Genomic DNA, 72,089 nt, shown 5'->3' with positions numbered 1-72,089 from the left:
TCGACATCAGTTATGTGAATAGCTTAGCTGAAGTCGGCATATCTTAGGTCAACTTACCTGGCCGTGAGGATGGTGGCGACTCCACCACTGCCACTCCCCTGTCGACTCCACTTCCGCCTCTTGCGAGCTGGAGTTCGGGAGTCGATGGGGAGCTTGTTCGGGGATCGATCACTAGCCGCCAATTTGGCAGGTAGTGAAGACCTGCCCTAAGTGTCTAAGTCACTTTTCAAAATGGGATATAGGCACTTTGAGAGCTTTACTCTGTCTAGTCACCTGTAAAGGCAGAATATAGTCTCCCAATAGAAGATGTACCCAGAACTAAATTAACATACTGTACTTGATAACTTTCTCCTCTACAGAGCATGCCATCTAACATTATACTTTTTAAGTTCAGGACAAAGCTGGATATCTAAATGCAATAAATAAGGGAAATATCTGACTGCTATTAAGGGTGTGCATCACCCTATTTTAGCCACATGGTTATTTATTATTGAAAAGCTCTCATATTACTGGGTATTAAGTTCCTATAAATCCAATGCAAGCTGTTCTAATATAAAGTTAAATACTTCAGGATATGTTAACCTTTGCTATTAAAGAGATTCAGCTGAATTTCACTAAACACATTCTCATTGATTGTATTACTTGGATTTGCAACTATTTTTAGAGTTGGTGCCAGAGGAAAAGTACTACAGCCCCACACCTACAAAGATTTAATCACATGCTTAAATTTATGGCTTGTGTCTAGTTTAATTGACAAAAGTGGAACTACTAAAATACATGCTTAACTTCAGGTTTTGGGAGATGCTTAAGTCAGTGGAACTACTGAGAGGATATAAAAATTAAGCAAGTGCTTAAGTCTGAAGGATTGATGCTCTAGTGTTGAATATTGTAATTTTTTTAAATTAAGCATTATTTAATGCACAGTGAGAGCTGGATTGGCCGTAGACTAACTGGCATGACAGTTCAATGGAGTATTGTCAATTTCTGTAATTGTTTTAATAGTTGTTGCTTTATTAAATCCAGGGTAATTTATTTTCTTAGTGGTAGAAGGAAATAGCCTTCCCTATCTTTTCCATGCTGGAGAATACAATATAACCAGTATTTGTATAATCAGCCAGTGTAAACACTAGTAAAGTGTGGGGAAAACTAAGAATTTGTAACCAATCTTTAAAAAGAGAGAACTGTTTATAAAATGCTGTCTTTTGTGTGTTCTGAGATTAACTCTACAGGACTGATGAGGATTAGATGATTAATTGGATTGCCTTTATTTATTTTATTTTATTTTATTTTTAACTATACTAAAGTGTTAATACAGTAGCTTCAAAATGAGGAAGCTGCACCAGTAGAGCCAGAATTCTGCTTCCTTTTCAACTTTTCAACCTTTTTGCCAGTGGTCATGCTTCATAAGGGCAAAAACATGGGGGAGAGGGAAGGTGGGATGGCGGGGGAGGGGATGGTGGAAACACATAGGATAAAGAATTAATTTCTAAATCATGCTAAAACAAATCAAACTGATTTTGAGTCTAATCTCAAAAGTGGCAAACTCCCTTTCCCTGGTTTGTTGATGTAATATGTAAAATTGCTTTGTTGCTTTTAACTGCCTTTACTTTCTGAGCTAGGGGCTGTCTTCATTAACAGCAAAAGTGTTACTTTGTTGTAGATGACAGATAAGCCTCATCACTGGAGAGTTACCTAGTAAGTATAGACCAGGTGAACACTTCTGTTTCTCTCAGTCTTAATTTATTCCAAAATGTATGATTAGTTCAAACAGACAACCTTATATAGTTTTTAAACTGATGTGTCCCATTACTAGTGTTCTGAATTGGAGGGAGTGGGGTATGAGAATCCCTTTTTAATGGGAACATTTAAGTCTATAGTTTTTTTTTTTTTGTTTTCTTCTGAAACTCTTTCTGGTGTGCATTTCTCACCAGGTGCTTAAGGTTGTGCACAAAGTGGTTGTGAAACTGGATCTTGGGCACACTTTCAATTGATCTGTTTCATCTGCTTCTTAAATTTGGAGGGCATATGTTTAGCTTAGACGTATCTAAAATGCACCAAACTTGTACATACTAAATATTTGCACGCTTTTTTTTGCTGCTCACTCTTTGGTATCTTAAAACAAATTTTCAGTAACTTGAAATTGTGAAATGAAGTTACTTTTGGGCCAGCCTGTTTAAATCACCATGAACTGTCAGATACAGGAAGGAGGAGGATAAGAATTTATCAGCAGATTAATGACACAGTATAATTTTGTAATAAAATCCACCTCTGCACAGACTTTTTTAAGCCAAATTACATAGCATAAAAGCATCAAACTTTATTTTCTGCTCAAAATATTAAAATGTGGCAGTGAGCCATAGATAAATGCAGTTTATCAAGCATTTACCTCCACTATGCCAATTAACACATCTCTGCCCTGACTAGTTCTGACATTAACAATTGAAGTGTCTTTAAAAGGCTGCCATTTAAAAAACAAACAAAATCCCTCCCTTCACCTCTAGATTTGGTGTTTTTAGGCCCAATTATACTGGCCTAAGGTTTGAGAGGTAGTATTCAGTCCTGTCCAGTGATCGGTTCAAGATCCAATATTTCACAGTTAGGGCTAAAAACTGAAGCTTTATACCAAGGGTTCCAACTTGGATACAGAGCATGCTTTTGGTAGCTTTTATCTGCAAACACTTATGTACAAAAAAGTTATTGGGCAATGAAAGGTCTTAAACTTAAGTTATTTTCTTTACTTCCAAGGCCTATACAGTTGGGACTCATTGTAAACAAGGCAACTTGGCTTTACAGCCGGGGATATGAAAAATAGAACCAATAAAATTAAACCGATTGCTCTCTTATTCATGATAGTGAAGTATACAATTTATTGGCACTGCTTGCAATGAGCTTCATAGCTCACTTAACAGCTCTGCTACTTTTAACAATCCCAAACTCAGGCTGATAAATCCTTCACACCACACTATCACGTATTCAGTAGGAAATTAAGAGGCTATGATCTCTTTAAATCACATTGTAAACTTAGTTGAGGGTGGTTTGTAACTGGTTTAATATCTCACTCTGTACTGCAGTATTTTAACGGTTTCTTCCCTGGAGTGAGTTGTCTTGCCATAAGGCAGGCTAAAAAAGGTATTCTTGTGCTTAGATAGTTCAAACCATCTTTTGTTTTTAAAAAGTGACCCTTGACATTTAGTTTGCATATTACATGGTCTAGTATTTACTTTGAGGAAAATACTAATATTTAACTTTGAAAGTAAATTTTACTGTCTCTTTAAAAGTGAAAACTAAATATGAAACTTGAACAAAAAACTAACAAGGCCAAAATCCTTTCCTGACCCGTATGTTGCCTTCACTATCATAGATATTCTGCTGTTGCTGTATGCATGGGTCTTCCATTGACACCAGTGGGAGCTTTAAGCAGATAGGGAGAACAGTTATGGGGGTCAATAATCCATCATGCGAATTGGAGAACTACAGTATCTAGAATTAAAACTTCTTTTAAAAAGCATGTTTTGCTTTGAAATTGCAGCATATTGGATAGCTTATAGGTATCCCCTCCCCAAAATGCTCACAACCCTGCACTCTGATAAACAAAGACAAAGTTCTAGCTTTATCATTCTAGCCAGAATCAATGTTAGTTACTGGAATATGGCTTTTTACATGTGTGTATCTGAGTTTAAAAATGTTTTTAAAGTGCAGGAGACACATTTGATCCCCCCCACCCCACCCCTAATTTAAGCCTTAAAGGAGTGGCCTATAAATACATGAGAATATGGGGCCTTCCTCTAACACCCTACCCCATCTCACTCCACACACAGTTATGGTGGCATCTTCCTGACCAAAAATATACTAAGGGTAAAGTGCATGTTACATAGGGAATATATATACAAATCAGAGTAAATAAAGATCACTTAGAGCACTGTAGCTTAGAAATATGCTTTATAAAGCTTATTGAAATCTTAAGTTAGCATTCTGCCTTTATGGAAAAAAAGAGGAGGAGAAAAAGAAAAGCAGGCCCAGGATTTAAAGAGTCTTGTGATTTTTTTTTTTTTTTGGGTGGGGGGGTATGCCCAATTTGAGACACCTTAGCAGTTCCTGATTTTTCAGAAAGTGCTGAGCACCTGTGAGAAAAATCAGACCTTCTTAAGTTGGGCATCCACAAACACTAGCCACTTTTTGAAAACCTTGATCCAGACATTCTAAAATTGTTCATTTGAGGACTGTTAGTATGTCACTGGCCACATTTCATGCCTAATTTGTAGATCAGTTATAAAAATTCTCTGTTACATCCCAAAGCGTTGACAAATCGTTAACATCTAGATTAAGAAAGCACTGGTTTTTAGCGTTGGTTAAACCTATAGCCACTTTTCACTGTATTGCACTTTCAAATTGGCTAAATATTTCCCATTTGTTTTGTAAAAAGGACTTAGTTTAATGAATGCTTCCCCCCAGGTTTTATCATCATCTCAAAAGCAATCAACTCTGAACATCTCTTTAAAACTATTTTACATTGCCATTATGGCATTCTGGAATCTTTACTGTGCGCTTTGTGTAGACATTACTATAATGTACCTCCATATATAGGTACCAACACTAGTGTACCAGTTACATCAATATTGCCATACAAATAATTTCTTCTCACTAAACTTCTTGTAGGTGCGTCTTCAAGTACAAAGTGTAGAGAAACCTCTCTACCGTGGGACCTACCATTGCTTTCAGTCTATCATAAAGCATGAATCAGTAAGTAGCTAATTGCTGTTTTATACAAGGATAAATAATGTATTTAATGCGATTAGAAAAACTATGAAATGATAGTGTTTTACATTGATCTTAATTGAGCTCCAGATGAAATGTGAGAGTTTCACATCAGGACAGGTTTATCTCTGGATCTTCCAAACAGTTAAGAATTTGCACCAAAACTTTTCAAACCTGGTTGTCAAAGCACTGAAATGGTTTGTAATCCAGATGTCGAATGCATAAACAAGATCCAGTGCTTGGAAATTGAAGTCAACAAAGTTAACGCTTTGGAAATAAGATACAATTTTAAAAAAAGGAAATTAACAATTGAACATCTTAAATCCCTGTGGAGGGTTCATCACTAGGAGCAGTGGTCCCCAAACTGTAAGGCATGCGCCCCTAGTGGGGCATGGAGAAACTTCAGGGAGGCATGTTGTGGCCTCTGGGCCAGTCCCCACAGTATGGTGCAGAGGGAGAACTGCAGCTCTGCTCTGCCCCCAGATGTAGCTCCTCTGCTGAGCCAGCTGCATTAGTGGAGTGGGTGCAGACAGAGCCCACTATTAGTAAGGGGGGGGAAGCGTGACAGGAAAAATTTGGACACCACTGACTCAGTCTTTAAACAAGACTGTCTTTCTGCAAGATGCTCTAATTCAACCACAAGTTATTGGGCTGGATACAAAAATAGTGGCGTGAAATGTGTGGTATGTATAATACAGGAAATCAGATGAGATTATCATAATTGTACTTGCGACCATTAAGTAAATTCGAGAACTTTAAACATTTAACTGACCATGTTCTTATGCTGAAAGATGCTTTTTGGAGTTCTAGCTGTTGATCAAATTACTGCTTAATGCAAACAGAAAATGTTGTACTTCGTAGGGAATCTCTGGCTGCCACCAGCCACCTTGTTGAGAGGTTAGAGCAGGGGTGGGCAAGCTTTTTGCCCCGAGGGCCACATCAGGGTGTAAAACTGTATGGAGGGCCGGGTAGGGAAGGCTGTGCCTCCCCAAACAGCCTGGCCCCCACCCCCCTCAAAACTCTTGACCCATCCAACCCCCTCTGCTCCCTGTCCCCTGACTGCCCTGCCCCCTATCCACACCCCTGACAGGCCCCTGGGGACCCCACCCCCATCTAACGCCCCCTCCCTCCCAAACCTCCACCCCATCCAACTGCCCCCCTGCCCCCTTATCATGCAGCTCAGAGCAGCAGGAGCTTGCAGCCCCAGCGGAGTCAGCCATGCTGCCTACACAGTGGCATAACTGCAGGGGGGGAGGGGCTGGGAGCTAGCCTCCCTGGCCAGGAGCTCAAGGGCTGGGCAGGAGCTCAAGGGCCCGCAAACCGTACATTGCCCACCTCTGAGTTAGAGCAACAGTTGTACAAGAGCTGAAGAGAAGCTTATTTTCTTAGAAAATCATTAACGCTATTCTTAAACAGCATTTTGTTTTTAATTTATTTCCTAGGCATTTGGACTTTATAAAGGTATTGGGTCACCAATGATGGGACTTACCTTCATTAACGCACTTGTGTTTGGCGTTCAGGGAAACACAATTCGTGCTCTCGGAAAAGACACTCCTCTAAACCAGTTTCTTGCAGGTTCGGCAGCAGGAGCCATTCAGTGTGTGATCTGCTGCCCTATGGAGTTAGCTAAGACAAGAATGCAACTTCAGGGAACAGGTGAATACAATCTAAAGTCAAAGAATTACAAGAATTCTCTAGATTGCTTGCTTAAAATCTACCAAAAGGAAGGTTTGAGAGGTATCAACAGGGGCATGGTGTCCACATTCCTAAGAGAGACCCCAAGCTTTGGCTTCTACTTCCTGACATACGACTCTTTGACCAGATACCTAGGCTGTGAAGTGGAGGACAGTTACATCATCCCCAAATTGCTGTTGGCTGGAGGCATGTCAGGAATTGTATCCTGGCTGTCTACCTATCCTGTGGATGTGATCAAGTCCCGGCTTCAGGCAGATGGAGTCAGAGGAGTTGTTCAATACAATGGAATTCTGGACTGCGTTAGAAAGAGTTACCATGAGGAAGGTTGGAAGGTGTTTACAAGAGGTCTTACTTCTACACTTCTCCGAGCTTTCCCTGTCAATGCAGCTACTTTTGCCACTGTCACGGTGTTTCTTATGTATATGAGGTCAGAGGAGAATCTACGTGACTGTGAGGCAGGTCCAGCAATCCAGCAGCCTTCAAGCTTGTGAATTCATTGTTCAGTGATTTAACACGTCTGTTACATGTTTATTTTCTGGAGTTAATTTTACTTGGCTTATTTTTGTAAACATTTTATCTGTATAAAGGCTGTTACTTAGAATTTCATCTCATCACTCCTGTAAGCAGCTTATTGCCTTTATAATGATCAAAATGTGTTAATCCAGGCAATGTAGGGATCTGACTTTAGAAACATACTGTACAGACAGTGCTGCTATATCGCTACGTATGGTCTGGAGAATCTTATAGTACCAGAAACCAAGTTTTCTTCCAATCGTGTTTTGAATGACCAAGTTGATCATATTTGAATACAAAAGAGCATTTTTTGTATTTGACAGGGACACCTGTAGCCTTCATAGAAGTCATGGTTTATTATGCTGGAGATGTTACAGAGATAAGGCTTAAATGTTTAAGACATGAAGTAGCCTTCAGCTACCTGTGTTTGGTTTGGTTTGTTTTGTTTTTTTTTCTTCCCCTTGGCTTTTGTAAATTTCAGTTTAGTTATTTAAGTAGCCAGCCTAGTTTATTAAAACTTGATCTGTTCCATAACTTCTCACTTCCTTCCTTCTATGCACACATGTATTTCTTTTTTCATTGTACTTAAAAGGAGCATTTGAATCCCACCTACATTTGTTTCTTTAAATTGCAGAGTTAAGGAGACTCAAGGCAAGTGAGCTTGATGGCATGATTTGCTTTTACCTTCAACTTTATTCATTTTTGTGTGTGCATGGAATGTGTTAACTAGCTTTAGTGCAAGCAACTTGCATTCTTCTGGAGAGGTTTATGTAATTACATGCCACTGCTGGCCATTCTCAGAACAGGTGATATGGCAGACAGTGATGTGTAATACAAAATCTATTCTTTGTTACTGCTCAAATTGTTACATGTATTAAACTGTTGGGTCATCACTTATATAGTCACTTTTTTTTTTAAATATATAGTGGTGAAAATACACAGTGGCATAGAGGTGGAGGTTCCATTCCACACCATGCAGTGATGGATAAGGGTGTTATGCTGAAATGCCTAAAAGGGGATTAGGGTTTGATGGTATTATATTAAGTTCTTATACTACACTGTCCTGATTTACTTTGTGTGTTTGGTTACAGCGCATTGGAATAAAGTCATACTGAAAAGGGTTCTGGAGAACCTTTTGTAACATTCACCAAGTGTTATATTTATAGCAGTGTGCCCAAAAGGGGATTGCTTTAAACAAAACTATTCATGTTGGATAATAACCACGATTGCGTAGCACAAACAGATGGAGGGGAAGCATGTTAAAAGCATCAAGCTTGCTCAGTGGATGTTGAACATGTTACACTTCTACTTGGGACAGGTGCAATATGTGTTTCTATTTTTTTAAGAAGAAACTTTCAGTTTATAGCATTTTGTACTGTAACAAAATATGCTGGAGAAACCTGTAAAACTGGTATGTCTCTTTATACCTTGGAGGTATGTTGGATGTTTTGGTGCCTACTTGCACTGAGATTCAAACCATGTGAAATATGTCGAAGCTGTATATGCATAATTCAGAGCAAAGACAATTTACACCTTTGTACAGTATTCTGTATTTACTGTAATAAACTTAGGGAATAAAAGTTTTTTTTTTAAATTTTGACATTGGTCCTCTCTCTTTTTATAAATAGAAGTGAACCTATATTAACTTCTGTATTTAAACACCCTTTTGATGTGTCTAATATACCTAGCTTCCAAAAGGAGTAAAAGATGCACTTTTTTGCCTGAAGGAAGCTATTTTCCACACATGCTACTGATAGCCCATTGCAGTAGCTTTTGCTGTTTTCAGCATGAGTGTAAAAGCTGAGCTAAACTGATCTCTTTAAAACAGCAACATTTTAAGGTGTGTTTCAAGCTGCTTACTAACTTTGCTTTTTCTTTATGGCCAGAAGAGTAGGGTGATGAGAGACCCTGATATTAAGGGCTTTATCTTAGATACAGCTACACCATCTCTCTTCTTCCCCCCTACCCCCCAATTCTTTCACTCATCTGTAGGGTGACTAGTTAGCAAGTGTGACTGGGTACACAGTACCTCCTTACACAACAGCTCTGGGCCTACTGTTCAGTGTTTTATTGATTTCCTTAGTCTTGTTAGCTGTTAATTCTCCAGAGCGATGCAGGCTTGCTGATGAACAGAGTTAAGTTCTGATTACACAATCAGGGGTATTGATGTGTGAGCCAGAAATAAGTTTGATTTTCAGATTCATGTGCAAATGTGCAGGGCTAGTCATTTTTTGGGGCGTGAAAGCTTTTCTAGTAAAGTGAAGCAAACTCCTGGAAGAAACACACTGAGAACTCAATGTCGCTTTTTCAGAAGTAATAATTGTGTTTAAAAGGGATATATACAGTTAGAACATGCTGTTACTGGGATTCCTCCCAACACTTAATTGTATAATAATTAAAATGCCTCAGTACAGCTTCTTTACATTCACCTAAAGGAAAAATAGATCTGGTTACAGGCTAAAAACCTGACTGACTACAGGCTGCACTTCATGAAAATGAAAAAGAGCATGATCTTGCAGCATAAGAGATCCTCTTGAGATGAGCAGGCTTCTGATGTATGTTATCTGACCTATAAAAGGAACATGCTCTACTAATTCCTACCAGCAATGGAATTATCTCCATGGCTGTTCACATTTCCTTATATTTCATGATGCTTGGCAAAGGGAGGCTCACGTTTGGCTTAGCACAATTCATCTGTAGTTGGCTCTCCCCAACCACATGGAAGACTAACTGTTCCTTTTCATTACTAACCAGTTTGACTAGAACTGCTCCTCCTTTCCCTTTACTGCTCTAGGAACCAGCCATGATCTTTGAACTATTGTCCAGGCTGCCATATTGCTTTAGTTATCACAGCAGTAGCACCTTGGAAGTAGCAGGGAAGAAGCAAGAGGGAGGTGGTTTGAAGGGACAGCATACCACTCTGCTCAAACCACACACTTGCAAAGCCCTCTAGGAATAAAAACTGAAATAGAACTCCAAAAAAAAAGTAATACTGCTACTACTGTGGTGGTGAAGGCAGCCATCTTGCTCCAGTGAAACCAGTTGCCAATCCATCTTGAATGCCAGTTAATTGACAGAGGGGGTGAGGTAATACCATTTATTGTGCCAATTTCTGTTGGTGAGAGAGTGCTGCTTTCAACCTTGCTGCTTTTCTTCAGCTCTGTGGAGGTTCAAAAGCTTGCTCAATACCAGGTGGATGAGGTAATATCTTTTATCTCTAATATCCTAGGACCATCAGGGCTACAACAACACTGCACACAACAATGGTAGCTATTTGACAAACTATGCTATTAAAGCAAGTTAGGCAACAGCTTAAGTCCTCTCAGGGGGATTCATGGTATTTGTATCACAAATGATTTCATTTTCCTGTCAGGTGTTCACATACCAAGCAGTAAATCAGGATTATTAGACAATTGGGCACATGTCTCACCTATAGCATACTGTGTGCCTTCATCCAGCTGAGATGGAGACATGCACCAGCAGTTAACAGCAAGCCCATTCAAGATCTACATCAGAATATAGCTCATTGCTCTAATTGTTTAAAAGAAACCCAAAGAGTTCTTGGAATTGTGTGTAAATTAATCTTTCCCTTATAAACAGTTCCTAGTAGCTGAACACTGTCCCTAGTTCTCTCTTCTATTTTTATTAGCTTTCCCTTGCAACCTAGTGTAACAAAATGGGTGAGAGGGAGGACAGAGAATTTCCATTTAAAATAAGTTTAGGTTTTGCCCACTAAAGCAAATACTACCACCTACCTTTTTATATAGAGTTTAAGCTGTAGATCTCGAAGTGCTTTACAGAGGAGATAAGTAGCATTAGCACCTCACTGACCCCCTTTTTAGAAAGAAAGGGAACAATTTAAGCACTGGTTTAGGATACAAAACTGAATTAAAAGGAAACCCTATACTCTCATTCCATGGGAATGCAACTGTTGGAATTATTTCCTTTCTTTCACCCATTTAACATAAGGCAGATACACACTCTTAAGTAAGCAAGACCCAATAGTGGACATCAAAAAGGCCAAGCAGGCCCTCTCAAACATTGTTATAGATAATGGGGTGCTCTCAACTCCCATTTTTACTTATTGAGCAAAATATAGTGGCACATTTGTCCTATGACTTATTGTTGGGATGCTCCTTATTTAAAGGGAATACAAATGTCAGATCCTTAACCCTTGTAAAGGCAGCTCTTAGAGGAGGTGGATGAGAACATGAGTGTTGGGGCAGTACTTTCTAACAAATTTCTACTTCAAAAGTTCCTCTATCCCAGTAAAATCTCAAATTGGGTTTAGGGAATATACTGCTGTGTAGATTGGTAGCCTTATATGAAAGCTGCTCTAAGGTGCTCTAACAGACCTCCTTCCTTACCCCTGGCCTATAGGTATCCCTGTTTTACAGTGGGAAGGGGAGAAGCAGAGCCCATTTCACTTGTGTGTCAAGGACCCACTGCAGTCAAACAGAGGTAGAAATAAAACCTAGGACTCAACTTCCAGTCCTCTCCTCCAACCCCCAAGAGAACAGTTCCTTGATACTACTATTGTTTTTGATGGAATACAACAGCAACAGGTACCTACAGTTAATGCAAGAGACAATCACCCAAAGTGGTGGTGGGACTAAAAAAAGACCAGTCTGTCCAGAGACCTTAACAGACAAGGTCTTTTAAACCAGTTTAATTTGGAAATTGTACGTAACAGTTCTTTGAGACAAGTCACCCTGTCTAAAATAAAATACTGATGGAACCCTAAAGTACTATATTTCATGAAGCATTTGGGAGGTCAGCTGTGGAATGTCCTGGCTGAATTCTACTCACTTATCAGATCTTTCATCAAAATATCATGGATTCACTACTACTCTATAGCCATCCTCATCTCCTCCTTGTCCTTAAGATTGTACTCTTACAGTTATTTTGTACAGCTCATGTTGAAAATGCATGAAAAACAACAAAAGTAGTGTGTACCTAATACAAAAGTGTTGTTCACCTAATACAAGTAAGGTAACAGACTGGGCAGAACCAGGCAAGGATTCCTTTTCTCGTGAAAATGAGTGATAGTATAACTAGTTCAAGACTGGTTTTCAACATATTACTTAGAGGAGGCGATGTACTATTTATAACCATGCATAGGTCAGCACTTACTGCCATGGTGGTATGGTGCCATATGCAAGGGCTGGGTTATGAACCCTGAGTAGATGGGTTTTAAGTTTCCCATTCTAGCCTCACATCAGTATATCACACAGTTAAGTTTGGTCAGCTAGTATTGCAAAATCATCTTATTTCAAACTAGTTTGGGACCAGAAGTGGAGATTGAGTTCTTTACTGGACCTCTGTGACTTTGGCTTCAATTGTCAGCAGCCTCTGGGCCATGTACCCCTCTCTGTGCCCCACTGCTGCAGCCCAAGCTGTGGCAGTGCCTCAGCCCTGTGGCTTCAGTGGGTCTGGAACAGGATTGTGCCGCCCCCTCCTCCCTATATGGCAGTAAGGCTGGGGCTGTCAATCCTCCACCCCTATGGAGGTCCAGGTGTCATTCCCTAAAAGTCATGGATAAGTTAGGGCTCTTGTGAATGTGTTTATTGCCCATGACCTCAGTGATTTTTACTAAAAATTACCATGACAAAATCTTAACCTTAAATATTAGGTACAAACCATAGCAAGGACGATCCTTAAATACCCATTTAACACTCAAAGGGAGAACAGCATGGGAAAGCAACAGTTTTTCCAGTTTCACATTGATTCCCTTGCTGAAAGCCAAATACCACAAAGTTGCCTATCAAAGGTCTGTGGAAATAGAGTAGAGTAGTTTGGCTTCCATGTTCCAGCATTCCTTTCAGCGAAACCAGATATCACAGCCTCTGATGTAGCACACATTAATGCCAGCTAATGGCATCTCATTGGTGCTCGGTTATTTGCTCTGACAGGGAACTAGTAGTTTTTCAGTTTCACAACCAGGCCTCAGACTCCTGGATGGTTACATAAATTGCTCTGGTCTGAATTAAAATGTGTTAGCTTGGTAAAATGGCTACAACCAAACATTCCCACTCCAGCAGCCTGGCAGCATGTTCTATCTCACCAATGTAGAAGCTACTTACTTTGAAGTTTATCTGGTGAGTTTTTTGGGCCTTTTGTTGGGAATCCAGAGGGTAAAAAATTGGTGGTCTGCTAACATACATTGCTCTAGCATTAAATGTCTTGGACTGTGGCCAATAGTCCTCAGAAAGCTGGTTGATAACATGGCGCTAATTTAGCGCCTGGAAAAAAGAAGCAAAATTATAATTAGAAACAGATTTAAAAATTTTATTAAAACAAATGTTAAAATTATCTAATACATAGGTTGAGAAAAGAGTGTCTGTACATCTGGGTATAGTGCTTATATCATCCACAAATAAAAAGTTTGTTTTTAAAGTCAAAAGATACGTATAGTACATAATCAGCAACAACCCAAATGTAGGTGAATGAATTTACGGCACTCCAGGTCATTCCTCTGGATATTGCCAATGTCCGGTGAGGTGTTCTGTGTAGATGTCCCTCAACCACCTGATGGCGTCCAACACCATATGTTGCCGCATCAGCCGAGCGTAGCATTGACCGACTCCACGTTCTCTCAGCACTCGCTTGTTACCGGGGGTCTCATGCACCCATGGCTCCGATGATCAGCATGTGAGTTTGGACCTCGTCACCCTCTCAGGGTGTTGGCCAGAGGGGTGTATTTCTCCAGCTTTCGAGATTGGGTGTCATGGAAAGCCAGGGTCCTGTTTTCGAAGGGCACTGTGACTTTGCTAATATTACTTTTTCAGTTGAGCAACTGCTAACTGACACAGGGAAGTGGAGAGAAAGGCTGTCTGTGGGATTACGAATTGTTCACGAGACTGAATATTGAAATGTGATCCTCCAATAAGAAAATGCTTGATAAGCTGCATGTAGTAAAATCAGGGCCTTAACCTGTACTGCTGTACAGAACGCCTTTTTGTTAAAGGGCAAGACAGTCGCTTGTGACAGGGTGTCAGTATTTGCACCCCACTAGCAAGCACTGATAATGCTGGGAAAGAGTTAAGTGGGTTCTAATGACTCATTGGGTCCTGTCTAGACTCTAAAAAGGGGAGGTGTATTTAGCAAACATGTTAACCAAATAAGTTGTTAAAGCGTTAGCTAACACTTCTTTGTCTACACTATGTTAAGTGGTGTGTGATTACCAAACATGTTAGCTAACACTTGTTCAACACACACCTCATTCTTTCTAGATATAGAGGCAGGAAGCCTCAATGACATACAAGGGAGATGGGAGTGGCTTAGGCTCTAGGTGAAATTTTTGCAAACCCAAGGCAAGAGTTTTAGGAGAGCCAAGCCTGAAGAAAATGCTTGAGGTGATTTTTTTTTTAAATCCATACTTTTTTTTAAATAAAGCCAATGCCCATTAAGGAGGGCCTAGAAGATTTCTGTCCCCTAACCCTGTTGCAGGGGTGGGCACAAGAGAAGACAACCTAGGACACAGTCTTCCCCCCCCCCCCAAATAATCATTAAGGGCACAGAGCTTCCTCAAGTCTAGGAGCTGTGGGGGGAGCGGACAGCTCTTTTGACCCTCAGGTGTGGGGGGCACCTGTCCCCCAATTTTTGTACTGGAGGTCTGCTCACAGTGCACGCCTAGGCAGAACTCTTAGCTGCAGTGTTGGGCAGCCGGATCCCCTCCTGCAGGAGCCAGTGTTTTCCAGAGCTCACCCACTCCATGATACACAGAGAATCCTCCTAACCAATAGTAGTGGGGCAGTGAGCAGAGGCTCTGGGTGTGGGGCAGAGAAAGAAGGGATCAGTTGAGGGGGGAGATGGTGCAGGGAGTACAGAGTACCCCGTGGCAGGAGGGAGAAGTACAGGGGCCCTGGAGGAGTAAAGAATGTTTTTATCTCTGCACACCCCGCCCTGTGCTATAGGAGAATGTCTCCGTTTCTGACCTTTACTCCGCTTAGAGGGAAGATAAACGGGAGAGGGGGCCTAGGAGTAAGGAGAGAAATGCCTCTGCTCTTCTGCTGAGGGGACTCTAAGATGGCTGCTGAAAAGACAGGCCAGGAGCGTGTTCTAAAATGGCTTCCTGGCTGTAGCACACGAGCTCCCGACACCAAAATGGCTGCCATGACCTTGCTACAAAAAAAGAGGAAGAGGCAGAGGCAGGAAACTGATTTCTCTGTGCCACCAACAGTTTGGGATCCTGGAGAAACTGAAGGGTTGTCCTGGCCATAGCAAACCCGCTGGCAGGGTCATAACAAAAACAAAAAAACACGTCTCACCCCATCACGATGCTTTGGCAGATGGAAGGGAGGAGGAAAGGCGACTGGGGCTCTGGTGTTTTACCACAAGCTGGTTCTGTTGACTGGAACCTCCTTAGTGCACCTTCCTGTGGGGCAATACCCAGCAGTGGGGGCCAGGTCTGAATCAGTGGCTATGGATGGGGCCCAGTTCTCCTGGGTTCTTCCTTCAGCACCTTGACTTACTGGGTCCCTCATTTGCTAGCAGCCGCCAACGTGCTGTCCTATAGGGCAGGCTGCTACTTTCAGCAGTGCTACAGCCTACCTTCTAGCTGTGGTAGCACCAAAGGAACACTTTTCTCCTTCAATGCATTCAGCCTAAGAGTGTTGAGCACAGGATACAGACCTGCCCTTTCCCTTCTGTTATATTTTTTCAGCCATTATCAGAGCTAATTGGAGGGGATCACTTGATTTAAGCCCTCAACTGCACAGCCCTTAAAAAAACCCAGTAACCCCCATGCAAAAGAGGAGTGTGGAGTTAAAAAAGGAACCTCAGAAAAAGATCACAAAATTAACCAGGTTATGCACAATCAGAGGACCTGACTCTTAAGCCTGCTGTGCCTTCGAAGGCAGAGAAAATTCTGGAGGAGCTCTTCAGTGTGAGGAGTTATCTGGTGAGCCATCCCAGCCAACCAAAATATCTGCCTCTTACCAAATCCAGGGCCAGCCCACAACATTTTGGCACCTGAGGCTGGAGCTCAAATGACCCCCCCCCATATCCGCTTGCTTGGGCCAAAACTTTGAAAGGTCTCAATTCTGCCTTCTTCCTGTTCTACTCCTCTCATGGTACTGCTCTGCTACCTACCCCAATAAAGGAGAACTAACAACTTAAAATGCCTCGTTCAAAAATGTTAAGTAACACTTAACTCTAACGCCTGAACAGGAAATGTAACTTTTCTTGTCTGCATAGTAAACACTGGCATTTTTATCTGTTTGAATAATCAAAGTGGTGCTTTCCATGCCTTCTTGGTTGCAAAGATTTGAACTGCTTCCTGAAGGTCCACAGTCTGGGCCAGCTCATGTTATATTGAGATGGTTGCAAGGCCAACCAGCCTCTGTGTCATTGTGGAGCGTAGATGTGTTTTATTAACTTCAGCTTGGAGAAGCTGCATTTTCCACTGGCAACTGTTATAGGCAGTGGTGCGCTGGAGCCGGTTGTTAAATTTTGAAGCTGGTTTAGAACCGGTTGTTAAAGGGGTGGTCAAACTCCGGCTCATGGGCCACATGTGCCCCCCGCGGGACCGTCCTGTCCTTCCCGCCTGAGCTCTCAGCTGGGGAGGTTCCCCTGTGAATTTTTACTCACCCAGCGGCACTCTGAGCCTTCGGTGGCAGGTCCTTCAGTGCCGCCGCAGACCCGGAGCGACTGAAGGACATGCCGCCGAAGACCCAGAGCGACTGAAGGAACTGGTTCTTCAGCTTCTGGCAGCTCATCACTGGTTACAGGAAGTGTTAGAAATATGCGTAGAGCAACAAAAGCATTTGGAAAGAGGGTGTTCATCTTATTTGTCCACATATTTTCCAGAACAGCCTTTGGAGTTGATCCTGCTGAAATGCATCTTGAAAGAGCTTTCAGTTCATCACCTAAAATCACTCGCATCAATATAGCGCATGTCATTGTGTCACTGTCTCTAGTGCCCTGCATTGCTGGTGTACATCTGCAGGTATAGTGAGGAGTTTTGGAATATCATACAACATCCCAAATATACTGCTGTGTTCCTTGAGCTGCATGAAACGTTCAACTGACTGTATTGCAGAATCTAGCACCGGGTTAAAGAATTCAACTTTGAATTGTTGTTTGGGGTCTCTTACCCCATGCCTCGTCATCAAAATGTCTTCTTCGGTGACTTGTATTCATGAATGGGTGGGAAAATAGCTTCAGTGTGAAGTTCCTCTGCCAACTTCTGTGCACTCTTCAGAACATTTTGAAATCCCTCATCTGACCGGTAAGACGGTAGGTATGACTTTGCTTTGTCCAGTTGTTCTATTGCTCCAGATACATCAAGGTCAACACCTTCGAGTCTCTTGCTTACAAGATTTATTTCAAACAGTATGTCATGCCACAACACAAAGCCACACAGAAATTTGAAGTTATATATGTCTCTGGTGATTCCATTTCCCTCTGCCACTGTTCTCCCACAAAAGTTCCTGTCATAGCATTATCCTCCATAATGGCAACTATGGCATCATCTATCTTCCCAACTTGGTGTTTGATAGGCTTTATTGCCTCCACTCAACTTTCCCATTGTGTGGCACGCAGTGGTTTCAGTGTCAGAGGATGTTCCCATATGTTGCTTCAAAATTTGCCATGAGCTGATTCAGAGAAAGATTCAAAGCATCTATGTATTACATTAAAAAAATTCAGCAGCCTCACTAGAAGCTGATGCTGCATCACTGACCATCAAGTTCAATGAATGGGAACTGCACGGGACAAAAAAAGCTTGAGGGTTTAACTCTCGGATCCGTGTCTGCACTCCTCTGTTCTTTCCTCTCATGTTGGCACCATCATCGTAGCCCTGACCTCTCTGCTAATTTGTTAGTCTCTAAGGTGCCACAAGTACTCCTTTTCTTTTTGCGAATACAGACTAATACGGCTGCTACTCTGAAACCCTTAAAGTAATTTGTTGCATATGGCTGATGTCAGGTGTGCAGCCCAGAATAATAAGAGTAATATCTTGCTGACTTCAGATCTGCCACAATCTTCTGTTTGACTTTTGTTGCCAGTAACTGTATGATCTCATTTTGATTTGTTTTTCCAAGGTAGTGGTGTGTGTACATTTCTTGTGTGGTAACTCTTCTTAGGTGCTTCTGGAGTACAGGTTCAAACTCAGCCATTAGCTCTGCAATTTTAAGGAAGTTTCCATTGTTTGGCACATACAGCTGATCTGAAGTGCCATGCAGTGCTAGGTTTTGGGTAGCAAGCATTCTCACAATGGCAATGAGCCTTTTCAGAACATTTTGCCAGTAAAGAGACTCTGATGCAATCTTCCCTTGATGCTGATCTATGGTGGCCTTTAACCGTAATCTTATCTCAAGCTCTTTCCACCTATGGAATGCTCTCTGGTGATTTGCTGCCTTCTCATGGAATGCCAGATTTCTAGCCAGATTTTTCCAGTCCTTTCTTCCTGTAGAACCCTATGTGACTGGAACATTAGACTGGAAGAGTTTGCAATAAAAACAGTATGCAGCATTCTGGGTTTTTGAGTACATGAGCCATGGCCTCTCCATTTTGTCACCATTGGGGATTTCATGCCAGTAATGTGTTGGATGGAAACTTTTATTTTCATTGTCTTTGGGGAACATGAAGTTTTTCACTTGCTGTGGCCCATGCAGTACAAGGAAGTCCCTCAGGCTACTGCTCAAGTGGGTCCACAGTCCTGGATCATCTAGACCTGAGGTGGGCAAAGTACAGCCCACGGGCCACATGTGGTGCATGGGACCATGCTGCTCAGCCCCTGGCTCCTGGCCTGGGAGGCTGTCCCCCCTCCCCTGCAGCCACGTCACACAATGCTCTGGGAGATGGAGCTGCAGAGCCCAGCCTGACCCAGTGCTCTGTGCTGCGCATCTGCCTGCCCTGGTGCAGCAGCGCTGCCAGTCACCAGTGCGCCAGGCAGCATGGTAAGGGGGCAGTGAGCGGGGGGGGGGGGGGGGGGGGAGTTGGATAAAGGGCAGAGGAGTTGGTGGGGTCAGGGTGGCGGATAGGGGTCAGGGAGGTCAGAGGGCAGGGAACGGCGGTTGAATGGGGGCAGGGATCCCAGGGGGGCAGTCAGAAAGGAAAGGGGGGTTGAATGGGGTTGTGGTGGGCAGTTAGGGGCAGGAGGCATTTGGGGTGAGGTGTCTGGGGCAGTCCGGAAAGAGGGGGGTTGGATAAGGTGGTGGGGGGCAATTAGGGGAGGGGAGTCTGCAGGCGGTCAGGAGACCAAGACCAGGGGGTGTGAATGGGGCAGAAGTCCCAGGGGGCTGCCAGGGGAAAGAAGCCGGGGGAGGTTCGGATAGGGGGCAGGGGCCGGGCCATGCCTGGCTGTTTGGGGTGGTACAGCCTCCCCTAACCAGCCCTCCATACACAGTGCAGCCTTCAGGCCAAAAAGTTTGCCCACCCCGATCTAGACTTAAGAAACTAAACTCAGCAGCAGCTGTTTCTTGCGCCTCCACCACACTCTTCTCTGATCTACACTTTTCTTCAGGAATGTGCATGGTTACATCCATTTGAGATGGAGATATGGATGCTGCAGTAGCTGCCAGGTCACCTGCACTCTGACTAAGTGGAAGATCAGGCATCTCCTCACCACTCACATCCTCACTGGGGCCGGAAGGCTCACTGTGAACGTATGCGTCTATTGATCTAAGGAAAACTCCTTCCTGTGTTGATAGGAAAGCTTCCTTTGCTTTCTTTCTTCTTCTGAATGCTGCACCAGAGGGGCATTTTCTTCTTTCACTCATGACTGCTGTTCTGTGCCAGCTACAGTGGCTCTCAACACTCATTTGAAGGGGACAAATAAGCAGACTGGTAGCAGGGCCTGAGTGAGGGAAGATACCAGCGTCTTAAGGGCCTAACTGGCTTCTACTACTTCAGCTGACTGCCTGTTCTCCTCAAGTGGGTTCAGGGAAGCAGCAGGAAACAGAAAGCTCCCTGAGAAGCTGGCGTTAATCAGTCCAGAGTCCTGGGGGTGCTAGACAGGTACATAAGAGGCTGCTGCTCCTCCTCCCTCTTTTCCTGCAGCTCTGCCGCTTTGTTTTCCCTTTCACATTTTCTCCTGCCTGCCTGTTATGTCTCTTGTGCCCTCCTTCCTCCAGCATAGCAGTCCACCATCTCTGTGCATCTAGAGCAGAGAGAATACACATGCACCAGTAGCAGACAATTTTCTATACTCTGGGTCCTAGTGGCGCCCTCCGCAGAGTCTGGCACCTGAGGCAGCCGCCTCAGTTCACCTCATGGCCAGCCCTGAGCACATCAAGACTGAAGACCCTATCACTACTGAATTTATGGACCCATCCCACAGCACAAGAACCTCCTTGTTTGTCCAGTACTATGGAGTACAAGCTGCAACTGTTTAGAGGGAAATGGGGAGGGGCTAATCACAACCTAGGACAGAGTGCATCATTTGTGAATGGAATTTTAAGAAATATTCATGGTTCACACTGTCATCAGCACCTGGAATTTCAGGTGATGTGATTTGGAAGTAGATTAGCTAAGACTTCAGTCTCAAAGTAAAATTATGAGAGACACAAAGTGCGGGAGGTACTCTTATTGGACCAATTTCTGTTGATGAGAGAAGTTTTGAGACAAGCTTTTGAGCTTACAGAGGAAGAGCTCTGTGTAAGCTCAAAAGCTTCTCTCTCTCTCACCAACAGAAGTTGGTCCAATAAGATATTACCTCACCCAGCTGGTCTCTCTAATATCCTGAGACTGACATGGCTACAAGAATACTGCTTATAACAATGTAAGATTAGGCATTCAATGTAGATGCCTCACAAATGATGATGTTCCATACTGTTTGCTGTTAGTTATGGACACAATATATTTTAGTGCCTTTGGCAAAATAGGTCATCTCTTCTAGGCAGGGACCACATCTTTGTTCTGTAAAGTGGCATATATGTTTACTATATTGAAGCTTGAAGATGTTGACAGTCATTAAGCAGGTCTCTGATCTAGAGACAATCATAGACCTGGGTAAATCCCATGGGTGTATTACACCCCCTTCTTTCAGGCTTAATGGAAGGAGCAATTAAGCCCCATTCTGTAGAGAGAGCTGGAAACAAGGCCTGATCAGAAGTTAAGCTGTGTGGATTGTGGGCACTGTCACAGTGGCCTGTTAAGGGGAGTCAGAAGACCAGTCTACCTGTCACAGTCTCTACTGAAGGGAATGAACCAACCCAGGGTCCACACAGCAGCGACTCTCAGAGCCCAGGTTAACTGACCTGGGCTCATGCTACGGGGCTAATAGCTGTGTAGACATTCCTACATGGGCACTGAAACCTGGTCACAGAGCCTGAGCTCCTGCCCAAGTGGGATGGTCTACACTGCTATTTTTAGCCCCATAGTGTAAGCTGGCGTCAGTTGACCTGGATTCAGACTCACTTATGTGCATAGGTGGCTGGTATAATAGGCCAGGAGAGGCTTAGCCACAGCACACCTGGTTGCGGGTTTTAGTAGTTTGCACAGGGGAAGGTTTTGCTTATTATTATGCCCCATGCATGTTCTCGGGCAGCTGAGGTGGCGGCATGTACCACTCAGCTTCCTGGGTTCATCGGTAATCTCCCTGGACTTCAGGGCTTTGTGTACTTTATCTGTAAGTAAACAGGACTGCACCAAAGAACATACCTGACTCTCATCATCCATTTCTCTTCCTAATGGAAACAATCATGCAAGGGCCCGAATACTAAGCACTAGAGCCAGAGAGACAACAATCGTATATAAATGCTGATTACTAATGGAAAAAGATATAACAAGGCTTTAACTTTTCTTCATGATTTTTTTTTTTCTGTGGAACACAGAACATATAAAATGTGAGCCAATATATGTTAAAAGACTTGCTTATACAGTTTTTGTATTGATTTAACCATACTGGTTTAGAAACAGATTTAAGCATTTTTTAATACCAGATTTCAGAGTAGCAGCCGTGTTAGTCTGTATTCGCAAAAAGAAAAGGAGTACTTGTGGCACCTTAGAGACTAACCAATTTATTTGAGCATAAGTTTTTGTGAGCTACAGCTCACTTCATCGGTTGCATAAAAAAAGTACTCCTTTTTTTAATACCAGAGTAACTGCGATAACGCTTGGGGGGGGGGGGGGGGGAGGGGTGTGTGTGTGTGTGTGTGTGTGTGTGTGTGTGTGTGTGTGTGTGTGTGTAGCTTTAACTACACACATTTCCAACCTGATGTGTAGATAAGTCCTAAGGTACCAGTCCTCTTGAGGTTTGCAGGGGAAGTGGTTTGTATGAGCCACCAGATTCAGACAAATATAAAACCACTACATGCAAAAATTGCAGCCTTGCAAACACCATCTAGCTTTTGTACAGCTCTTTGTGTCAATAGATCTCAAAACTTTACACACAAGAAAAGCATCATTATCCCCATTTCACAGATAAGGGAACTGAGCCACAGAAATGATTTGCCCAAGGTCACCCAGTAGGCCAGTGGCAGAGTTGGGAATAGAAGCTGGTATAGGTCTCCTGAGTACCAACCCAGTGTTGTCCACTAAACACTGCCTTCTCTTCCTTCCTATTCATCCTTCCATCTAGACTGAGACAGACTATTTGACACACACAAAAATTGTAGGTAGATTTTTCTGCTGAATTAGTACCTTTTCATTATGATTTTGCAGAGCTCTTATTGCAGTGTTAAAGCTACAAATGCCAAAAGAAAGAGGAGTTAGCCTGCTGAAAAAAAAAAAAAAAGTCTTGCCTAGACAGTATGTGGTTTGGAAGAGAAAATATTTTTCATTGGCTAGGATCTAGGGCTGTTGATTAATCGCAGTTAACTCATGCGATTAACTAAAAAAAAAAATCACAATTAAAAATTGTGATTAATCGCAGTTAAACAATAGAATACCCATTGAAATTTAATATTTTGTATGTTTTTCTACATTTTCAAATATATTGATTTCAATTACAACACAGAATACGAAGTGTACAGTGCACAATTTATATTACTTTTATTAAATATTTGCACTGTAAAAATGATAAACAGTATTTTTCAATTCACCTCATACAAATACTATAGTATAATCTCTATCATTAAAGTGCAGCTTACAAATGTCAAATTTTTTTGTTACATAACTGAACTCAAAAACAAAACAATGGAAAACTTTAGGGCCTACAAGTCCACTCAGTCCTACTTCTAGTTCAACCAATCGCTAACACAAAAATTTGTTTACATTTATGGGACAGAACGCTGCCCGCTTCTTGTTTACAATGTCACCTGAAAATGAGAACAAGCATTTGCATGGCACTTTTGTAGCCAGCATTGCAAGGTATTTACATGCCAGATACGCTAAATATTCATATGCCCCTTCATGCTTTGTCCATCATTTCAGAGGACATACTTCATTGCTGATGATACTTGTTAAAAAAAATAATTAAAAAACATGCATTCATTAAATTTGTGACTGAACTCCTTGGGGAAGAACTGTATGTCTCCTGCTCTGTTTTACCCACATTCTGCCATACATTTCATGTTACAGCAATCTCGGATGACCCAGCACATATTGTTTGTTTTAAGAGCACTTTCACTTCAGATCTGACAAAAAGCAAAGAAGGCAACAATGTGAGATTTCTAAAGATAGCTACACCACCTGACCCAAGGTTTAAGAATCTGAAGTGCCTTCCAAAATCTGAGAGGGACGAGGCGTGGAGCATGCTTTCAGAAGTCTTAAAAGAGCAACACTCCGAGGCGGAAGCTACAGAACTGAACCACAAAAAAGAAAATCAACCATCTGCTGGTGGCATCTGACTCCGATGATTAAAATGAACGTGTGTTGGTCCGCACTGCTTTGGATTGTTATCGAGCAGAACCCATCATCGGCATGGACGCAGGTCCTCTGGAAGGATGGCTGAAGCATGAAGGGACATATGAATCTTTAGAGCATCTGGCATGTAAATATCTTGCGACACTGGCTACAACAGTGCCAGGCAAACACCTTTTGTCACTTTCAGGTGACACTGTAAACAAGAAGAGGGCAGCATTATCTCCCGCAAATGTAAACAAACTTGTTTGAGCGATTGGCTGAACAAGAAGTTGACTGAGTTGACTTGTAGGCTCTGAAGTTTTAGACTGTTTTGTTTTTTGAGTGGAGGTTTTTTTTTGTATGTAATTCTACCTTTGTAAGTTCAACTTTCATGATAAAGAGATTGCACTACACCGGGGTGGGCAAACTTTGTGGCCCAAGGGCCACATCTGGGTATGGAAATTGTATGGCGGGGCATGAAAGCTCACGAAATTGGGGGTTGGGGTGAGAGCTCTGGGGTGGGACTGGGGCTACAGGAGGGTGCTCCAGGCTGGGAGTGAGGGCAGGAGGGGGAGAAGGGCTGGGGAAGGGGGTTGGGGTGCAGGAGGGGGTCGGGGTGCAGGCTCCAGGCAGTGCTTACCTCAAGCAGCTCCCAGAAGTAGTGCCATGTCATTCCTCTGACTCCTTTGCAGAGGTGCAGCCAGGCAACACTGCTCGTTGCCCGGTTTGCAGGCACTGCCCCTGCAGTTCCCATTGGCTGCGTTCCCCAGACAATGGGAGCTGCAGAGCAGCGCTTGGGGCAGGGGCAGGGGCAGAGTGCAGAGCCCTTTGGCTGCCCCTACATGTAGGGGCCAAAAGAGAGACAAGCCACTGCTTCTGGGAGCCACACAACAGGGCAAGCTCCTGATCCCACTCCCCAATGGGAGCTCGAGAGACAGATTAAAAACGTCTGGAGAGCCAGATGCGGCCCCCGGGCCATACTTTGCCCACCACTACATTACACTATTTGTATTCAGTGAATTGAAAAATACTTTTTTTTTTACTGTGCAAATATTTGTAATAATATAAAGTGAGCACTGTGCACTTTGTATTCTGTGTGGTAACTGAAATCAATATATTTGAAAATGTAGAAAACATCCACAATTATTTAAATAAATGGTATTCTATTATTCTTTAACAATGCCATTAATCATGATTAATTTTTTTTTTTTTTTTAATTGCTTGACAGCCCTAATAGGATCAAACCTAGTCAGTGCTGTAACTGAAAAGCATGTTTTAAGGTTTGTGGCAGAGCGAGGGTTTGGTCCCTTTCTCCGATGTTATACAAGGTATTCCTCTCCATATATGGGGTGCAGTACCTCAATTATAGCACTCCCAAAAGTTTTATGATAAGCCTCTACACTAGACCACGTGGACTACCCTATAACCGTACCACCTTAAAAAAATAGTCTCTCTCTATACAGGAAGTATCTAGTAATTTGCCACTGAGAAAGCTGCCTGTAAATTTCCACCTGAGGAAGACTATGATAGAGAACATCCACATAAGCTTCATAATGTGTTTGAAAACCTAAAGCGTTCACATCTATTATTAGACAGCACTTAACGGAGAGAGAGGTAAAAATAAGCTTCCTTACCTTAATTTTATTTTCTCCAAATGGGTACTGCTGCTCACTCAGGGCAGTACCAATGGGCTATTCACCTTCATACCATTTGCTGGAGGTATGTGACATCCCTCTTGTCTTTTGCCCCCTCTCAAGCGAGCTGCCAACCCTCCCCCCCCTTCAGCATAATTGAGGTAATGCAGACAGCCCAGACAAACTGCCATAGCTGAGGACACACAGAAGAACTGTGTTAAACTATTCCCAGAAGGATAAAGTTGTCCAAGCAGGAGGAAGAGAAACCTTTTCAAGTAAACTAAAATGCCTACCAGACTGTTCTCTCCCCCAGCCATCCAGTCCCAAACAAGGAATGTTAGTCACATGCCCTTTCAAAACTGAGGCTTAGCCTTTATATGAATACAGGGTATGTTCCTTCAAAGGACCAGATACCCACTTTGAAAGGGTACAATTTACAGGTAACTAACTGTCTTGCTCTTGTGGAGGCACCTGCTGCTCCCCCAGTTCAGTGCTAATGGAAAAGTAACAAACAGTAAGAAACATCCTCCCAAAAAAGGACAGAAAACATTTACTCCAAACAAAACGAAAACAAAAGTTTGAAAAAGTGTTAGGGTCTTTGATTCAGCCTATCAGTGACAGACCAGATCATGGGACTCTTTGTCCAAAGGTCAAATCTCTATTTTGCAGAGTTTAGCGAAGAGATATAGTGCACCAACTTACTTTCCACAATACATTTCCCAATAACATGCTCTGTGCTGCACTGCCTGGGATGGCCATGTCTCAGGTCGAGTGAACCGTAACTATTGCAAGATGTTAGTGGGGTCCTTACTGGAGGATTTATAATTCAGAAGAAATAGTTGATTTTATTCACCTAGAAACAGATATAGAAGTTTTGCACCCTTGTATAGATGCCCCATTAACAACCACGGCATAGAAGAAATCTTTTAAAGAAGACTATTCAAATAGAATTTTACCTCTTATACCATATCTAGATTGTTGGAAGGCTAGGAGTAAAGTAAGGGGACTGGTTTCCTTATCAGAAAAAAGGATAAAAATTGCGTATCTTCCCTACCTACCACCACCTCTTCCACCTGAAATCCTCTTCCACCTAAAGAAAAGGATGCTTCTCTTTGAATGGTTCGAAGGGGCTCGGTGAGGATCTTCAGAACAAACAGGCTCCTTATCAGCCACCCTCCTGGCCAAGATCTTTGAAAGGAAGTTAAATTTAGAAGCTGGGAAGCATACTGGTGAAGCAATAAAGTGGACTTTGATGGAATGAGGACATCTCCTAGTGCCAATATTTACATAATGAAAAAACTGGAGTTAGCCATTTAGGAGGAATTCTAAGACACATGCTAGAGAAGCACAAGGGATTTGCCTTGTTTTGTACATGCCAGAACCATCTCACTCCAAATTACCCCCCCCCCCCCCACAAATGCAATTCCTTGGAAGCTTTCTTGTTCTGAGCAAGAAGCCCACTAGGCTCTGTGAGTGACCTCTAGTGAATAAGATCTCATAACATTGGCCAGACCCACAGCTGGCAAATGGGCATCCGAAGAAGTCTGGGAACCTTGGGCACATGGGCCTTCATGGGGTAATTACTACTATCACTACTTGGTAACTTTTCTGGCCCCCTTGCAATCAGAGGGATTAGAAAAAGAGGCATAAGCCAGAAAGCCCTGTCCAAAGGAATGAAAATGTCCTCCTTCCCAGCCTGGGAGTACTGGTAAAATTTGAGTATTTTCCTGTTGCATTAGCTAGCAAAGAAAGCCACTTGAGGCAGGAACCACATCTTCAACTATACAAAAGTGCTTTTATTTAGTTCCCTCTCCCCTGTTCGTTTTGTTGGTCCTGCATATTTGGCCTCGATTGACAGGTACAGATCTAAGGACAGGAGAAGATCTCACCTCATATTCAGGCCAGTTCCCTATTTTGCTTTGGCAGTTCAGAGACACTGTAGCTTTGTTGTTGCTTTCCATATGTAGAAATGTAGGTTTCCGAGGAATTCTTAGGAGCAGACAGAATACTGCATTTACTCCTCTCTCCCAGAAAATTGACGCTGTGTTGGAGATCTGAGGAGTCCATTTGCCCTGAGCCATGTAGGGTCCCACACCTGTGCCCACCAAGAGAGACACTGACATTTATCATTCATAGGTTTGCCCTTGAGCAGATGAAGAAAACATTTCTGTCAGATGAAGGAAAAGCAAACCAATGGTGGAGTTCAGCTGCTGATCCACCAACTGTTCCTGGCAGACGGTCAATCAGGAAATACTGCAAAGGCTGAGATGAAGCATTACCCATGGCACTGTCTCCATACAGGCTACCATCATGCCAGTATTAGGGGCAGTGAGTGTGTGCCAATAGTCTCTGGTTACTCAATATTACTTTTATCTCTTTGAAATCCTCCTCAATGACCTTCTTCCTACCAGAATACTTAAGATGGAGGAAAGAGAAGCCAAAATCTTGGGAGGAATGGAAGACACAGAGGCCTGTGAAACCTTTCCCTACTTTTCAGATGCAGCAGGTGGAGCATAGCTGACAGTCTGTATTGGACCTGGTGAGAGAACCATCACGAGGAATCTCACATCTACCCCTGAAACACAGAAGAAAGAAAAATAACCCCTCCACTGAGGGCCGACAAGCTATGCTGATGAAGCAGTAGGTTCCCAAATCAAGTAGGACTAATGTTGAATATCCTTGAATCTTTCCATTTAAAAATGTTTCAGGCAGAGAGCATGAACATACCATTTACCAGGGCATGTCTAGTGTATTTGGAAATCTGCCTAGAGTGATCCAGAGGAAGAAATGGAAAGCTTTTCTTTTCTCCTATCGTAGGGAACCCTGATTCAGCAAATTCACCCTGTGCATCTGAGATGCTGTACAAGAATCTGAATTGATGAGTCCTGTCAAAATGAAATGTAAAATATTTTCTAGAGCTAGTTCCAAATGAACTAGGTAGCTGAAAAGAAGGCCAAATACAACTCTCTCAACAAGAGAGGAGTGCTTGGGGACCATCTAAGAATGGGCTCAAATGAAGTCAGATACAAGGTAATCCTTGTAAGGGACTTGACCGATTAGTTTTCAGAGTAGCAACCGTGTTAGTCTGTATTCGCAAAAAGAAAAAGGAGTACTTGTGGCACCTTAGAGACTAAAATTTATTTGAGCATAAGCTTTCGTGAGCTACAGCTCACTTCATCGGATGCATTTCCACTGAATGCATCCGATGAAGTGAGCTGTAGCTCACGAAAGCTTATGCTCAAATAGATTTGTTAGTCTAAGGTGCCACAAGTACTCCTTTTCTTTTTGACCGATTAGATTAATCCCCTGGGGAAAGAAAAGGGAGAGGGACTGGCTCTCTAAAAAAAACCAAAAAAAACGAACAGCAAGAAATCAGTATTAAAGTATCAAAAAATGTTTTTCCAAGAATTGCAGGAGCACTTGCACCTAAGCTAGAATCCACAATTTTAGGGACTGAAGTAGCTTCGTTTTCTAGATGGCTGGTCCTTTGAAAGCTATGTTTCTTGATGTTTGGATTTTCCCTCACTTTAGACAGAGTCACCTTTCAAAATAGTAATTTTGAAATAGTAATTACTGAGGGGTAGCTTGGATTCAAGCCCCTGATATGCTTGTCTCCCTTAAAGAAGGTTTGATTGCTGTGCGGGTGGGGAGAAAGTCCAGGACAGACTTGGGCCAACATCCACTGGGGAGGAGCAATATCGCCAACAGGCTGCTTGTATGACCACTCTGATGCATAGAACACAGCATCCTCAGGGACCACGAGGACAGGACAGGACAGAATAAGCTAGGTCAAACTAGGTGATTGGAAAGGGGCCCTGGCAGGGAAAAATAGCACTTCGCCACTATTCTGTTATAAAAATCACATTCATCCGGTAGGATTGAAAGGGGTTGGATGGGGTGAGGTGGAAAAGAAAGATTTGTTAGGCTGTGTCTACACTACAGAGGAAAGTCAATCTAAGCCACACAATTTGGGTTACGTGAACAGCATAACTCAAATTGATGTGGTTTGGATCTACTTATTGCGGGGTCCACACTATGCAATGTTGACAGGAGACACCCTCCCGTTGACTCCCATACTCATCTCGATCCAGTGGAGTACAGGAGCCAATGGGAGAGTGATCTGTGGTCGATTTAGTGGGTCTTCACTAGACCTGCTAAATTGACTGCCGATGTATCGATCGCCGCTCAGTAAGCGCAGACAAGCCCTCAGTCTTTTCTTTCAGGCAGAAGGGCTCTCTAAAAGTTCCTCCTCTGAGCATAAGGAGGCAAACAAAGCAGTTACTGTGACTAACACTGGGGTTCCCCCTACACCCCATGAATTTGCTGATGTTCTTGAGGCAGGGAGGCAGTGAAAATGGTAGAAAGCTTTTGCAAACTAGCCAGGGCTTTTTAAAAACTATTTCAAGTCCAAAGACCTACAAGCTTTGGGAACCAGAGTCCTAACCCACACACAAGCATAGCTAAAGTTCCTCCCCTTCTCTCTGCTGCCTATGTGACAGTTAGTTGGACTACAGGGAGTGCAAGAGTAACTAGGCTATGAAACAAGCATGATGCATAGGGCATAGACACTAATGCCCTCCCTGAAACTCCCTGGCATTTACAAATGGTTGCACTGTGGGGCCCCAGAAAAGTTTTTCTCCCCTTACCTCATATTGCTTGCAGGCTTGGTGGCATGATGCAGGTTCTTGTGGTAGCAGACTGACAGTGCTGGTTTCCCAAGGTTGACTTCCTCCTACTTGCAATATCCTCAAAGAATCCACAATAGGAGCTGCTGAATCAGTGAAGTGTGGAGCTTTAAGAATAAGATGTGCCAATTATATTTTTAAAAGCTTTTCCAAGAAGTGAATTTAACTTAATTATAGAAGCTATTAAAATAAGATGTGTTCAATTTGACTATAGAAATTCCTAATCATTCACCACCAGAGTTATGTAAGCACAACTGTGAGAAATTTTTTTGGTAACAAGAGTCAGCATCTACTCAGGGGATCCAATACTCCAAAGAAGCTGCTCAATGGGATCTCTGCTTTCTCATACACAATATATACACTGGGTGACAATACTGATTTATGTTTCTAAGATAACAAAGCTGATCAATACAGAATACAATTAAATAACCTGGCCTCAAATGGCATTCTTGTTCTAATGGCAAAACTGGTTAAAGATGAAGTGCAATATATACTTCACCCTAAGCAAACCTCAAAACAAAACAAACCAAAAAACAAAACAAAAAAAACCAACCCCACATTGAACAAAATAGATACCGCTTCCAATAGAATGGAGAGGGGAGAATGGGGGAGAGAAATATACCTTCTTTAGTGGAGATGCTCAGACACCACGTGTGCTGTATTAAAATACAGATAAAATCTGCTTGGATAACACTAGACTAAGTTGTTCTTGTCCTTTTCGAAAAACAAAATGCCACATTTATGCAACTACTATGATGATCAGTTCCTGTAGAAAGTAAGTTAACTTTAAACTATCTGCCACTGCCTCCCAAAAATGTAGCCATGTTGGGGGGGGGGAACAAAAACAAAACCCCAAAAAACCCCAAAACAAAACTAGTATTGTCTTTTCAATAGTCCAATGTACATTTTTAAGTTACCCAATCACTTCACTATTCTTCTGCCTCCAAAACCAGAGACGCAGGGTCTATTTTAGGAATAAAATTAAATTAGTTGTAAATGAAAATCCTTCCTTGGTATTTGTAAAATGGCCTGTGTGTTATGCAAGCACTTAACATCGCTAGTTGAAACCAAAGTCCAACAATTTGGAAAGAAGTTTTGCTACCTAATTTTAATCTTGTAAAATTTGATGGATTATATTCTCATAACAGATGCAGAGACTGAGGTCTACAAACATATTACTACCAGACACTGTTTGGAACAACGTTCTTTAAGCCTTTTTTTTTTTTCACATTCTTTTAAAACAATACATATGCATTCTTTGTGCAAATTCTTGTGTTTGTCACTCTTTCACTGTTTACTACAGTACACACAGATTTATTACTCAACATTTGTAACAAAGTGTTAGAAATCATTTGCGATTAGACCATCAAAAGAATATTGTGTATGTTAAAACTTATTGGGAATTTTCATGGTTTTTTGTTCCTTGCTCTAAGCATGGATCTCCGTTACTGCACCTGGTCCAAAACTGAAGGCTAGCCCAATCAGACAACAAAGAGTTCTCTCAATATTCCAGTGTCACCATTGAACCCACCCACCCCTTGACTAAGTAAAGAAGCACCCCACCCACACACCTCCACTCCACCCACCCCTTACCTTGATTAAGGAGAGAAGCACAATTAATTTAGACACTGTATTGTTCCACTGATTGGCTGGCTGTGGGCGCTGAAAACTGTCACCAACTCCATTATTCCAGTTAATAGGAGTCCAGGTCACTCCCAAACCCAGAATTACTGTGACCAATTCTGACTAAAATTACCACCTTTGGTATATTCTGTTTTGCCACAGATGTATTACTTAATCAAAAATCATTGTAATTGAATGCAAAGTAAAGGAAACTTGAGTTTTATTTAAGCTTCCAATTTCTGGGAGGTTCAAGAACTGTAATTATTCTGGACAAAAAAAAGAAAATAGACTGTGCTTACAGATCATCTTCTGCCATACTCTTTCTTTAGGACCACTGTTTTATTGTTGTCCTTTCTATTACATGGGTTGTACATATCAGGTGTTAATAAAAGGTCAGTGCCTGTACAATACATTCTACAACTGAGCACCACTTTCCGTAACTGAACAGGCAAAGAGAAATTACACTGAACATCAGCATCTGGCAGTATTTTTCCAAAAAAAGTGACTAAAATGGGTTTAAATTGATTAACACTATTAAATCACATCTAATATTTGATACTACATGATTTCATTACAGCTATACGATACAATTATACAAAAATGTGTTAACATCAAAGAATACAACCAAAATTAAGATAGCAAACAAAACCTATATAACTTTTTTCTTTACAGGAAAATACTTTTGAAGTATGCATGTAACTGCCCATTCTTTTAAAGAAAATCTACTGCAAGCAAAGTTATCAACCTCCAGAAAAATCACACATAGCATTACTAAGCATATCCCCAAAAAGTGTACAATATGCACACTTGGAAAATACAAAATTAAAAAAATTGTAAGCAACAGGTGAGCTTCATATTTATAAGAATGTGAAAAGAAGTCCAATTTTAGCACTGTTGTATAAAGAATTGTCTCTTTTTGATGCAAGTTCATCAATTGTCCCCTCCTGCTGGGAGCACACTTTACAAAACACCGTGTTCTTGAAACTGGATTACAGAGCAAGGTAGAGCATCTTAGCAACGTCATCTTAAAGTTTTTATTTATTTATTTACTACTTTATCAAAACATGTCCTTTAGGTGGGTAGGGTTCTTTTTTTAAAATTCTTTCCTAGAAACAATATACAAAGGGGAGGCATATTTATTCCCATACTCCTGTAAGATGCTTTGAGAGTTCAAGAGCTTTCTTCTCGCTTACTTTCACTGGTTGTTTTTGGCCTTAGCATGTGTTAAGATGTGAGATTTCAGGTTAGTTGATTGAGCAAACTTCTTATTACAGCCGTCAAACGGGCACACATAGGGCCTGTCGCCAGTGTGAATTCGCACATGTGTGCGTAAATTGAAGTCCAGTGAAAATCGCTTTCCACATCCTTCAAATGTGCACTGTTGAAAGGAAAGGTCATAGATTAAAAACAGTCCCAACAGGAGCAATGGATACTTGATAAGTCAGCAAAAGATTCTTGCTTGCACTACTGAATTCCCTTTACAAATATCAGGTCCTGATCCTGCAGTCCATTTTCCCTGAAAACTCCCACTAAAACCAGTGGGAGCTTTGCCTGAGAAATAAATTGCAGGTCTTAGCATATCAACATTTAATTCATTACATCTCATTTAACATATGAAGTTTTGGTTTTTTTAGTGAAAGCCTAAAGAGAAAACTGATGACTGGTATTTTTCTCAAAATAGTTGCAATGTACACAGTAGACTACTGTGAACGAAAATTCTGAAGACAGCAGAGCTCCAAGCTTGCAAAAAGTAAGCACTTTCTCTACACACTCCCTCTTTTACTCCTAGAAGGATTCTGCACCACTGTGCAATGCAGAATTTCACAGAAATTAACACTGCACACAGAATTTCCTTTCCCCGCACAGAAATGGGCTACAGTGCTTGCTAGCCGCCAATAGGGGTCACTTGACATGCTGGGGAAGGGAGAGGGAGCTAGAGAGTTCTGGGCAGTTGCAGTTCCCAGCATGCCTTGAGGGAAGGAGAGGGTGGCAAGGAGAAAACTCCATGCAAGCCTGGGACCAAGCATCAGGCTGCTTCTCAATCTGGATCCCCAGGAGGGAGGAGGGTGTCGGGGGCAGGGGGAAGAGAGGAAAGGAATTGTGGGTGTCTGGTCCCCTGGCTGGGCCTGGGGGAGGGGAGGGAGCAGAGAAACAGGAACTGGGTTGTCATAAAGTTTCTTTAACTCTCAGTTAAAGAAGCCCTCAGCTTTAGAATTTGGTACCCCTCCTTCCCACTTGCTCCAAAAAGCAGCTAGACTCCATTCAACTGCAGGGACTCAGACTGCAATTTCCCCCAGGTTTTTGGGGAGAGAAGGGCACAGAACAATAATGGTTATTTGTGGGTCAGATGGGCTACTGTTCAGATAAGATATTTATTTTATGAGTTGTTGCCACACAGGGGCGAGATGAGCAGCTAACTCATGCTTTATACAATTGTTCTTAATGTACACAGAAGAGCCACAAGAGCCTGGATCAGAATGGGGTTTTTTTTGTGCTACAAATAAAAACAGATAAATGTATGAATAAAAACTCCACAGCCACAAGGACTATTTGCTTCTGGGAAACAAACAACAAAACCCACAACTTACTGAATTCAAGCCATCACGTTCTATGAAAAGTATAAATTTTAAGGCCAAAAGGAACTACTGTGATAATCTAGTCTAGTCTGACTTCCTGCATAACTCATGCAATACTGAGTAGAGCAAGAACTTGAACTTGGATATCCCATCTTCCAGGTGAATACTCTAACCACTGGGCTAGAGAATCACTCAGAGGTGGATAATTCAGGAAATGACTTGGACTTTTAATTCTTGAAATGATTAGGAACAATATTTAGTGGCTTTTTTTTTTTTAAGACCAGAAGAAGAAGTGGTAGGTTTGGAGGTTTTCTGTATTAAAGAATCTCATTTTTAGATTATCAGTTTGTGTCTTATGACAGATTAGTTTCTTGAAGAAACAAATTAAAAGAGAATATCTTAACTGAACTGATGTGCATCAGTTATTTCTGCATGTTGTATAATTCAGAGTCTAGAGTAATTTTTGAATGATATTTACCATATGAAGAAGGCTGGGGACCTCTGGTGGCAGGAGCTCAAGCGTCTCCTACATTGTCGTAGCATCAGAGGATATTCAGTGGGTAGTTCATGGCTTTAATTTTAAGTTGATTAACACTCAGAACTTGAAAGTTAAGCATTCTGATTAGCCAATGGTGCACCAAACAGCACAAGAAAAAAAGTGTGTCTGCTGACAATATGGGGGACATTAAAAAAAGGAGAGAGAATGAAACAATTTCTCCCCCCATGGGGAGTATCCTCACTGTAGATTTTAACGTAAAGAATTCAGGCAGTTTGTTTACAAATGTGTTCCAAAAACAGCCTCTAAAGAAAACAAAAATCCACACAATTAATATATTGTTATCCAGCTTTGCAGTCTTAATCTGCCAAGCTACACAGTAGGACTCTTAATAGCGAAAGACATTCCACTTACACACCCTAATCAGCATAACCTGAGGCCTTGTTTACATTGGTAAAATACATCAAGTTGAAAAAGAGGAAGCAATGAGGGTTTCCTCAAATATGGTTTCAAAGTCTAATTTTCTTGCAAGTAGGCTAGAATGATAGTTACATTTAAATGTGCTGATGTGTGTGCTATAATGCACCCCGCTTCCAAAGTATACCTGGAAATAAACAATCATAATTTTGTCTAAGCATTAATAATTAGTGAACAGAGAACTTGTTCTAACTTCTCTAAGGATCTGATCCAATGCCCTCTAAAGTCAATGGAAAGGCTGCTATTGGTATCAACAGACTTTGGATCATGTTTTGATTTTGCCTGTCAAGTAACCACATGCAATTTTATTTTGAGACAAGGTGCTTCCTTGCCTCAACTGGAAGGAAAGCCAGGTAAGCATGGTCTCTTGCCTTATTTTTGTTTTTATTATTATTATTATTATTAAAAAAAACTTGAATACTCTGCATGTCTCAAAAGTGGCCATACCTGAAAGGGCTTCTCTCCAGTATGAACTAGCTGATGTCGCTTTAATTTGGAACTCTCCACAAAGGCCTTGCCACATTCTGCACATACATGTACTCGAGGACCATGAGTGTGCAGATGCTTCCTCATAGCAGAGTTGTCCCTGAACATTTTTGTGCAGCCCTTAAAGAGAATAATAAAAAAAACTTAGTCAATACATAAACACGTTCCGATAATAAAATGTCTAGCATTTTAGTAAATGAAAGTTTAGTTACCCCTCCCTTTTCCCTGGAAAAATACCTTAAAATAGAAGCTGGCCTTGAAAAGACATACTCCCTCACATTGATACATATTTTACTTTGACTTAGGAGGCTAAAAATAAAACACTTTTACAGTAAAATTATCAAACTCTTACTATAGACACACAGTAAATATCAATAATTTAAGAGGTGAGGAAAAAAATCCAACTGACTCACCCATACAACATTAGTGTACTACATGCAGTCAAGTTTTATTAACATATACTGCATCTTCCCCATAAGATCATATCCTATTAACAAAAGCACAGGTGACAAACTGAAGAAAATTTACGGTAGTCCGAGGGCTAGCAAAAGGTAAAATGATGGTAGTCCACCGCTACCTTTGGTGGGCCCCATATTCTTTGTGCAAGTGATGTCTGTCTCTGTCCATCTCCTACTGTCCCTCTTTCTTCTTTCTTTGTCTGTTTCCCGTTCCTGACAGAGAAAGAAGCAAGAGGGTCTCCAAGGCACAGCAGCTACAGAAGAAATCTATTCCATAATGCACTGAGAGCAGAATGAATCTGATAAATTGACTAGGATTACAAAGGTAACAGCTGTGTGGTTTCTAGGGAGGGGAAAGGAGGATCTGGTGCTGCTGGGTAATGAAGACTGAAGACCACCACCTGCATCACAGGAAGGCAGAATACAGATCTCACACCTGAGCAACAACAGAGTCTATGACCCCAAGTAATGGGAACTCACCCGCACTTCTTGAAGATCCTGCATCTGCAGATTCACTTATTTTTTGAATATTGCATTTGCAGAGAGAGACTAAAGACAGACAAGTTTAGGCTGAAATCCTACCTAGTCATAATGGTTCTTCATTGAGCTATTCCCTTTCTGCATCCCTAATCTATGAACTTCCCATTCTATCTTTCCTGGTTGCTAAGATTTGGAAAAGAGAATTATGATCATTTTTACAGAATTCTGTTGTCCCAGATATCATACTTGTTCAAAATTCATGTTACCTTTAAAATTCTCAACTCTTTCACCACACATTTCTTCTATCCCCCTTCTTACTGATCAACTGTGCTCTATTCCTTCTTTGTTTGCCTGCTGCTTCTGCCATCCTCTAGGCATCCTTTTTTAAAAGAGCTTTTCCCAATCCCCTTGCCAACTTTAAATGCCACTAAACACCAACCAATAGACAGACGAAGGACAGAAGTTACTTACTTATAAATATTACCACCTATCTTTTTCATCAGATCTCGAAGGACTCACCAAAAGTGGTAAATATCCTCCACATTTTATAGATGGGGATACTGAGGCACAGAGGGGTGAAGTAACATGCCCAAGGTCACCCAGCAGGCCAGTGACAGAACTAGGAGTAGAGCCAGTGTCTCTTGAATCCCTCCCCCTACAATACTAGGCAGCCTCACCTTCTATACCACTGAGCAAGCCCAGACCCTTTTTGAAAAAGCACCCCTTTACAAAGCTAGTCCACAAAAGGACGAAGACTAGCTACAATGTTAATCTAGAGGCTTTATATTTCATACATAAACCATTACATCAAAAATAAACCAACTGGATTATGAAAAAGTCCCCAAATGCCTCTTTGGCTAATTACCATACATAGGGCCTATGAAATCTGCATTACTGAGAACATGGACAGAATCAAAACACTAATGTGGAATTCTGCTCTCCCCAGCACTTGGATCACAGGGGCAGGCAGGCTAAGAGTCAAACCTTCTGATCTGATGTGCAGAGCCAGTCCAGGGTGGGGGCTGATGTTGGGGTGTCTCCTTCCCCTCACTGGTGTGCCCAGTCTCCACTGAGTGAGGGTGGGGGCACATGGGAGAACGGGAGGGCACCTGTCTGTACACCAGCCTCTGGCTCAGGAGTGGTTGCAGTAGCTGCTGTCTGAACAAGCGTTCAGGCTGGTGAGTGCTCGGCTTAAAGAGAGACTGTGCAGACACTCCCACCACAGTTTTGTGGACTTCTTGTGTTACTGTTCACAATTGTCAGTTTGGTCATATTACTGAGTGCTACTTTAAAAAGCAATTTAAAATGTATTACTTTTACCTTATACTGTATATCTGCCGGACGTTTTGTTTAAATTGTAGGGGTTTTTTTTGTGTAAGATCAATTTTTCCCATTGCAATCCAATTCTGAACATTTTAATGCATTTACAGTAAGGCTACTTAAATTGTGGTCAATGTATCAAACAGTTTTTATTTAAAAAGACCATAAACGTGGAATTATTAAAAAAAACAAAAAACCGAAATCAAAATAAATCCAAAAATCCACAATAAAACTGATTTCTTCAGGCCCTACATACACAGAAGATCTAACCAGATGACTTTCTTAGTCACTCATACCAAAAAAATCACCTCTACTATCCAGCATAAAAGTTGGGGCAATGGATTTGTGGGATGAAGACTATTTCATGATAAAGACAGAAACCTTTCTTACAAATTCAATCCAGTTAAATTAACTGCGCTACCAGGGCTTCCCTGTTGAATAAATGTAAGATGGGAATATAGATGAACTCATTTGTCAAAGGTCCCTCAAAGCATATCAGAAACTTTAATAAATTCTTAAGTTTTGTTAAGGAGTTTCAGATTCCATATGAATTTTGAAGTGTACATGAAAATAAACCAGAACTGGTAGTACCATACAACTGCATGAGGAGTGCAAGTTCGAAAACAGCAACTGATTGAGCGATCCACCTTCCAATCTATCAGGGTGTAGCTGTGTTAGTCTGTATCCACAAAAACAACAAGGAGTCCGGTGGCACCTTAAAGACTAACAGATTTATTTGAGCATGCTCAAATAAATCTGTTAGTCTTTAAGGTGCCACCGGACTCCTTGTTCCGATCTGCAATTCTGCAGGCTCTCTCTTTGGGAGCTACTTCTGCCAAACTGGGAATAACCGTATCTGAACAGGTCTTAAGTTCTGAAAAACCAAGGAGCCACCACTTCTAAATAAAAAAAAAGTTTCCCCCACAGGCTTCACAATCCCTTTGACTAACAGACTTCAAGATTTCCATGTCTTTATTCAAAAGTTAAACTTCACAAATGGGTGGGATGAAAAAAAAAACTATTTATATTGACTCTGAAATCCCAACTACTCTGTGGAAAGGAGAAGGGAAGCCTTAAGAGGTATTTCTTGGTTACACAGAAGTAACAAAGTTGTCCTAAGAGTTACCTCTATACTGATAGAGGAACTTTTTTGGGAGGGGAAGTGGAAAAGCAGCAATAAGTATTACTTTTCTTCTCCCACTTAACATATACTTCTGATAAACGTTAAGTTGTCTAATTAAATCAGAGAAATAAGAGCAGGATTGATTTCAAGTTGTGAAGAACTAACATCTCTCCTCAGAGGAAGAATAATTTAACTCTGGGTCTCCAAGTACAACTTTAAGGAAAGGTGAACATACATCCTGAAAGTGTGGGATTAGAACAGGGGTTGGCAAACTATGACCCACGCCTGCATCTGGCCCACCAGCTGATTTAATCAGGCCCTCCAGGGTCGGGTGCTGCACTGTGCATGCTTGCTGTGGCTCTGCATGGCTCCCGGAAGCAGCGACATGTCCTCCCTCTGGCTCCTACACATGGGGCAGCCAGGGGGCTCCGCAAGCTGCCCCCACCCTAAGCGCCGCCCCCATTGACCAAGAATATGGCCAATGGGAACTGCAGGGGTGGCGCCTGTGGACAGGGCAGCATGCAGAGGCGCTCGATTGCGGCTCCACGTAGGAGCCAGAGGGGAGACACGCTGCTGCTTCCTGGAGCCCCTCCCATGCCCCAACCCCCTGCCCCACCCCGCCCTCCAAACCCCTCAGTCCCAGCCCAGGGCACCCTTCTACACCCCAAACTCCTCATCCCCAGCCTCACCCCAGAGCCTGCACCCTCAGCCGGAGCCCTCACCCCACCCCATTCCCCAATCCCCCTCCCACACTCTGAACCCCTTGGCCCCAGATTGGAGCACCCTCCTACGCCCCAAACCCCTCATCCTCAGCCACACCCCCAGCCAGAGCCCTCACCTGCATCCTGAACTCCTCATTTCTGGCCTCACCTCAGAGCCCTCACCCCCTCTTGCGCCCCAAACCCAATTTTGTGAGCCCACCATACCATTTCCATACCCAGATGTGGCCCTCGGGCCAAAAAGTTTGCCCACCCCTGGATTAGAAAGTCAACATATAGAGCCTGAATAGGAACTCAGTGTTCCCAGACTGGATGCTTGGGCTCGAGGCTAGTAAGGAACAAATCTTCGGTCTATGTTACTGATCTGTAATGTGCACTATTAAATATCTGCACAGGCAAACATTCTTAGGCTCACACTATCTAGAAACCAAGCCCCACAACCTGTAATGATTTCATATCAAGGTTGGGTACACCTAGATCTCAGGAATACACTTTGGACAGTTTTCAGAACAGGTTCATGCCATCAAATAAGTATTCTAAATTATTGTTGCAATATCCTTGTCCATAATAGTGTATGGTAGCTATCAAAAGACAACATACAGAAGTGCTAACCATAAGAGTAGGGACCAGAGTGCTCTCCTTTATTTAAGAAGTGGCCACAGAAAAGATCTGATTAAATAGTCTAGGGCAGCGGTTCTCAACCAGGGATACGTGTATGTCTGGGGGTACTCAGAGGTCTTCCAGGGGGTACATCAACTCCTCTAGATATTTGCCTAGTTTTACAACAGGCTACTTGAAAAGCACTAGTGAAGTCAGTACAAACTAAAATTTCATAGACAATGATTTGTTTATACTGCTTTGTATACTATACACTGAAATGTAAGTACAATATTAATATTCCGATTAATTTTATTATATGGTAAAAATGAGAAAGTAAGCAATTGTTCAGTAATAGTGTGCTGTGACACTTATATTTGTGTCTGATTTTGTAAGTTTTTAAGTGAGGTGAAACTTGGGGAGTACACAAGACAAATCACTCTTTAAAGTGGTACAGCAGTCTGGAAAGGTTGAGAGCCACTAATCTAGGGGTATATCTACATTGCAGCTGGGAGCCAGCCTTACAGCGTGGATAGAAACTTGTGCTAGAGGGGCTCACACTAATGTGCTAGAAATAGCTGTGTGGACATTGTGGCACTGGCGGAGGCTCACACTAGCCAGACAAGCTTGGCACCAAGGTGGGCTTAAGCTGCTCCTGGGGGAATTATGTGCACAATATTTTAAAATTCTGCAGATTTTGTTAAGAACACCACTATATTATCATGCCAGTTTCAATTATTTGGTAATTTATTTCAAGATACCTGCCAGCAAAAATTCACCCACAAGTAGAGAGTTAAAGAAACCCCTACGACAACTCAGTTTCTCTGCCCCCTTCCCTCCCAGAGCCCAGCTAGGGGGCCAGACACTCACCCCCGCCCAGACACTCTCACCCTCCAAGACCAGAGGGAGAAACAGCCTGATGCTGGGTCCACGATTTGCATGCCGCCACCTCCTTCCTTCAGGACATGCTGAGAACTGCAGCTATTGGGAACCCTCCAGTTCCCGCCTGTTCCCCCTAGCCCTGTGCCAGGTCCAGTGGCCTCTAGTGGCGGCCAACATCTCTGCAGCCCATTTCTATGAGGAAAAAAGGAAATTCTGCATGCATAACATTAATTTATGCAAATTTCTGCATTGTGCCGTGGCACAGAATTCCTCCAAGAGTAGCTTGAGCTCAGGTGCCTCTGCCAGTGCCACAACGTCCACACAGCTATTTCTAGCACAAATCTGTATACCGGAGCTGGGATGCTAGCTCCCCGCTGCAACACAGACATACCCTTGACCTTTACTGAATAAAAGTTCTCTAACGATCTTTCACGTTATCAATATCATGAGCCAGGTGTGAGTCACAGCAGTACAGAAACTTAAAGGAATATAGTTTGGGTTGAGTCTAGAGGATTAATGAGGTATTTCATAGAGTGACAGAAAATTACATTATTGGGACAAAGGGTCCTGCCATACTCCTATGATCACCTTACATGCATACAAGATTCCCTTTTGTGTTATGACATTCACACTGTGTAGGAAGAGTTGAGGAAATCTTTTGGCATCTGGAAAGCACCTAAAGAGAGGCAACTGTATTTAAAGTAATAGGCCTCAATATTTAGCTTTAATACAAATATTCAGCTATTCCTACCGTAATAGAAAAAAGCTAGCCACACAAAATTCATTTCCACAAGTGACTAATCACTGAAATGCTTTAAGTTCAGAGAGTTTCACTTACTTTGTGAGGACATGCTATCGTTCTTGGAGCATCATCTTCTTTAATTTTTCGTGGCTTCATTCTTACAAAGCAAAGAAGAAAACACTGATAAGTGTGTAGAAGCAACCTTCCTAAAACGGGTTTCAGAGTAACAGCCGTGTTAGTTTGTATTCGCAAAAAGAAAAGGAGTACTTGTGGCACCTTAGAGACTAACCAGTTTATTTGAGCATGAGCTTTAAGCTCACGAAAGCTCATGCTCAAATAAACTGGTTAGTCTCTAAGGTGCCACAAGTACTCCTTTTCTTCTTCCTAAAACGGTTTGCTTTAATATTAAAAAAAATCCTGCAAGTTACATACACATCAACTGCACTTGGAGTTTAATGCTGTAATGAGGCTATATTAAAATTAAAAAAAATACCGTAACAGTATATTTTTGCATTTTGAAAAAGCAATTTAGTCCATACAACACGAACTTTCAAATCTGAAGATCTTTATATGAGCAACTTTCAGATACAAAACACGGTACATTTAAAAGTATGACTGTCAATTAATTGCAGTTAACAAGCAACAAACACAAAACTAGATTAAAAATAGTTGCAATTAATCACAGGTTTAAACGCATTGTTAAACAGAATACCAATTTAAATTATACATATTTTTGGATATTTTTCTACATTTCCAAATATACGGATTTCAATTACAGCATGAATACAAAGGGTACAGTGCTCACTTTATTTTTTATTACAAATATTTGCACTGTAAAAAAGAAAACAATAGTATGAGGTGAATTGAAAAATACAAGTACTGTAGTGCAATCTCTATCGTGCAAGTGCAGAGCTGTGGAGAGGGCAGACGACCTGTACTGACAGAGATGTTGTCACTAGGAACCCAAATAGTTTCTTGTGGGCTGGATGAATGGATACCTGAAAATAGGCATCTTGCAGATTGAGAACCACAAAACAGTCTTGAAGTATTTAATGAGGGAACTATAGAGGTCAGAGTCACCATTCTGAACTTGAAACACTGGATGAACTCGTAGACCTTTAATGTCAACTCTTATAGATTCCAAATCCAGAAGGGACCACTGTGAGTATCTAGCCCAAAGATGGGCAAACTACGGCCCACGGGACCGTCTTGCCTGGCCCCTGAGCTCCTGGCCAGGGAGGCTACCCCAGCTCCTCCCCTGCTATCCCCTCTGCCCCGCAGTCTCAGCACAGTGTGCCACCGGTGCTCTGGCTTGCCACTCCTGCCGGGCAGGGTGGCAGCGTGGTAAGGGGCCGGGGAGGGACTGGATAATGGGCAGGCGGTCCCGGGGGGCGGGGCAGTCAGGGAGCAGTTGGATGGGGTGGAGGGGGAGGGAGTCAGGGGTGGATAGTGGTTGGGGCAGTCAGGGAACAGGGGGGTGGTTGGATAGGTGTGGGAGTCCCAGGGGGCCTGTCAGGGGGCAGTTGGATGGGGCAGAGGTTCTGGACAGTCAGACGGGGGAGGGGGCGGTCAGGGGACAAGGAGCAGGGGGTGGTGGTGTTTGGATGGGTTAGAGGTTCTGAGGGGGGCAGTCAGGGGGCGGGGTCCAGGCTGTTTGGGGAGGCACAGCCTTCCCTACCCGGCCCTCCATAAAGTTTCGCAACCCTGATGTGGCCCTCTGGCCAAAAAGTTTGCCCACCCCTGATCTAGCCTGACCACTTGATAACACAGGCCACAGAACTTCTCCAAAATCATTCCTGGCGCTTATCTTTTAGATAAACATCCAATCGTGATTTTTAAAAATTGCCAGCGATAGAGAATCCACCACAATTTTTGAGTTTGATAAAAATGTACCCCTTCTTTCCACTCTGAATTTGTCTAGCATCAACTTCCAGTCATTGGATCGTGTTATACTTTTCTCTGCCAGATTGAAGAGCCCAATATTAAATATTTGTTCCAAGTAGATATTTATAGACTAATCAATTACCTCTTACCCTTCTCTTTATTAAGCTAAATAAAGAGAACTTCTTGAGTCTAATCACTATAATGGCAGCTTTTCTAATCCTTTAGAAATTCTTGTGGCTTTTCTCTGAACCCTCCCTAATCTATAAACATCCTCTTTAATTGTGGATACCAGAACTGGACAGTATTTCTAGCAGCAGTTGCACCAGTGCCAAAAACAGAGATAAAAACCTCTGGTCTGACCCAAGACTCCCGTTTATGCATCCAAGGATTGTTTTAGTCCTTTGTTTTTCTTTGGGATGAGAAAGATAATGGGACTAACCCCTTGTCCTATATCTCTGAGTCCCTCCTCCACTGCTCCAAATTGTAGAAGGGAGTCCACTTTTTGTTTGAACAGTATCTTGTGAAAATGGTCCCTCAAAAAAAAAAAAGAAAAAAAAAAGATGGGGAATGGGGCTAACAGGTCAGAAAGAGACTGGAATTGGATAGAATATCCATTGTTTACTATTTCCAAGACTCAGTAGTCTGAGTTGATCTGAGTCCAAACTTACCAAAAATAAAAGGAGATAATTGCCAAGGTGGGGGGTGGCAGGGGAAGAGAGACAGAAGGGAAGAGATCTCAAGGTTCTGCCAGGCTCTTGGTAATGGCATCAAACCTGCTTCTTAGGGAAAAAACAGACTATGCAGCAGCAGAGAAAGGCTGAAACCTCTTCTTTCTGGACAGTTCCAAGGTCTGAGGATGGTAACAGTATGTGGGCACAGAAACGGTACCTGAAAGAAGTCCTGTCTCACTTACTTCCATCTTAGTACTGGAAAAGAGGTCCAGAGAATATAGTCACCCTAGATTCCTTTAAGGAATAGAGGAATTCACCACAGTTTGAAGTAAAAGTTAACTTCAAAAGGTCCTCCCTCAATTTTGGTTTGGACGTCCCTGGAAAATCCCTCAAGATTGGAAAAAGTAAGGTCTTTTAGACAATAGACAAAGTATATTCCACTATATTGTTTACTGCAGCCTGCAACTGGATGCGGGTTATCAGCTACCCCTCAGATGGGGATGGTCTTTAGTTCTTTTCAGTGATCGAGGTAGCCTATCTACAAACAGTGTGTCTCAATTCAAATAATTTTATTTTGACAGAAGCACTTGGTAATTATCCAACAGCATATGGAGGCTGGTAAATGAATACTTTGCATCCAAACAGGTCCAGTCTCTAAGTCTCTCCCCTTACATATGGATTTGGGAGATCCCTGCCACTTTGATTGCTCTTAGACCGCAGCTTCCAGAAACAATTTTGATACTGAGTGGGAATAAAAGTACTCCAAAGTTCTTTGGAAGGGATGTGGAATCTCCTATCAGCCCACTTGGATGTGGCCAAAACAGAAGCTAGCGCATGCCGCAGGTCTTCTGTGGGCTGATCCTCATTTATCAGCAAGACGAGCCTGTCAACAATGGAAGTGTGTAAAATGTGCAGGAGTTTGAAAGGTTTCTCCTGCACCACTTCTAGAGTGTATCTAGAGTCTCTGCCATAGATCTGATGAGGTCCTGGAATGCCTTGAAGTCGTCATCAGCTAAAGACAATGTTAATTTACTGCCTCATTCTTCCCCTTATAGCATTCATCACTTTCCTCCTGATACTTTTTGAGGCTCTAAGGCTGCACTAGCTGACTTGACTTGTTATCTTGACTGCCTCTTTGGGCAGCAGTATTTAATCCACAAGGAGGCAGATTACTCAGGCTTGCATGAATACAGCTACATTCCCTTGGGTGTCTAGTCAAGCCAGAGCTGAAAAGGGTATGGATACTGGATTGAGGGACACATAGGGGTGTGCATGTAAAATCAAGAAGGATATTCCCCATGAGCCCTAAGTCATTTACTGCTGTCCCTTATAGATCCCTTTCTGATTCACATTGTACAACCCAAAAGGGATGGAAGGAGGAGTCCCTATTGTGCCCCAACAGGGATGCAGACAAGGAATACATGGCTTCCAAGACAGGGGTCATCCTGTCAGGAGTGCCGTGGCTCTGTTGTGCTCTCCCTAAGCAAGTAGTAGGTTAATTCAGTACTAGAGATATCTTCTTGACCTGCCACACCAACAACTTGGTAGCTGATGCTTTTTCTTCTTCTGGTATATGGCTTTTGATGGCACAAAAAATGAATTAGATAGTGGGTATGTGATGTAGTCACTCTTAAGTGCATCCACCCACCATCAATATGATAAAGAGGGCATTCTATAACCAAACAGCACATAGTTCTTGAGCTGCATAGGAGCAGGATGGGACGCTCAGGAAGACCCAATGGTAAAGATGCAAATTAAACTGCCCATGACTACAACACATCCCATTGTAACAAAAAAGGATCTTTTGGTTCATAGGGTTATTCTGAAGGGCTTGAGAGAGCTAATCCTGAGAGCCTAGGAAACATAGATCTGAGTTGTTTAACTGCCAAGACATGTGCCATTGCTCCAAAAATATAGTCCTGCAGTACCTGTTGCCACTGTGCCTTAGAAAGGTTGTCTCATAGGGTCAACTATTTCAGTGTTTCTGATATGACTGAGATAAAATTATGAAGTAAGCTGTCTTGATAGTTGGCTGCGCACAGTAATGAGGCCAGGGCCTTGCCTTATTCCTAATTACTGGGGAAGCAATTCCAGCCAGGACTGGAATGTCGGAAACTGGAGTTGTCTGGGTTGTACCACTGATGATATGCAAGGCAGAATTGATCACTGAGTCCAACTTGTCACAATGACAACTGGAGCCCTAAGGTGCTTCACAGTATTAAGCAGGTGCAATCATTAGGGCATTGGTAGCTGTCCGTAAGGTTGCAACACTAATGCCCATGAGTTGCCAGCAAGACTGCAACGCAACCAGATTTTGCAAGTCTTCTTGATGTTTTGATGAATGGACAGAGCAGTCACGCTTTATTGCCAGATATGTAGGGTATGGCTCAAAAACGACTGGCTGATGTATAATGCTGTCTTGAGTGCATTTATGTCACCACTTCAAAAAAATACTTGGCCAAGGTGGATTAGTCATCACCATCTTTCAAGCTCTCAACGAGAGGAGACTCTGGTACTGAGCACACAGATGAAAAAAAAAATCACTGTACCTTATATGCCCAGTGTACTGACCCAATAGGTATCAATCCACTGGACACTTGGAACACATTTGTGAGGTTACCTGAACAGGAGCCCTGGGAGATAAAGGACCGGTTCTGAGGGAGATGCAGTCCATAGCTTTAGTGGTTATTGCCAATGTACCAGGGTGCCAAAGGGACCCCTCTCAGGCTGATTGTTGAGCCAGAGATGAATCAGACTTATGGGTCAAGGCAAAAAAGACTTAGGGTACCTATATCTTGGGTCAGCTCTGGAGCACTGCTCCTTCCTAGCCATGAGAAGCTGGAATGAAGGCAGATGACCACATCTCTTGGTCGATGAAGCTCAAAAGCTTCGCATGGACTCTGGGCTCACCAGGGAACTCTTTCATAGGGAATGACCAGTCAACTGAGGTCTAACTGTGTCCAAGGGGGCTTGTTTTGAGTGCTTCAAGAGATATCCTCACACTTTTGAGTGCACTTGAAGTGAGCAACATACAGTACACCACTTAGGACTGTATCCTCAAACTAAATGGGCACCTAGAGTGTGTATCATTAAGTGGCACTGAAGCTTCACATTAAGGCAGGTTTTAAACTATGAAGATTTTGCTTCTACCATTCTTCTAGAGTCCCTGAGGTGGTGGTCTAGCCTAAGAAACAGAACATGCATAAAATAAGGAATCTGTGTGCGCATGGGTTGCGCCGGGGCAACAAGACTAACCAGTACTAAAAATAGCATGGTGCTCAGAGAAGTAGGTGGGGAGTTCCATCTCACTGCCGTGCACGGTAAAAAATGGAGGTTGGGCCTACTCTGCCCTTTAAGCCCCAAGAAGGGGTATAAGGACATCTAGGGCACAGACGTGGCACCATCAGACACTGCTGGCCAAAGAACCTGATTTTGTGTACCTAGAGCACGTGTGCACCAAGAATGGAATCCTAGTGGACAATTGCTACTGCAAGAACTCAACTTTATATTTAAATTTATTAGAAAAAAGGAGATTTTGGTCTTTAGGAAGTCATTTTTAAATTTTGCACCACGAGAGTGGTACAAAGCTACCCTAATACAATCTATGATCTTTAAAAAGTTTTTAAACCTGGTGTTTCTAGGTAGTGTTTTAGCATAGTTGGATCAGAGTAAGGTAGAGATGCAATAAAATGCAATAAGAATTTCTCCTTCAATTCAAGGCCCTGGAAAATGCAATTATCATTTCTGTTGCAAATAGAGAAAACAATTCGTGTTTTGCACTGTGAAGGCCACATTCTCACAAAGTTGAGCAGAACAAGGTGTCTTATTTTGAAATGAACGTACAAATGCGCCATTTTTGTGAGGAAACAAGGTTTTTTTTAGTTTACTGCTTTTCAAGCTTTTTTGGTGATAAAAACCCACTCAAGCATAACAATCACAGACGTCTTTAAGGCTATTAACTTAGGAGATTTAGGGCAGGTTTACACTTAAAACTGCAGCAGCATAGCTGCACCAATGCAGCTGTACCACTTTCATGAAGACTCTCTACACCAATGGGAAAGAATTCTCCCGTTAGCATAGGATTAACCATCTCCACAAGAAGCAGTAGCTATGCAGTCAAGAGAAGCTCTCCCGCTGACATAGCACCATCTACACTGGCGCTTAGGTCGCTATAAGTACGTCACTCAGATGTGAAAAATCCACACCCCTGATCAATGTAATTATAGCAAAGTAATTCTATAGTTTAGGCCTGCCTCCATTCCAGGAACAGAGTGCCCAGAGCACTTCAGTTGGTGGCAGAAGTGGCAGTGGTCGACATGACCAATAGCTAAAAGTTTCCCCTCCTTTGCTCTATTAATTCTGGGAAGTGGGGTCAACTGCAAGGAGAGTTGCCACTACTGGCCCTCATCCAATGAGTGCACTAGGGAGGTGTGAAGGGGATGCAGGAGAGGAAGAAGATTACTGCTTGGACAGCATGCAGAAGGGGAGAAAGAAGAAAGGAGCGTGAATGAAAGAACAGAGGGGCCAAAAGGAAAAAAAAGGGAGAAGCTGAACAAGGAAGAACGTTATGACTAAGACTCAAGCCTGTGGCAACTTCCCACCCGTTATATTTTCCCCTTTTTCTTTCTTCACATTTTACTTCCTTTTTCTTAGTTTGCACTTTTGCTGTTTCTAAGCAGTTCAGCCACATAAACAGTGCTTAGAAAAAAATCAGAGACCAACTTTTTAAACTTAAGTTTAAGTAAATGGATTTTTTAAAGAAAAAGCAAAAAAATAAGCCACCACTGTTCATAACTGCCAGAATTACAGCTACTGTTTACTTACTTCCACTAGGTTCTAGTACCAGACAATCATGGAATTGCTACACTTCAACATAAGTTTTGCTTAACACCAAATTTAGAAAATGCTCCATTTTAGTCTTTCATTTAAAGGGATTCTCACATCCCATGCAAAGACATAAAATCTATAGGATAGACCTATTAAATAGTTGACAATGTAAAGAGCTTAAAATCATTCACATTTTATATTTTAAATCCCCAACAGAAATGTTGGTCTGTAATAAGCAAACAGAAGAGAAAAAAAATCGGCTATCAGTCACATTGTTTGACGTATATAGTTATTTATATTTTTTGGTCCTGTTTAAACACAAATAATGCCAGCACTCTTCATAAACCTTGTAAGAAGATTTGGAAGTGACAAAGACAACTAAAGTTTATGCTTTCATTCATGTCAGAATATGCCTTAACTGAATAGTGCTACCCAACAGATCATACTATTCTGATGCAACTTGTTATATACAATATTTTCAGCAATTTTAGAACTTATGAACTACTTTCAGGCATAGCTGTACTATCTCCTGCAAGGTTTAAACAAGGGTCCAAAATTCCTGCTCCATACATCCGAGACAAAGGAACAACAACAACAACAGCTATTTTAAAAAGCATTTTAAGGGACAATCTGCCTACTCACTGTAACAGCAACACATGCTCTGAGATTAGTTCTTAAAAGAGTAAGTGAAATGGTATCTTTTAAAAAAGGGACAGGAGAATGTCCTAAATACCAGAAACTTGTCTGAAGTTGACCACTAAACATGAATGCAATCCCAACAAAGGCTCAAGTAGCAGAATATGTTACAGATGAGCATGAAAGAATTCTGCTAGGTTACCCAAGGGCACCTATAGTGTTAACTGACCCACAGCTGCCTGTGGGTTTGGAAATGAACTTTAGCCTCAGAACTTTGTTCTCGAGGATCAATAAAGATGCATCAATAGTGAACTTGGAAAGGGGATTTCTGCAAATCACTACTGAATATCCTCCTATCAATTTAAGGAATGTAGAGCTGCCGTGGTTGCCTCCATAACACTGTCTAGCCAGTTTTCCCATCTTATATACAGCAACAAGGAAGAGAAAACATTTTTAAAGCTAGCAAAATATGACTGGATTGTTAAACCATGAAAACTGCCAATGGGACTCCGGGGTAAATTTTATACTGTAAATTATTTCATTAATTCTTTAAATTGACTGGATTTCAAGTTCACTGTTACTTTCAAAATATTACTAGATGAGTAAAGTTTTAGAAATCCTTAAGTCATCAACATGGCTCAAATTTTGTGAAGTCGCTATGAACGAGAAACCACACACATTAAATATGACCATTTGCTACTATAGCAAAAACAAGCCTCCAAGCCCTTTATATGCCCTAATCAACTGTCAAATTTCAATTCTCACTTTTTATTCTGTCCTTGTTTTGTACTCACAGTTCCCTTTCCTTGCACTTGGGTATCTTAATCAAGATAAAAACTGCATCAGTAGTAAACTTTAACCAAGGGAAAATTAGAGCTTGATCCTGCATCATTCAAGTTGACATTCCCCGCCATTGACCCAAACACAAACAGGACTGAGGCCCTAAACAGCAATGCATGGGCATCAGAGGATTAAAACCTGTTTACTGTGCCATCCATCCATAGTTTTATAAAACTGAATTATACACTAGTATGTCACTAGTTCTCTCTAAAACTGGCCCTATAGAAACTTACAACACAACAGCAAAGGTGGTAACAAAAAGAAGAGACTTCTTGAAAGCGATTCTCTACTGACTGAAAACCTCAAAGCATTCACTTTTTAGGAAGGTTTTGTCCATCCTATTCTTCATATAAAACACAATTATACTAGCAGGCAGTGACATGGTTGGGTTTTCCTGACAGTGATGAACACAATGGTTGGTAAGTCAAGTTTGAGGCTTGTCAATTTTGACACTATTCCTAATGTGTTCAGATACCACAGGAATGGCTCCAGTATAAAAACAGATGGAATAATTTTAAAGACATAACTGACTTCAAGGAAAATCTGAATAGCAACTGTATGCTCAAAAACTTAATTTACCTGTTAGATTCATAATGCTACTTGCTAAAAATTCTAGGATAGCAAAAAAGTTATGAACTAACTTGAAAACATCATCAATATTTGCTTATATGTCTCTTTTCTCTGTAAGATAACATATGCAATACATTATTTTCTTTTTCTTTTTTTTAGTAAAAAGACCCAACAGAAGCAGCCATGTGGCAGTTAGAGCTAAAAACCTCAAACTCTAAACCTGGCAACAGACAATTCATCAATAAGAGAACAGTTTGAGTAGTCAGACAAGCCACAGTATAGCAACAATTCAGTATTTGCAAGAGTAATTCACATTAAAAAAATCCAGAGGAGCATTAAATAAATTCTGTAGCAGGTAACCACACTCAGTTATAAAGTAGCACAACAGAACCAAACATTTAAATTCATTTTAGAAACAAATGAACACCCAGATACTAGCCTGATGGATGCAACCCACAGCAATATGTATATGCGGCATAGCATACAGAACTAAACTTGCTTTGACAAAAATTCTAGATAATGCTGACATAAGTTAAGATCAAAGCAAGTGTTTTTCTTGTAATCTTATTTTCTGAAATTAGTTTATTATGATCAATAGCAAATGTAGGAATATATACACCAACACTTCATAAGTAGTTATGTAATATTATAAGCCACACAGGTGGAACCACCTATAGTTAATGTTCAGGCTGAACTTTTTCATGTCTGCTGCAGGCTGACTTACTGGAAAAAGTTTCAAATAAATACGTAAATAAATAAATCCCACAGTTGAACCATTTCCTAGAATAAGGACAGGAAAAAAAAATATATATATTTTTGCCCATATTAAAAAATTCTTACCACCATTTAATTGAAACGCTCCAGTACCTCCACACTTTGACTAACGTATTTTAAGTCCATGCTCCAATCATGTCAGCAATGTACTTTTTGCTATCCTTGGAAAAATCTGCACAAATTTGGCCAACATATAAGAATTTTGGGGGAAAAAAAATTGCAGTTTGCACATTTTCAGTAAAGGCTGGTGGAAGCTAGCAGCCTTACAGTCAGATTTTATATACACTGAACATACTCTATTGCCACGCAGTTCCTACAGGCAGCTGAACTGCACATGCACCATCCTCAGATTTTGAGCATACCCCACCATGGAGACAAACATTTTCCCCACAGTTGTTCTTCCCAGCTGCTGGGGAGCCATTCTGGTACCAGAAACAGCAGGAAGACTATATTCTGTTTTGTTAGTGCTACTCTGCTAGCACCTAAGCAGCATAAGGGAGATGACAAAAGCAGAAGTAGACTATGAGCAACAGGAGCTGTGGAAGGGGAACAGGAATAGAGGGAGCAGAGACAGAAGGGTCTATGTACACTCCCCACCAAAACCTGGAATTGAACCCAGTATTCCCCTGCTCTCTAGCAAACAGCTGTGAATCCCACTGGCAGAAATTACAGTAGAACCTCAGAGTTATAAATGCCTAGTAACTGAACAAAACGTTACGGTTCTTTTAAAAGTTTACAACTGAAATTGACTTAATATAGCTTTGAAACTTTACTATGCAGAAGAAAAATGCTGCTTTCCATTTATTTTTTTAGTAGTTTACGTTTAACACAGTACTGTACTTGGGTTTTTTTTGGTGGTCTCTGCTGCTGCCTGATTGTGTACTTCTAGTTCCAAATGAGGTATGTGGTTGACTGGTCAGTTTGTGACTCTCATGTTTGTAACTCTGAGGTTCTACTGTACATCTCTTCCCTCTCTAGTGGCTGGCCCATACACAGATAACAGCTGACTACTGCTACTGATTTTGCTATTATCTCAAGTGGTAGAAATCTGGGCTGTGGGTTTAATGTTCCCAAGCTCTGCTAACAAATCATGTGGTACCACACCACATGGGCTAATATTTCAGTTTTAAAAACAAGATTACTTAAATGCTCAAAGTTTAGGAAATGCCAGAATTAAGGATGCTTATACAAGCAACCAGTCATTGATCATGTAATTAGATGCTGCATCATAATGCATACGCACAATGGACCAAATTAAGATTGCACAGGCAACCTGAGCTGATGTTTCCTAAACTTTTAAGTGCTGCCTATACAACCTTTACCATTCTTTTGATGTTAAGGTTTTTTGTGATAAACACAATATAAAAAATATTCTTCATTACTAAGAAAAAAAAGGATCAGATTGGTTTTGTAGTTTTACAATTGTTGAAAACTAAATTTGATATAGTGCAGCAAGTTGTAGAACCCACAAACACTGGTAGGGGTTGAGGTAGTCAAGAATGAAAATAAAACTAATAAATAGATCTTCATACTGAACTCTACTGGTCTGTTCTTATTGTACTGAACAACTTTTGAGTGTCGCACATTTGATTTGTCAAATCTAACAAGGAAGTAGCCACTTCTCTCTCAAATGCATTTTTAGCCTCAGGTAATCTTTCAAAACAGTAATAGTAAGGACACGTGTAAAGATGCAGCTTCTCAAGGTATCGGATTCCTGTCAGCCACAAAAAAACTAAAGATTAAAAAAAAAAATTATCTGGCATAGATAAAAATCAAATATTTAAAAGACTATAGCTTTTGGGAAATGGAAACTAAGTATTAAGAATACTGTGTTGTAAGGACCCAAGTTCCTGTTACTTTAACTGCTTGTTTCACAGGCTCTTTACGTGAAGTAATATAGGCCACAATGGAGTCAGGCAAAAGTAATTTGACAACTAGTATTCATATTTTTTTTGAAGGTTTTATTTAAGAAAACAATGGAATGATAGTCATTTAGATTTAACAGATGCTCTTTTGTGACTTACCTAGCAAATTCAGCTAGCTGCTTGGGGTCTGAAAGGTCAATGCCTGGTATTCCTCCAGGAGGAAGTTTCTTTCCTGTCATGTACTCTGAGTAATCAGGTGGAGAGTTCTCGCCAATGATCTGTTCTTCCACCACTGTTTCATGGTCAATATCTTTTTTATCATCTGAAATAGACAAAATTACCCTGTTGGTTTACATATATTAAATCAAACACCATGAACACTATCATTATGCATCTTGCATGGCTAGTATTTCAATGCAAATTAGCTACTGCAACAAGTAAAATTCTACTGTTCTCCAGCCAATCTCAGTGCACTTCTAGACTCCTATGCTACTTGTAAGGAGTCTACAGGAATCAGTTCCACAAATTATAAAAGCCACAATAGACATTTTCTGAGGCATGATGAACACATGCACACACTTTTTAATTAGGTGTGTATACAGATCTAGCAATAGTGCAAGTTTTGGGGAATAACTAGGAACATCCTAGAGATGACACATACATTGAAAAGGTGGATCTTGGAATGTGCCAAAGTATGTATTTAAAAAAAGAAAAAAGGAAACCGGCATGCCACAACACTCAAATAAAGTGTCTGGGTAAAAGCACCTCCAGAGATCACCTTTGAAGGCAAAATACTGAGAATCTGGTGGAGGATTTTAGTAGCCAGAGCCAACAGGTGTGTAGATTATAGAAGACAAAAACACATCTACATTCCTATACCTGACCTGTTTCCCTGCAGCAAACCCTAATATGTCTAACTTCGGCCTGATCTACACCTAAAACTTAGGTCAACCTAGCTACATTGCTCAGGGCTATGAAAAGTTTTGCCTTGTGCAACCTATCCCCACAGTAGCTGCAGCTAAGTCAACAGAAGACTTCCTCCATCAACCTACTTACTGCCTCTCAGAGGTAGATTACATACAGCTATGGAAAAACCCCTTCCATCGGTACAGGAAGCGTCTATGCCATGGGTTCTCAAACTTCATTGCACCACGACCCTCTTCTGACAACAAAGTTACTACTTTGTTGACTCTTGAAGGGTGTGGGGGAGGGGTAGAGCCCAAGCACCCCGCCCCGGGTGGGGGTTGGAGCTCAGGCTTAAGCCCCGAGTCCCAGCACTTCATCTGATGAAGTGAGCTGTAGGTCACGAAAGCTCATGCTTAAATAAACTTGTAGTGTAAACATGGCCTAAATAGGATATCTTTACTGCCTACTTTGGCAACAGTCCTGCCAACTCTAGGGTTTTTCCTTTAAACTGCAGGTTTTCAGACCTTCCTTGTAGGTCCTACAAGGAAAATCCATGAATCAGTAGAGACAACTCTGTTGGCTGCCTTCCTAATCACACAACATGAGAGCAAAGGACAGTCAATGAAATCTCCTGCACATGCTGAGGGGCTCTCTTCCAGCATGGACATCAGACTGCTCCCACTTCCCTATCCCATCGTGTAAACAAACGACAGGATAACTCAGACCTTTGATCACAAAGCTAATTAGGGAGTATTCCTCTCTGCCAGCTCTGCAGATCCTCCTTTGGATTCCCTGTTCCCACCAGGCCGGGGAGCAGGGAGGAGTCCCCAGTGCCGCTGCCCACTCACCCCCAAGCCTGCTGAAGTGGTGAAGATATTGGTTTCTCTACTGATGTTTTAAAGCCCCTGAGCCAGCAGGTGGAGCTGGCTAATAGCTCTCTTCAGTTTGGAGAGGGCCTTAGGGAAGTATTCATCTCAGAGTGTTTCCCTGCTGGGAGAAAGACTCCCAGAGCCATCTCCCCTTTCCCCCACATCCACAAGGAGCCTTCCCAAAATACAGTGAGGATCAGAGTAATGAAACATCAGGTATGATGTTAACAGGTATGGGGCACCTTTATTCTACTCATAATGCCTCTACCACAGCTCACAGTGGCTATGTCTAAACTACCGTGGTAAGTCGACCTACGCTACATAACTCCAGCTACGTGAAGTACGTAGCTGGAGTCAACACCATTGGGGGTCGACAGGAGAAAAATCTCCCATCGACTTACCTTACTCTTTTCATCAGGGGTAAAGTACAGGGGTTGACTGGAGAGCAATCTTTACTAGACCCACTAAATCCACCGCCAGTAGATCGATCTCAGAGCGTCGTTCCCTGCCGTAGTGTATACCTGTCCAGTACGTACAGTGTTATAAATAACCTCCTTGCCAGTATAATCTTACTTCCACTGCACTGCTTATTTAGGGTAGCTCTGTCAAGCCACCTTTGTCCCATGAGCGAACTCCAGAAAAATATCAACTCCCTCCCACTCTGTAGCGCAACCGAAAAGAGCGAAGACTCAGCATAAGAGGGGGCAGATACAGCTCCCCCAGTTTTAAGAAAAGGCAAGGCAAAGGAAGTAGAAAGAAAATTTACTAGATGGGGCAGAAGGACTACAGTAAACAAGGAAAAAGAAAGAACTAGCCTGGGTTAGTATGCTCCAGTTTCAGAGTAACAGCCGTGTTAGTCTGTATTCGCAAAAAGAAAAGGAGTACTTGTGGCACCTTAGAGACTAACCAATTTATTTGAGCATGAGCTTTCGTGAGCTACAGCTCACTTCATCGGATGCATACCGTGGAAACTGCAGCAGACTTTATATACACACAGAGAATATGAAACAATACCTCCTCCCACCCCACTGTCCTGCTGGTAATAGCTTATCTAAAGTGATCATCAAGTTGGGCCATTTCCAGCACAAATCCAGGTTTTCTCACCCTCCACCCCCCCACACAAATTCACTCTCCTGCTGATGATGTCACTTTGGATAGGCTATCATCAGCAGGAGAGTGAATTTGTGTGGAGAGGTGGAGGGTGAGAAAACCTGGATTTGTGCTGGAAATGGCCCAACTTGATTATCATGCACACTGTGTAGAGAGTTGTCACTTTGGATAGGCTATCATCAGCAGGAGAGTGAATTTGTGTGGGGGGCGTGGAGGGTGAGAAAACCTGGATTTGTGCTGGAAATGGCCCAACTTGATGATCACTTTAGATAAGCTATTACCAGCAGGACAGTGGAGTGGGAGGAAGTATTGTTTCATATTCTCTGTGTGTATATAAAGTCTGCTGCAGTTTCCACGGTATGCATCCGATGAAGTGAGCTGTAGCTCACGAAAGCTCACGCTCAAATAAATTGGTTAGTCTCTAAGGTGCCACAAGTACTCCTTTTCTTTATGCTCCAGTTATTCATGATACAGAAATACTTTTTGCATTTTATTGTAACAAACCACCTTTGTTCAGTAAGGTAGAGAAGAGAAAAAAAGAGCACTAAAAGACTTGCATTGTAGGAAGTTTCTCTTTTCTTTTAGCTTTGTGTTTAAAAATACCACCAAAATGACAACTCTCTCTCCAATTTGTAATGCCTGCTTTTAAACTATGCCACACCAAGCTATTTCTAGAATTGTTACTGCTAGTTTGAAGTTTAATCTTATCTACCAGCTCAAAGAGCAGTTCACTTAAATGTTTCATGGTGAAAAATGAAATACATTTTCATTTTGTTAGAAAAATGTGTTAAAGAGTTATAAAGAGAAAGCTCTAATATACTTATTGAACAAAAAAACCTGGAAAGTCTTCCTACTCTTCATATTACAGATTCTCCATGTTTCTGTCTCTAGTAACTGCTGAAAATACTGTTCACATTTAACTAAAAGTGAAAGTACAAAATGTTTAACATATACGTTTTCCAGTACCTACAAGAGAAGCCACCACTCTAATTTAGGAAGGTATTATAAATGCAGAAGCCTCAAGCTCAACAGTGTTCTTCAAAATGGTTAGTAGCTTATGAACAGTAATAAGTGACATTTATGACAGGTAGAAACAGAACTATAAACTTCCTAGAAGTTTTATGTATTTCTGAATACAGTTTTACACCTCCTGAATCCTTGGAGCAGAACAAATTTTGATAGCCTCTCTTGTTTAGCTAGTTCTATACCCTCTCCCAACTTCCAATCTGAGTTTGGCGATATTTACAAGAGACAGAGGTTAGTTTTCACTTTCAGCCTCATGTCAGATGAGCTAGTAAATAAGAAAATTGTATACATATATTCCTAAAGAGTATCCTTTTTTCTAGTAGCACGAGCCACAGATTCTAGAATGCTTACTTACAGCTTTGGGGGAAGAATTCAGAACTGTCAGAGACTACCTCAGAGATATGCCTCTCCTTCTGAAGAGCCTGCCAACTAAGATCATTTCCACAAATATGTTGAAAACCATGTTCTACATGAGTAAATTACTGAGTAAAACACTAGTAACTATGAGTGCGCCTACCGCAAAGCATGAAAACTGGTACCTAGCAAATAGTGATCTTTTTTTAGCCACAAGGCTAACAAAACAAAAACAAAAAACACTATCTGGGGAACTTACCCAAAATTTTCTTTTTGGCAGGTAGGTAGTAAATGTTTTTCAGCACAGTAGTTTCTACAGTTTTTACAATGAATTTCATCAGTATGTACCCTAGAGTGAGAAAATTTTCCAATGTAACCTAAAACAAATTAAAATAACTATGCATAAAGCAGTTCCTGAGACACTACAGCATTCAATATCCTCCCCAAGACAGCAACAGATCAGGCTTGCACCTCTATTACCAAGTATTTTATAAGTGAATGAACACGACCACCAAGTAGCTGTTTGGGAGATTTCTTCTTAGGAAGCATACATTTCCAAAGAGCCCGTTACTGCTCTTAGGATCTCTCTGTAAGCCATGGTTCTTACTTAGGGACTGCCTCTAACCACAATCCTTTCCACACACAAAACTTTCACCCAAAGTTACTGGTGCTTTCAACCTTTGCTAGCTGGCTCATGTGGGGCTATAGACAAAAGCCCAAGTCAGGCTTTCAGTCTTGCTGGTAACCCACCACTTGTAGTGAGAATGCAGGCTAAACTACTTTAGTGCTAATAGTCCCCCAAGGTCTTCACAGAATCAGATATATACAGGGCCAGAAGGGACCTTCCCACTCCCCACCCTGCTGACAATGTCCAGAAAGAGAAAAAGATCTTCCACAATTCACTGGGAAAGATGCATATAGCAGCTCAATTTACTGCAGCATAAAGAACCATGGGATACGCCCCCAGAAGTCCTAGTACCACACAGGTGAGTAAAGCACCACTGAGCCTCATACCTGGGCTAGGCTAATCCATATGCTGATCACCAACTAACTCTACAGTAGTTGACATGGGTGAAGGCAATCTAAGCCCTGTATATCAGACACCAGCTGATGCCCCTAGATATTTTAGGCTTCAAAACCTTTTTCCCTTACAGCCATGTGAGAGCCCTGATTATCTCGATTTTCTCAACAGTCTGGATTTGACTAAACATATTTTAGTACAGTGTCCATATGCCAGGTGTGCCACAGCTTTTCCAATGATAACATGGGACAGGACTAATATGTGCTATCTCCTGTGATTTATGGAATCTAGAAATGACTTCATGGACAAATGCCAGGTTTGCCCACCAAGAACCACTTTATCAGCATGAAAATGCACTACCAGCACTCTAAGGAGAGAGTGTCTACTTCCAGTACTCATCAGGCTGACATGACTGCTAACAAAAAAACAAACACAAAAAAGCCTGACAGAGGCCATACAGAGATACTGCCTTTAAGAGAATCAAGAGAGACATTGGGATGTCTGCATCATGCTAAACATCCTCTTGCAAAGTGGAATCCGGAGTCTCTGCTGAGGACACGAGAGGATACTTGGATAAAGCTCCATACCTGAAGTGGAAGTTCTTCCTACTGGACAGTTCAAGTACCGTGGATATAGGTGATACACATCTTAAGCTGGGCACCTTCAAATTCATACTGACACTATCGTGAAGAAAAGGTGTTCACAACAGTAACTTAAGTTATGCTCAAGCTAACTGTATTGTGAAGACAACCCCTAGCATACAACGTATTTTACTGATTTTGGTGCAACTCCACTGTGTACGGCAGATTTTAAATTACAGTAACATTACAAGATACATTCTGTTGTTGGATTTTATCTAGAAAGTGAAAGGGTAGAGATTACCCTGTCCAAATACCTTGTCAAGTGGCAGCCAGCTGGTTTGGTAGGAAAAGTGGAAATGGTCATGTTTATTAGGTTCAATAATTAGGGTCCTCCGTACTCTGGGACAATAGGACAAAATTCTGTAGCAAACACTCCCAAATGCCATGAAAAGAACTCTTAGCTTTTGCAGTCAATATTTTTGTTTAGATCTCTGTAGATTCCCTTCATTTTCATGACCTGTTTTTTCCAGAGCCCTGTTATCTGGCTCTATCGATTACAGAGCAAGGAAAATATACTGTAATTGAAATAAATCCCACTTCTGGGAAAGCTGGAGAACATAAGGGAGCTGCAGACAACTCCTAAGATTGCACAAGGACAGAAAGTCGCTGGTTGCTTGGTTCATTAAATGCCAAATTCTTGCATTCCTCCTTCCCCCACCAATCCCCAAGATGCCACAAATTTTGCAATCTTTGAATCTCCTGACTGAGATGCAGGGCAGATGCATCTAAGAGCTATTGTTTCAGGCCTTCTGTAAACTCGGAAAGACAACATTCCATCATCTTATTCTCAGTTCACCTTTTCAATGTTATCTTCATAATCACAAGATTAGAATGTTTGGTTTAAAAGAGTTAAAATTTTGGAATAAAATTCTGTGGTAAAGAATGAATTCAGTGGCTGAGGAATACACAGGACCATCTGCTAATAGTAATGGTCTCTTCAAGCCTTGTCACCAGAATCACAATCTCCTGTAACATGCTGACTTTCTGCATTGTCCTGAACAATGGCAAGAATGGTTAAAAGACAAAAGCAGATTTGTGTGGCAGGACTAGTACAGCACATCTGTGGCCACTGCTCGTTGATCTCTTCTGGCAAAATGGCTTCTTAGTTATTATGTTTGGAAGAAAATTGTTGCTAGCTTGCTAAATTCTCTAGTTATGTGCCAAACCTCTTCTTATAAGTTCCATTCTGCCTCACCTACTGTTTACCTAATTGACTGCTGGGTTGTGTGTAATGTGCATTGCACGTATTGTGAACAGGGTTCTTCTCTGCCCAGGTCACCCAACCTGATTATCACATCACTAGATGATGTATGAATTGATTAAGTGCTGCACATATTGATCTTGCCATGATTTGACTTCAACATTTATGTGAGGCCACCATGAAATATGACAATGACACTTACATTAACTCTCCAGGTCACCAAACATCCAGTGGAAGGGAGAAGAAAGCCACAGTGTGAGGATTTGGGAACTGGTTGGTACTGTGACTTCACCCTCCATTAACATGGACTACCCATTAGCGGTCAAGGTAGTATGCAGTCCACCTTGCACAAAAGCTCTTACAGCACTTATAATTATTCCAAAATACACACATTGCAGCAGTAACCAGAAACCTCACTGGTTTGGGGTGACCAGTCTGCTGTGTGCTCCTCCCCAGCCAAACAGTTCAAACATTTGTCACCTCCACATAATATTTTGTGACACTTCACTTGGGGCTGATCTTGAAGGCCACCAGGTAAAAAAAAAAGTAAATGGGAAGTCAAAAAATGGAGCGAGAATGGTAATAAAGAGTAGACCATGTGTGTAAGGCACCAAAAGGGGTGTTTTTGTGCACACGTCTATGCCCACACACAAGATTTTATTTTCGAGAACTAAGCCAATAAAGTTGCATTACGCAAAGCAGAACACAACTTCAGCTACTAAGCAAATGCTGAAAATATGTGTTCTTCCCCTCATTCACATATGCACCATTAATGAAGGACTGAAAATTAGACCTTAGATCAGTGTGAGATTTCCTATACCAACTCCTGGATTGGTACCAAAAGAGTACTGCACTTGTCCAAACAATCCACACCAGATTTAAGGTACTTTCTCTCTGTCTGCCCGTGCCAGAAATGAATGCCACCCACCACTGGAAAGATGGGGTGTCCACCTATACAGTGGTGGACTCTATTCAATTCCAGCTGGGGTAGTTGAAAAAAAATACCAACTTTAACTTAAGTCAATCTCCATTCCAACCCAATTTTAATGACTGTTACCTCAAGCACTGAGATGGAACAAAGCTTTTCAAAGCTACCTGAAGCTTAAGAATTCCAGTTCTCAATGGAAGATGACAACAACAAAAAAAACAAACATTTTTTCTGTATTTCACTGGGTTACTTAACCTCTTCCTAAGCATAGAAACAGCAACTCCTGACAACATATACAGCCTAACCTTTCACCGCTGCGCAGGATGCTGCAACCACAAAGGTATAAATAAGATAAAGAACCACCTAAAAATCCAGCTTAAAAACTCCTTTGTATCTGATTCTTTATGATGTATGCAAAAGTTCTGAAAAGTTCTCTCTCCCCTTAGAAAGATCAGGAACATGAAGTCTGATGTTTTGTTTTGCTGGAGGACTTATAGGGTTCTTAGATATGTTGTGCGTGCTCTCATTTTAATTGCAAGGCGCAAGTCTTTAACTGAACCTTTAACAAAAACACTCTTTCTCCTATATGTTAATTATGCATTATAGTTATTTTAATCTATTTAAAACTAAAACAAGTTGACTAAAAGCTAAAAGACTAGGACTCTAGTATAGAAACAACCAAGTGAGAAGCAACTTGATAGGTATTTAAAATAATTAATGCTACAAAATGTGAGACTTACCCTCACAATTGAAAGACATTACATTTAAGACAGGGGAAAGAAAATATTTACAGTTGAACTTGTGACACTTTTACAGGCTGACAGCAGATTAATACTTAAGGATCCCCAAAACGTCCACTGTTTTATGAATCAGGATTAAAAAAAGGTTATTGTCCTCTGCTTGAGGGTATAGGCCAATCACTACTTGCCTCAACTAGGAATAAGTTCTCCGATAAGCACCTTATTCCATAGTTGTCCATTACCTGGAGATTTTTGCACCTTCCTGAATTAGGAGTCTGGTCTGGTAAGTATGGCAGTTACTGTACTTCTAATGACAGACAGCACTAGATGCTGGACAAGGAAAAACAACCCACGAAAGGCAGAAGTCAAAGCCTCCTAGATGCTTTGATGTGAGGCTGAGCATAATCTTAAACTGACATTTAAATGGAAGTCCACTGAGATGGAACCATAAAATTATCAAGAATACTACAATTTTTATCATTCATGTATTTTGGCCCTCTCAGACTACTACATCTTGTATTCCCAGGGGAATTATGTGACAATTAAAATTCTGCATATTTTATTTGTCAAAACACCACAATAGAACCACACCAGTTTCAATTAGTTTGAGAATTTATTTCAAAATACCTGTCAGCAAGTCTAACAAAACAGATCATCTCCCCCCCACCACTCCCCAAAAAAGTCAGGAAATGTTTTGACAAATAGATTCCTAACAAGGCATATTAATACAGAACTTTGAGTAATTCATTTAAACTACAAAACAAGAACATATTTCCTGCATCCCTCAGAAGCAAAAGCTTGGGGGAGTCAGGGGCTGAGGGAGAGGGAAGGAGCCTGGGAATGAACCTGGAGGATTGTTGGGTGTGGGTCAGAGAAGTATGGAACAGGGTGCTTTTTTTTTTTTGGGTGGTGGTGGATTGGTAAGGAGTTGGGAAGCCTCACCCATACAGACCCTAGCTAACCCCTCACCTCTCCCCATTCAGTCAGGCAGACCTGCCTCATCCCCGAGTGTCCCTGCAACCTCCCCTCCCCCATCCCCATGTGTCCCTGCAGCTCCCTCCCATTCAACTCCTGGCTCTATGCTGTCACCCCCACACCTCAGTCTGTACCTCCACTAGTCCTTCTGAACTCCAGTGTGACACCCCATCTCTAGCAGCCCCATGTGCCCTGCTCTGTCCCGACTGTGAGGAATGCTGTCTTTCCATCCCTCTCCGCCCACTGACTGACATCTCTTCTGGCACTATGGCAGCCCCTGGTGGGCGAAAGGTGTAACTGCAACACCTCTCCAGTAGAACCTATATTTTGCAGGGGGGGAGAGGGGGAGAGAATATCTGTGGGGGGACAAATTCTGCACAGGCACAGAATTCCCCCAGGAGTAATTTTTCTGTCAACTCCTGTCCAAGCATATGACACTCAAAAATGTGTTTGTTTTTTTGAACACAATGCTCAACAGCTGAAGAGGATGGCTTAGGACTGGTCTACTCACAGAAATTGCACAATTTAACTAAATCAATGCAACTCTTTTGTGGTATTACCAAATTAAGCTAAATCAATTTTAGCCACAACTCTATTTTAAGAGGCCTCACAGAAGTAAGTTATAATTTAGAAGCTAATTTAGTTGAATCCATGCAGTGCGTGTAAACCAGGCCCTAATGTTCTAAGCTTAGTGTTTAAAACAACAAGTCTTTCTGGAGCCACAATTTCAGTACTGTCTTCCCCAGTCTGCAAAGAGCTCCAGTGCTGCTCAGAGCTTTGACAAGCTTCAGTAAGAGTGCAATCTGACTGGGGTTTTGTAAGTTTTTACTGCTACTATCCAGAACCCAGCACTGACCCTATTCATTGAAGATGAGGACTCAAATCGAAGCTTGGAGGGTAGTGGAAGAGAGAGCTATGATGCTGGGGAGGAGGGAGGTGTAGAATCGCATTTCCTCAACCCATTCTCCCTAAAACCAAGAAGCACGTAGTCGTTCCACATTTCCAGAAAACAAAAGTTGTAAGGTGTCAGGGAAACATCAAGAACACAGAACGGTAAAGAGAGAGACAACTTGATTATAGAAAGGAAAAAACAAAGCTGTTTGCATACTCCCTACCATAACAAGGCTCCGATCCAGACTGTGGCCTCTGAGTACTACTACAGTATATATTTTAACAGTGGGGTCTGAAGCCAGAAACAGAAAACAGGTATAACAAAAAGCAACAGATCTAGTAAGTTACAGATTTTGAAGTATCAGTTAAAAAGCTAAATAGCAATGCATTACTTTAAATTACAGATTATATTTAAAAGTTATAAAAAAACAAGTGTGCATTCTTGTGCCACAAAAATCCCAGAATTTTCCCAGTTTATAAAAGAGAATCAGGGCCTTTTCCTCACTAGAGCAAACAGCACCATTCATTCCACACACGATTTTCTCCGATCATGAATGGCACCCAATTGGAGATAAACTATGGACAGTACAGAGAGGCTACTCAGTGTAGGACAGGGGTTCCCAAACACTGGCCAGGAACGGCAAACCACAGCCCCTGGGAGCCACAAGCGGTTGTACCTGCGGACGCTCAGGTAAACAAAGCGTCTTGCGGCCTGCCAGGGGCTTACCCTGAACAAGTCGCAAACCAAGTTTGGGAACATCTGGTGTAAGAATACGCTTGAAGAGTTTATAATAATTTTCAAATATCTGAAGAAATATTTAACAGATCAGAGATCACTGTTCCTTGTACTTCCACATATATGAAAGGAAGTCAGTCAGAAAGCTTTCCAGATGCAAAGCTGAAGTTAGCTTGAAGAACTGCCATAAAGCATTACTGTTTTCAAACTAATATTTTATTTAAAACCAACCTTGTGTTTGTCAAGTTCTGATATGGCAGAATACAGAAGGAGACATAAGAGCACTTTTATGGAAAGCCTAAATAGTTACCAACAACAGTGCTGCAACGGACAACCGGACAACCATACAACACTAAATACTCACCTTTTAAGGTACACAGGCTCACATCTAATAGATTACTATATATGCATGATTTTAGAAGATGTATGGTAACACTCATTTGAAAGAAAGATCTGAGCCCTAAATTTACCAACACTGGTTTATCAATCACTTTAATAGCATTGGAAAATGGCATGGATCTGTTAATTTATATTGCTCAGTAGCAGTGGTCACCAACCGGTTGATCCTGGAGACTCTTCCAGTTGATTGCAACCTCCGGCCGCTAAAAGTCCAGTGGTGTAACGGGGCTGCTGCGAAGGCAGGCTCCCTGCCTTCCCTGGCCCCACACCACTCCCAGAAGCAGTCAACATGCCCTCGCGGCCTCAGGGGGGCAGAGGGGAAAAAAAAAAAAAAAAAGAGGGTGCAAGGGGCTCTGCACGCTGCTCTTGCCTGCAAGCACCGCCCCTGCAGCTCCCATTGGCTGGGAATGGGGAACTGTAGCCAATGGGAGCAGTGCCTGCAGAGAGGCAGCACGCGGAGCCATGTGCCCCACTCCAGGGGCATGTTGACTGCTTCTGGGAGCCTTGTGGGGCCGGGAGCCTGCCTTAGCCCCACCAACTAGGAGCCACCAGAGGTTAGTTCCCCCTGACAGGAGCCTGCATCCCAACCCCCAGCCCCCTCCTGGAGCCAACACCCCATATGCAGTCCTGTACCCCAAATCGCTGCCCCAGCTCTGAGCTCACTCCCAGAGCCAGCACCCCATACTTCCTCCTGCACCCCAACACTCTGCCCCAGCCCAGAACACCCTCCTGCATCCAAACTCCCTCCCAGAGCCCATACCCCCTCCTGCACTCATCTCCTGCCCTGATCCCCCTCCCTGAGCCTGCACCCCACACCCCAACACTCTGCCCCAGCCCGGAGCCCCCTCCTGCACCAAAACTTCCTCCCAGAGCTTGCACCCGTCACCCCCTCCACAGGCTCAGCCCAGAGTCCTCTCCCACACCCTGAACCCCTCAGCCCCAGGCCCAAACCCCAACCCCGTGAAAGTGAGTTAAGGGTGGGGGAGAGCAAGCAACTGGAGATGGGGGGGGAAACGGGACACACAACCTTGGGGAAAGGTAGATCCTAGGTTTCACTTAAATTCAAAATGTGATCTTATGCATAAAAAGGTTGGAGACCACTGCTTGACAGTGTTTGAAGGCAAAGTGCCCTTGTTCCTCGTTGAAACACCCAGAGGCAAGCCACACAGAATCCATATCTTGACATGCCACTTGTTTATTTTTCTCTCTTGGATGAGCTTACTAAATTTCTAAGTCAGACATGAAGTCTTACCAGGTAATTAAGGACTTGTTCATGCCATACAGTTTGCACAGTTGGCTCAATGGTGCAAAACATTTAAAAGCCACTAATTTAAGCCTTGTTTAGTTGAAATATGTGATGTCAAAAGTCCTATTTTATTATCTTCTGTGATAACAGTATACTACTAACAAGCTTCTCCCCTGTTGAGGGAGGTGGAGTTTTTGGGTATGCTGCTTGTGGAGTTGTGATTTTTCACACCCCTGAGCCAGCAAGTTAGAACGCTATAAAACATAAGTGTAGCCAAGCCCTAAGTGTGCTATTGTAGCACTTCAGCATAGGTAATGTCTACACTGACAGGAGGGGCTGTCCCATCTGTGTAATACACCTCCATGAGAGAAGCTAGGTGGACGGAAGAATTCTTCCGCTGGCCAAGCACTGTCTAGAGCAGGGGTAGAGTCAGCATAGCTATGTCTCTCTCAAGGGTGTGGATTTTTCATACCCAAGACTCATACCACACCCAAGAGATGCAGCTCTGCCAGTAAATTCCTGGTGTAGACCAGCCCTAACAAAGAAAGTAGCCCTGATTTCTAGCAAAAGACTCTTACTATAAGAATTAAAAATAAGCAACCCCACACCATTGGATTACAATCTAAATATGTGGAGCAGTCAGTTGTGCCAGTATAATTCAAAAATCTCTGATAAACTATTACAAACATGGACAAATTCTCCTCTCATTAGTATAAGGAACAGAGTCCACTGATATCAATGGGGTTTCTCTCATTTATACCAGTTTTATATTAGGATATCAGGCTCATTCATTACATCTATTTTACTTCTTTTAAATGAAGTACTAATCTGTATGTATAACAGTATGGTGCTTGCTAAAAGCTTAGACACTTTGAAGTGCAGAATTCAAATGCACACTAGCACTTGCTAACAGATTTTGGCAATCTCCTGTAGCCTGTTTATTCAGTTGTCCCCCGGTCATTTGTTTTCAGCTATCTTAACAGTACCTTCAACTGACCACAACTAGACACAAGCTATGGCAACACTACACAACTTACAGCTTAGTTTACAGCTTACAGTGGCAGATGCTCTAAGCTGTATTTTTTGTGCACATTGTCTCTTCTACCTGCTTGACCACTATTGCATTCTATGAGTTAAAATTCAGAGTATAAATTTTTTTTCAAAGTTATGACACTCAAGGTAATAGTAGTAGTTAGCAGTGGAAGATAGAATTCCAACCTCTTCCTCAAGACTCATAACAGCCAGCTCTCCATGAACAGCGTACACACATTCACACAGTTTCAGCGAACAACTGATCTACTAATATATTTTGCTGGAGGGCAGGTGTTAATGTGATTCTTACAGAGAAGACACAGCAAGTAACAATTCTGCACTGCTTGTTGCCTAGCTCTTCCAGAAATCTACAAAACACTTCAAAAGTAAGAGAGAGAAAACCATACCTGGAATAAAACACATTCGCAAATCCAGAAACAAAATCAGGTTGATTCCTAACCCTGCAAGCACAACCGTCCATCATCCCTATCACAAAAAGGTTAAAATGTTGTATTACACTGGATTTTACATTTTCTAAGAATTTCTTTGACAGGTGTAAATTCCCCGCCCCTAAAACAGACGAATTGAAAGAGCATCTGACACGGTTATTATCAAATGGGAAAAGGCAGAGCTGAAACATTTCCAAGCGCAAGACAGGATCCACAGGCAAACCCTCCCCCACCCTCCAAGAGGCTGCCAAGGACCAAGGCTTCTCTGACATAAGATCCACCCCCTTCCTCCAGAGCTGCTGACAAGAGATCCACGCTCCTATCTTGGTTATTTCTAAGGCCCCTATCATTTTGGTATCTGATCACCCTCTAGATAGAGAGGAGTGCGCGCACACACACACAGTCATAAGAAAGGTGTTTTCCTCTCTTAGCCTCCACCCCATGTCAGGCAAAGTAGCCACCCACACCCAGCCCCTCTTGCAAAGGGCTTGAGTCCCCAGTGCAGAAGCACACCAGAGCTGGCTCGCCCACTGGGCTCACTTGGAACCAGGGAAGTCATAAGTGCCCCAATGAGGCACAAGCACCCACCCCTCGGCAGGCAGCGCCCATAACCCTCCCACTGCCCTAACGACCAACTTGCAGCGTGAGCGCTGAGGCAGGCGGCGCTCAGGCAGCCATTTATTCCCCTCCGCCCCCCTCATATAACGGTCACGGGCTGAAGTACACGCGTCATCCGGGGCTGCGGCCCATGTTCAGCATTAAAATGCAGCCCAATGGGGCCCCGGGTGTGCGGCGGACAGAAGGGAGGGAAAGGAGGGAACCGGCAGGCAGAGCGAGACGGGGCGCGGAAGGGGCGCTGGTGGAGGCGGCTGCGAGGGAGACGAGGCGGAGAGCCGACGCGGAAAAGTGGGAGCAGGAAAGGGAGAGAGCCGATGGCAGGGAAGAGAGAGCCGGGGAGAAAGAGAAGCGGGGGGGAGGAGATGGAGCCAATGGGGGCGAGGAAAGGAGGTTGGGTTCACCCCGCACCGTGCCCGCCCGCACACCCCGCCTCCCCCTGCTGCAGAAACTACGCCATTGCGGCCTAGTCCAGAAGCCAGCAGCGCGCTGCCTCCCTCTCGCTCCCCCTCCCCCCCGCCGCCATCTTGGCGGCCGCCGCCATCTTTCCTTCCCCCCGCCGGAGCCGGGCAGGAGCAGGAGCAGCAGCAGCGCAGACCCCGCCATCTTTTCGGGGGAGCCGCCATACTTGCCCTGGCGATGAACATGGCGGCGCCCATCACACACATCAAAACATGGCCTCCCTTCAAAACAAAACCGGCCTGGGAGAGCTGATGGGCGCCCGGCGGGGCCTAGGGCCCGGGGAGGGAGGGGCCCGGCGCGCACTTACCCGAGGCCCACATGGTGACTGAGAACTCCCCCTCCAGGGTCTTGATCTGCACCTGCTTCTGCTCCCATTTCCTGCCTCCGCCGCCTTCGGCCCCACCGCCACCTCCCCCGCTCAGGTAACTCTTCTTGCTGCTTTTCTTTCCGCTGCCGCCCTTCTTGACGCGGCCTCCGGCCGAGGACGAGCCGCCGCCCCCACCGCTCTTGCTGCCGGCGGCGGCCACGGTGACCAGGGTCTGCTCGATATACTCGTCCTCCCCGGCGGGGGCCGGCACCGGGATGAGGATCTGGTCCTCGAAACCGTCGTCAGCTCGCAGCCCGTCCGAGTCGTCTCCCCCCACCACCTCCTCACGGGTCTGCACCAGGATCACCTCCTGGTGATGGTGCAGGTGGAGCTGACCCCCGCCGCCGCCACCCGCGCCGCCACCCGCTCCGCTGGGGTCTCCGTCCGAGACGAGCGGCTGCAGCGCGATCATGGGCTGGTGGTGGTGGTGATAGTGATGAGGCGGGTGGTGCGGGCCGCACTCCTCGCAGCATTCATCCTCATCCTCCTCGTCCTCGTCCTCCTCGCCGCCCACCACGGTCGTCTCGATGGTCTCCACCGGGATGGTCTCCACCTCGATCTCGTGCAGCTCCACGATCTCGGCCGGCATCTCCGAGCCGTCCGTGGCGATGTAGAGGGTGTCTCCCGAGGCCATGGCGGGGCGAGGGAGGGGACGAGCGGGCGGGGGGTCCGGTCCGCTCCCCTCAGCGGGCAGGCGAAGGGGCTCGGGCTCCTCTCGCTTCCCTTCCTTCTCCTCCTCCCCCTTCCACACAAACACCAGGCAGCTCCTCGCAGCCAGCGAGAGGGAGGCAGCCAGCCGCCAAATCCCGGCTACGCTCCCTCGCGAGACTTCCGCCGCTACCGCCGAGACGGACCTCAGCCCCTGGAGGCTGCTGCCGCCGGGACTCACCCTCTCACGCTAAGCAGCCTATCATACCGCGCCTAGCACTGGGGACACGCCCCTTCAACCCGGACAGCCTACTGGAGAGCGTCTGGCACCGAGGCCCTGCCCTTTGCCATAAACAGCCTATCGCTGGGCAGCAGGGCACGCCCCCTAGCCCTCCCAGCCTATCCCTGCTTCTTGCGGAAGACCCAAATCGACAGCGACTAGGGAGGAAGCTGTCACTCTTTCCAGGTCCTTTCTTTTGCCCCTGCGGAGCGGAAACGACGTACGAGGACGGTTGCTATGCTCGTGACCCCGCTTCCCTCCCGGTCTCTGTGACGAGCCGTGGCGGAGCTGCAAGCGCCCCGGGGAACACGCCCCAGGGCTGAGCTGGGGTGAGTCACCCCCGTGGGGCTGCTGCGGGGCGCTCGCTCAGTGCTCCCGCCGCGCCCCTGGAAACCGGGCCGCACCGGCGGGCGGAGCCAACCGTGGTTCCAGCCTGTTCTTCTAGAGGGCCCGAGAGCTCGCACCTCTCGTCCGCAAGCTCCTGGCTCGGCACAGCTGGCAGGCGACTGTGGGCGCTTCCCTTTATTATTCCTAGTGCTGGGGTCGAGTAGCGCTCTCCCAAGCGATCCTCCTGCTCAGTGTCTGGCGCTTTCTGACGAAGTTACATCTGATTTATAGTGAAGAAAAAGCACTTGCGGCGATACGGTTTTAGTGTAACGCATCCCTGTGTTTTAAACCGGATGACTCGCCCTGGCCAAAACAACAGACAAGTGTTAACCGGAAGACATGCACCTTAGCAGGAGGAGGGTGCTTTGGGATCTGTGCAACAAGTAAGATAAGAGGGGGAGACTATAGTAAATCTACAGGACTGTACTTTACAAGCTCGGTTAATTACTTTTACCCTCTCACTGCCATGCAGGTGGCTGCTGAAGGAGAAATCCTATACTTGTGTAAAATCAAACGGTTTAGGATAAAAAGTGAAGAACCCCTAGCAAACTGCAAAATAAACGGCTACTTACTAGCTGTTGTCCATTTAAAGGAAAACAAATAGGCTGTGTCTCCTAGACTGTTCCACCCCTACCTCATGAAGTGTCTCACTGTCATCAGTGAGTGGAGCACTAGTGTAGACTGACTGCTGGCTAGCTGCTCTGCTCAGAGCAGGTCCAGGCAACAGCAATCAATAACACCAGTAGA

The 72,089-nt window shown here is 42.9% G+C and overlaps 2 protein-coding genes across 4 annotated transcripts in view; one reads left to right on the top strand and one right to left on the bottom strand.

The window, feature by feature from the left end:
* Positions 1–7,030, top strand: part of SLC25A29 (solute carrier family 25 member 29) — a 12,523-nt gene extending 5,493 nt beyond the window's left edge. The window contains exons 3-5 of one of the 2 annotated variants that reach the window (XM_077819363.1): positions 1,661–1,695; positions 4,657–4,740; positions 6,198–7,030. In XM_077819363.1, coding sequence (XP_077675489.1) covers positions 6,231–6,941 — 711 coding nt within the window. In that variant the 5' untranslated portion in view covers positions 1,661–1,695; positions 4,657–4,740; positions 6,198–6,230 and the 3' untranslated portion in view covers positions 6,942–7,030. The remainder of the gene's footprint in view (positions 1–1,660; positions 1,696–4,656; positions 4,741–6,197) is intronic. The other variant, XM_077819362.1, reaches the window with a different exon arrangement.
* Positions 7,031–31,839: 24,809 nt separating this feature from the next.
* YY1 (YY1 transcription factor) lies at positions 31,840–70,912 on the bottom strand. 2 transcript variants are annotated; one of them, XM_077819359.1, is made up of 5 exons: positions 69,968–70,912; positions 54,219–54,381; positions 42,089–42,149; positions 35,633–35,791; positions 31,840–33,014 (listed from the first exon to the last, which is right to left on the bottom strand). In XM_077819359.1, exons 1-5 carry the CDS (start codon positions 70,659–70,661, stop codon positions 32,832–32,834), a joined length of 1,260 nt encoding a protein of 419 aa, XP_077675485.1. In that variant the 5' UTR covers positions 70,662–70,912; the 3' UTR covers positions 31,840–32,831. The 2 variants fall into 2 exon arrangements, with proteins under 2 accessions (XP_077675485.1, XP_077675486.1); XM_077819360.1 differs by lacking the exon at positions 31,840–33,014 and adding an exon at positions 34,601–35,013.
* Positions 70,913–72,089: the final 1,177 nt, after the last annotated feature.

Source organism: Eretmochelys imbricata, chromosome 6 (genome assembly GCF_965152235.1).
Source record: "Eretmochelys imbricata isolate rEreImb1 chromosome 6, rEreImb1.hap1, whole genome shotgun sequence".
Classification (NCBI taxonomy): domain Eukaryota; kingdom Metazoa; phylum Chordata; order Testudines; family Cheloniidae; genus Eretmochelys; species Eretmochelys imbricata.
The sequence above is the reverse complement of the archived record's forward strand: the minus strand, read 5'-3'. Positions and strand labels throughout refer to the sequence as shown.

Coding starts and splice junctions, on each gene's coding strand:
- YY1 (XM_077819359.1), bottom strand. CDS start 70,661: ATGGCCTCGGGAGACACCCTCTACATCGCCACGGACGGCTCGGAGATG. Junction 42,150..54,218: donor CAGCTAGCTGAATTTGCTAG/GTAAGTCACAAA, acceptor TTGCTTTGTAAG/AATGAAGCCACGAAAAATTA. Junction 33,015..35,632: donor CTGGAGAGAAGCCCTTTCAG/GTATGGCCACTT, acceptor TCCTTTCAACAG/TGCACATTTGAAGGATGTGG.